Genomic DNA, 72,089 nt, shown 5'->3' with positions numbered 1-72,089 from the left:
GCTTGATAAACTTCTTAGTAAATCACTTCAATGTTCTTATCCCCTTGTCTTCAATTTAAGGTAATGAGAATAAATCAGTTTGGTGTAGGTACACTAAAATGTAACTTTTCCCCATGGGTCTCAATGACCTTCATGCATCTGCTACCTAAAATGTAATACTAATTTCTCATTGTTTCAGAAAAACTGGGGAAATGACTGTTATTTATAGTCTTTTAAGGTATTCCTTATTTTTCAACATTTTCTTTCAAACTCATTTGAATTTGTGAGATCTTCAGCAGTTCTTTAAGACACCATTTTATGGATTAACAATAAGAATATTAGGAGAAAATGTTTGCAAGACCGCATATCTAATAAAGGACTTGTATCTAGATTAGAATATATGAAAAATGAAGACTCAAGAGTAAAGAAACAAACAATCTACTTAGAAAATGAGTAAAAGACATGAAGACACATTTCACCAAAAAGGACCTATGAAAGGCAAATAAACATGAAAAGTTGTTCAACATCATTAGCCATTAGGAAAATGCAAATTAAAATCACAATGAGATATTACCACTCACCTATAAGGTCAGGTAAAATAAAAAATAGTGACAATGTCAAATGTTGTGGAGAATGGCAGAGTGGAGAAAGTAGATCAGTCTTCCATTACTGGTGGGAATGTATATCGGTACAGCCACTCTGAAAATTGTCTGGCAATTTTTTTTTTTTTTTTTTTTTTTGAGACGGAGTCTCGCTCTGTCACCCAGGCTGGAGTGCAGTGGCCGGATTTCAGCTCACTGCAAGCTCCGCCTCCCGGGTTCACGCCATTCTCCTGCCTCAGCCTCCGGAGTAGCTGGGACTACAGGCGCCCGCCACCTCGCCCGGCTAGATTTTTGTATTTTTTAGTAGAGACGGGGTTTCACCGGGTTAGCCAGGATGGTCTCGATCTCCTGACCTTGTGATCCGCCCGTCTCGGCCTCCCAAAGTGCTGGGATTACAGGCTTGAGCCACCGCTCCCGGCCCTGGCAATTTTTTATAAAACTAAATATGCATTTTGTGTATGCCCCAAAGACTGTACTTTTGGCATTTATCCCAGAGAAATAAAAACTTATGCTCATGCAAAAATCTGCATGTGAACGTTCACAGCAGCATGATTTGCAATAGTCAAAAATTGAAAACAACCCAAATGCTCCTCAGTGGGTAAATGGTTAAACAAACTCTGGTGCATTCATCCAGTGGAATGGTACTCAACAATGGAAAGGAGCAAACGACTGAGACCTGCATAAACTTGAATAGACTTGAAGAACATCATGCTTAGTGAAAAAAGGGCCAATATTGAAAAATTACACCCTGTATAATTGCATTTACATAACATTCTTGAAATGATAAAACTATAGAGATGGGGAACAGTGGCTACTAGGGAACAGGGGTGGGGTTGGGTGAAAATAAAGTAGTATAAGTATTTTTTGGTGATGGAGCAGTTCTGTTTCCTGATGGTGGTTGTGATGAAGTTTTACATGGGAACAAACTGCATAGAACTACCTACCTACACACAAGCGCGCGCACACACACATACACGCACACGCATGAAAATGCTAATGAAAACTGAGTAAGGTTCATTGAGTATATACAGTCAATTATTGTCGCAAACTTTCTTTCTACTACCAATGAATTTTTTTCCATATAAATGGAAATTCTCATTGATAGAATAATATGTATCGGAGGTTTTAAAAAAATATAATCTAATCTTAGAGCATTACCTATATCCTTTTATAGTAAGTAGTCACCAGGCTACCATCTCCTGATGCCCCTTACCCACTACGAGTATATCTGATAGAAATTTAGTTAGAAAGGACTTAAAGTTCTTCTAGACCAAACTCTCCAGTTAATGTTTAGTGATTTGTCTGATATCTGAGAGGCCGACCAGAGCCTATGTCTATTGTGTCTAAGTCCAGCATCACTTCCATTACCCACACAGTCTTGCAAACAGCACAATGCAAGTGGATGAGTACACAAAGCCCAATAATTCTATATTCTCCTCTGAAAGTTATGTGATTTAGACAGCTGACAGTGGGGAAAGAGTTAGGCTGGAGTAAGCCTAAAGGTTTTCCATCATCCTTGGAGTCTTCTCTGAATCTCTACTGGTCCTGGCAATTCAGGGAAACCTCTGGGGGAGAAGGAGTTCTAAGGCATTTTGTGGCCCATGAAAGGAACCGAGAAGAGACTGGCTGATGCCCCTCTGTTCTTTCTGTTGGTACTCTTTGGATTATTGCTGTCCTAAACGTGAGTGAGGAGTAGAGAAAGGAAATTAATGATGCACCTAAGGATGTCCTTAGGTCAGTAGGCAGAGAAAGAACATGCAGTACTGGCAGAAATGCCCCACAGATTGGCTCCTCCCTCTATTTAGTGAAGGCAGTGTGAGTTACTAAATGTTTAACAACTGGCTTCTTGAAAAAAAAAATACACTCGCATATACATTTATTATATGTATTATAGTGTATAAATGTATAAAATGTATTATATACATTTTACTGATAGCCAGTTGATTCTTACAGAATGCTTTCATTGATTGTTGACGGAACTCTTGTGTTTGTAGCTGAACTATGGTTGCAACTGATGAACAAGCATAGTTCTAACAGGAATGTTGGTTGCCGTTTTTATGCACTTTAATGACTAAGATCAAAGTGAAACAATGCAGATGTGTGTTGGAACTTTACTCATTTGTCAATGATACAATGATTTTGCTAAATCAGATGAAGGTTTTGAATACTGGAATATTTCCTCAACTCTGTGTATTCACAGTGTATTATAACAGACACAGCTATATATCTTTAAATTTAATCTATAACATTAACATTTTTTCTTTCACTTTCTTAAGTCTAGACAAGCAACCAAACAATAAATCAAGCTCTTATTTTTAGCATTTTTCCAATTTCTGTGGTGTAAATACTCTAATCGTGGCTGATTTCAAAATACTAGTTTTATGTAACTGAATGCACAGTTGGGAAGAGATGCATAGTAGTGTGCTGTTATACAGTATTTACACCACACAGAAATAATAGGTATAAATAACCTCAAGAACATCAATATGGTAAAATGCAATAAACTAATCAGTATTGAGTATTTACTATTTTTGTTTTTAATATAAATTAATTGAAAACATGTGTAATTTAATTTTTAATAATGACTGTGTTTAACAACTGGCTCAAAGAATTCTTGGAAATTTAATGTTTGGCTTTGAGCCAGTATAAGTCAGCTCCAGTACTCCACTGGCATATGGCAACTCTATTTTTCCCATTGTTCACAACAAAAAACTTGGAGTCATCCTTCACTCCTTTTCTTGTGTGCATATTCCACATGCAGTCTACCAGCAAATCCTGTTGACTTAGTGCCTTGCTTCCTGCTTTATAGAGAAAGTAAAATAAGTTAGAAGAAAACTTCTACACATTTCCACCACCACATTAATTCACTACCGGTATCTATGCCACATACTCTGCTGTCCTACCTGTTACAACAGAATCATAGATAAACAATTTATGTGTCTATCTAAAGTCAATTCCTTCACTTGGGGAATACATTGCATCCCCTCTCAATTACTCAAGGGCATTGCTCCAGCAATTCTTCCCAATTCCTACATCATCAATTTTTTATTTCCTGATGCATTATTCCACCCAACACATAAACATGCTGCTGTTTCTACCATTGTAAACATTCATTCTCTTGATCTCACTCCCTTACCAGCTTCTACCCCATTTCTTTCCTCCACTTTGGAGAAATACTTCTTGAAAGAGTTGTCTACATTCACTGTTTTCAATTCCATTCCTCCCATTATTTTGTGACTCTACTTTCTACTTCACCGCTTGCTGTATCTCAGTCTCCTTTGATGGTTGGTCTTCTTCCCAGTTCTTTAATGTTAGAGTGCCCCAGGGCTCAGTGCTTGGCCCTTTCTTCTGTGGACACTCAGTCCCTTGATCTTCTCAGTCTCAGCACTTTAAATACCATCTACATTTCCATGATTCCATATTTATATTTCCAGCACAGACCTCTACTCTGATCTCTAGATGAAACACTAACCCACATCCTCTTGGATGTCTAATAGACAATTCCCATGTCCAAAGCTGAACTCTCATCTTCCTCTCTGGACCTACTTATTCATTTTCATCCTTCCAGCTTCTCATCAACTTCATTCTTTCAGTTTCTCAGGCTGAGACTTTAGGGCCATTCTCAACTCCTCTATCTCACCTCCACATTCAGTCCTGTAGGAAATTCTGTTGGTTCTACCTGCAATATATGTCAAATGTCTGACCACTTTTTACCACCTCTTCTGCTATCAACTTGATCAGAACTACCATCACTTTTCATCTGGATTATTGCATAGTTTTCAAACTGATTGGATCCTTGCCCTCCTATAGTTGATTCTCTATACACCCATAATCCTTTTAAACATAATCAGATGGGACTCCTCTGCTCAAATCTCTTCAATAGTTCCTCATTTCATTTAGTAAATGTCAAAGTGCTTCAATGGCTACAAGACCGTATGGTATCTGCCTATCCTCCTTTGTTCCTCTTCATCTCCTACTTTCTCCCTTGCTTATGCTACTCTTGGAACATAGTGAGGATACTCCTACAATAGAGTCTTTTGTTAGCTGTTCTTAGGGAGTCTCATTTCCCAGGTATTCTCTTCATCAACTCTGTTATCTTAATTAAGTGTCTTCAGACAACTCACCTTCTCAAGGAGGCCTATCCTGACTACTCCATTTAATCATGTAAGTTGAGGTCTACACCTTTCTTGAAGTCTCTTTACCAGATTCTACTTTTCTTCATAGCACTAATCACCTTCGAATATACTAATTAATTGGCTTATTATTATGTTTATTTTCCATTATTTGCTTCACAGTGTAAATCCCATGAGAACATAATTTTTCTGTTTTGTTCCTTGATGGACTGTCAGATCCTATTTCCAGGAGTGAATGACCAGCAAATATTTGCTGCATACAGGACTGCATAATGTGCTACATAGTTTGTGGGTCCAGTGCAAAGTGAAAATTCAGGTCTCCTTGTTCAAAACTTTTCAAGAATTTCAAGGTGACCACAGCAGAGCATTTATTCACACATGGGGCCCCTCTAAGCACAGGGCCCTGGGCTCCTGCACAGGTTGCATGCCCATGAAGCCAGCCCTGGATGGATGGCCAGGTGACTTTACTTTCAAAACACAGCAGAATCTGACCACTCTTCATCATGTCTACTACTACAAATTTGGTACCAGCTGTTATCATTTATTACCTAGATATTGCAGTAGCTTCCTAACTGGCCTCTTTGTGTCCATACTTGCTTATACTGGAGGGCTTCTCATTCACATAGACTCTAATACAAACATTTCCCCTAAAGTTGTACAGTGTGGCAGCCCTGAGACTGGCTTACAGTATCTGACCCTTTTTATGCTTTCAAACCATATTTCCTACTCCCACCCGCTTCTCCCACTCTGCTTTTAATTACATTTGACCTTAGTTTCCCTTACCTAGAGCACTCATCTCCCAAGACTTTCACCTTCAACAAGTCTTTGCTCTACTTTACTTTCTTAGTGAAGGCTTCCTTGACTATGTATATAAAATAGCAATCTATCCTACCCTTAATCATTTATTCTACTTCCTTGCTTTATTTCCTCTGTGTCATTTATCACTCTGATACATGATGTATTTTATTTATCAATTTCATTTCTCCATGAGGGAAGAGCCCTTTTTCTGTCTTTTCTACTGCTCTATCCTGAGCATCCATAAAAGTGTCTAACACATAGTGGGCACACAACACATGCTAGTTGAAAAGGTGAATAAATTAAAAAATGAACACACAGAACAGAAATCTCCTAATGGAGCACAATTGCTGAAGGAGATAGATGATGGCATGAACTAAAAATTATTAGAGCATGAGGAAAATTTAGTTACTGAGTAAAGGGACGCATTTGATCAAAGGAAAACAAACCAACCGTGATTTCTCAGTCTAAAATTTGGTAGATAATTTGAAAGAGAAATTGGTGAGGCCAGAATTTGTGGCCTGGAAGAACTAATCTGAACAGCAGAGTAAAACCAAAGGGAATTGGGAATCATGAGGGAAAATATAATGGATTTGGTTGTCACATTTGTGTTTTCCAACAAGCAATTTATAGGGCCCCGGAAGGAGGAAAACCCAAAAAACAACAGATAGAAGAGAGACAAATAATAGATTAACATTTCTCTCATCTGAAAAAAGATGGAATCTACAGATTAAAGGAGCTCACAAAGTTAAATGTGAAACTGATACTCCATATCCTGGGAACATTCCTGAACTCCAAGAGTAAAGATAATATTTTATAATCTTACAGGCTAAAAGAACAGGTTACCTCTAAGATAAGAAAGAATCACACTATCATCAGACTTCTCATCTACAAACTAGAAGTGAAAAAATATGAGACTCCTGAGGAAAGGGCTGGAATTCATCTTCCAGGCTGAAAGAAATCTATTTATATATGTGGAAGGATTTAAAAAATGTGTTATTCACTTGTCCTGCCTGACAAAAGGACTAGAGGAAGAACACTATCCAGACAACAAATAAATCAGAAAAAAACTTTGGTATTGGGGAAAATGAAGAGGCAAATGAAGAGGTAGTCAATGAAACTTGCCGCATATATAGTTAAATTTAATATGATAGAATACTTGAAAATGTGATAGAAATACAAACCAAAATTATTGAAATGGAAAAGTCATGTTGCAATGGAAACAGTGGTAGTCTAGAATTACATTACTAAATTGTCTAAGCAAAGCCTAGGGATTTGTAGGGTATGGTGAGAGGTGTGAAATAATCATTCTAAAGATTTCATCTGGTTGGATGAGCACAGAAATCAAAGTATTTGAAAGGAATAATCTAATTGGGTTAGGGTGGCAAGCAATTGGGATATAGAACGTCTCATTGGTGAAGATAATTGGCATATTATGAATTTCAGGAAGGAAAGTTTCCATTGGTAGAAGTGAAGAGCACAGTAGAACATCCAAATAAAAAGAAAAAAATAAATAAATGCCAACCTCTTAAACCAACCTAAAATCAGAGAAAGAAAAAGGAAACAATAAAATTGATAATTATCAAACATGGAAAATATAAAACCTAGTAAATTAAATGTGAAAAGGCTGAATTCTTTCAAAACACAAAGATTGTTGTATTAGGTTAAAAAACAAAATTCAGCAATATATTGGTTACAAGAAACACTTAAAGCAGAGTAATAGAAAAAATGTGTAAAAATATGTTAGATACAAGGAAATACAAACAGAATGCAATAGCAGCAATATTAATATAAGGCCATAATTAATCCAATTAAAGTTAAAAACACTAAACAAGATAAAAATATTAGCAGGATAAATAATGATATGATGCAATTATGGGAGGCAAAATTTATGAGTACATTAAAAACCTGTATGCACTAAACATCAGGACATTTAAATAAATAAAGCAAAAGCTTTCAGAAATACACGGAAGACCTGATAAATGTGCAATTATAATAGGACATTTCCATATACATTATCTAAATGGGTATCATTTCATGACAAAATCTGTTTGCAGTTAAAGCTATAGTCAGAGGAAAACATATAACACTGAATACCATCATTATTAAAAACAAAGAAGAACTCGATATACAAATTTAGAAATTAGAAAAAAGATAAATAAAATTAGTCAGAAGATATTGAGAAGAAACATAAAGGTAGAAACTGAAATTAATGAAGGAGAAACAACAACAAACAAAATGAAAAACAATAGATCCAAGTGCTCATCTTCTGGAAAGACTAATAAAATAGACAAAATTCTCCATGAGCCTGATGAAGAGTAAAAGAAAAAATCCATCCTGGCTAACACAGTGAAACCCCGTCTCTACTAAAAAATGCAAAAAATTGGCCGGGCGTGGTGACGGGCGCCTGTAGTTCCAGCTACTTGGGAGGCTGAGGCAGGAGAATGGCGTGAACCCGGGAGGCGGAGCTTGCAGTGAGCCAAGAGCGCGCCACTGCACTCCAGCCTGGGCGACTGAATGAGACTCTGTCTCAAAAAAACACAAAACACAAAACACAAAAAACAAAACACAAAACATAAAATGGATATAACACAGATGTGAAAGGGCCTTAAAATTATAAAATAATACATAGTGATGCTTTTTGATAATAAATTTGAAAATCTAGACAGGATGCATGATTTTGATCAAAGGTATGATATGCCAATGAATAGAAACTTTGAATAGATGCATTACCATAGAAGGGATTGGAAGGGCAATTAAAGATCTGCTATTAAAATAGGTACCCAAGTCCAGATGGTTTCACAGCTGAGTTTTATCCAACCTTTAAAGATGATTCCAATGTTATTTAAACTATTGCAGACCTCAGAAATAGACGGAAAGTTCTCCAATTAATTTTATGTAAACAACTTAACCTTAATGGCAAAACTTGATCAATATAATACAAAAATACAACCCCCAAAGTGATAACACTTACGAATATGGATGCTAAAATTCTAGATTACACAGGCAAACTCAGTTTAGCAGTATATCAAAGTAATATACCTTCTTACTAATTAGGCTGTATGCCATAATAAAAATACAGTTGAATATCAGGAAATCTACTAACACAATCACATTGTAGACTACAAACTCTACTAGATGTTTAGTTACATGAAAGTAAGAATTTTGCATGCCTTTTTCTTCACTGTTGTATCCCCAGTGCACAGCACTTGTCATGATAGTGTCTGCTTAGTAGGTACTTTTTGAATGAATGGGTCATGTTAATTAAATCAGTGAGAAAAACTATATGATTATATCCATTGGCTGCTGTAAATGGCTATAAATGTTTAAGACCAGCCCTCAAAAAATAAAATCCCTGATTTATTGCATTTGCTGATATTCATGGTGTAAATATTTTCACCATGACCATTTAAAAACAGTTCAACCATTTGGCCAATGTGATGATTCTGAATGAGTTGGGAACAGGGTGAGCTGGTTCCGGCACACCACTGACATACAGACAGATGCTGAAATGGCATTTGATGAATTAGCAACTGTATTAATTAAGGTTCTCTAGAGATAGTTCTCTATCCTACAGAACTAATAGGATAGATATCTATGTAAAGGGGAGTTTATTAAGTATTAACTCACACAATCACAAGGTTCCACAATAGACCACCTGCAAGCTGAGGAGCAAGGAGAGCCAGTCTAGGCCCCAAAACTGAAGAACTTGGAGTCCGATGTTTGAGGGCAAGAAGTATCCAGCACGAGAGAAAGATGTAGGCTGGGAGGCTAGGTCAGTCTAGTAGCCTTTTCATGTTTTCCTGCCTGCTTTTATATCCTGGCCACACTGGCAACTAATTAGATGGTGCCCACCCAGATTAAGGGTGGGTCTGCCTTTTCAAGCCCACTGACTCAAATGTTAATCTCCTTTTCCAATACCCTCACGCACACACCCAGGATCAATACTTGCATCCTTCAATCTAATCAAGTTGACACTCAGTATTAACCATCCAAGCACCCATTCCTAAATAACTAATGGAGGGTTATTACTTAAATATGATAAATTATATTTGCTAAAAGCCAGTTAAATAAACACAACTTTAAATATGGACCCACTGAAACCATTTCAGTTAAAATCAAGAACTAAATAGGGGTTGTTGCTATCAGCAATATTCAACAGTGTTTTATAGAGGCACAAAACAACTAGAGATGAAAATGGCAAAAGTAGTCTATATTTTACTGGAAGCCCTAGCCAGAGCAATTGGACAAGAGAAAGAAATAAAGGCATCCCAATTGAAAAAAATAAATAAATCAAATTATTATTGTTCACAGAAGATATAATATCATATTTAGAAAAATCTGGAAGACCCTACTACTGAAAAGCTGTTGCAATTAATAAACCAATTCAATAAAGTTTTAGGATACAAAATCAATATACAGTAGCAATTATATATATGCCAACAGCAAACAATCCTTAAAAAAAAATAAGGCAATCCCATTTACAATAATTACAAAAAATCTAAGATACCTAAGAAAAAATTTAACCTAGGAGGTAAAAGACCTCTACAAGGAAAGCTAAAACACTCTGATAAAAGAAATTGAAAGGATGCGCATCAAAAAATGGAAAGATATCCCAAACTTCTGGATTGGAAGAATTAATATTGTTAAAATGTCAAAACTGTTCAAAGCAATCTTTATAGTCAATGCAATTCCTATCAAAATATAAATGACATTCCTCACAGAACTAAAAAAAAAATCCTAAAATTTGTATGGAGCACAAAAGAACCCAAATAGCCAAAGCAACTCTAAACAAAATGAGCAAAGCTAAAGGCATCATACTACCCAACTTCAAAATATACTACAAAGCCATAGTAACCAAAACAGCATGGTACTGGCATAAAAACAGACATATAGACTAATAGAACAGAATAGTGATCACAAAAATAAATTCATGTATTTACAGGCAACAACTTTTGACAACTATGTCAAGAACATATATTAGGGAAAGGACAGTCTCTTCAATAAATGGTGCTGGGAAAACTAGATAACCATATGCAAAAGAACGAAGACATGTCCTTATCTCTCGCCATATACAAAAATAAAATCAAAATGGATTAAAGACTTAAACCTTAGACATGAAACTAGGCAACTACTGGAATAAAACATTGGGGGATGGACACAGTGGCTCATGCCTGTAATTCCAACACGTAGGGAGGCTGAGGTGGGCAGATCACTTAAGGCTGGTTTGAGACCAGCCTGGCCAACATGGTGAAACCCTGTCTCTACTAAAAATACAAAAATTAGCCAGGTGTGGTGGCACACACCTGTAATCCCAGGAAGTCTGAGGCATGAGAATCGCTTGAACCTGGTAGGTGGAGCTTGCAGTGAGCTGAGATTTCACCACTGCACTCCAGCCTGGGTGACAGAATGAGACCCTGTCTCAAAAAAACAAAAACCAAAAAAAAAAAAAAAAAGAAAAGAAAAGGATAAAACATTGGGGAGGTGCTTCAGAACTTAGTCTGGGGTAAGATATTTTGGGTAAGACCTCAAGAACACAAGCAACAACAACAACAAAAATAGACAAATGCGATCACAGCAAGCTAAAAACCTGCCCTGCAAAGAAAATAATCAACAAAGTGAAGAGACAACATGCAGAATGGAAGAAATTATTTGCAAGCTACCCATTTGATAAGAGATTAATAACCAGAATACATAAGGAACTCAACTCAGCAAAAAAAAAAAAAAAAAAAAAAAAAATTCAATTTAAAAATAGATAAAAGACCTGAATAGACATCATGCAAAAGAAGAAATACAAATGGTCAACAGGTATAATATATGAAAAAAAAAAAAAAAAAGCTCAGCATCACTAATTAACAGGGAAATGTAAATCAAAACCACAATGAGATATCATCTCACCCCAGTTAGAATGGCTTTCATAAAAAAGAGAAAATAACATGCTGATGAAGATACAGAGAAAAGGGAATCCTCATACACTGTTAGTGGCAATGTAAATTAATATAGCCACTAAAGAAAATAGTATGACATTCCTCAAAAAACTAAAAATAGAACTACCACATGATTCAGCAATCCTACTACTGGGTATATATCTGAAAGGAAATTAGAATCGCCTCTCAGCCTTTTGGCTAGGATCTAGTGTAAGAAAGGAAATGAGCATGCCAAAGAATTATCTGCACTCCCGTTTTTATTGCAGCACTATTCACAGTAACTAATATATGGAATCAACCTAAGTATTCACCAACAGATGAATGGATAAAGAAAATATGGTACATATATATACACAAGATAATATTATCCCACCATAAAAAAGAATAAAATCCTGTCATTTTCAGCAACATGGATGGAACTGGAGGTAATTTTGTTAGGTTAAATAAGCCAGGCACAGAAAGACAAATGTTGCAGATTCTCACTCATGCATGGTACATAAAAATGTGGATCTTATGAAGGTAGAGAGTGGATTTGACATACCAGAGGGAAGAGTAGAAGGAAGAGAGGAAAGAAGAGAGGCTGGTTAATGGGTACAAAAATATTTAGACAGAATGATAATATCTAGTGTCTGACAGCACAGTAGGATGACTATAGTTAACAATATTTGTTATATAGTTCAAAGTTGCTGAAGAAGAAAAATTTGTTCCCAACATAAAGAGTGAATGTTTGGGGTGATGGATGTCCCACTTGCCCTGGTTTGATCATTACACATTGTATGCATGTGTAAAAATACCATGTATACCCCCAAATATGTACAACCATTATGTATCAATTTTTGAGAATAAGAATATGTCTTTGTAAATGTAAATATGGTATTACATCATCTGTGAACAGTAATAATTTGATTTTTTTTCATTTGCAATGCCTTCATTTCTTTCTCTTGCCCAATTGCTCTGGCTAGGGCTTCCGGTAAAATACTGAATAAAAATGGTAAAAGTGAGCATTCTTGTGTTGTTTCAGATCCCAGAGGAAAGATTTTTAATTTTTCCCTATTCTGTTAGCTGTGAATTTTTTAATCTATGTCCTTTATTGTTTTGAGGGATGTTCCTTTTATACCCAGTTTATTAAGAGTTTTTTTTTCCATAATCAGGAGTTTAATTTTGTTGACTGCTTTTTTACCATCTATTGAAATAATTATATGGTTTTTGTCTTTGATTCTGTTAGTGTGATATATAATTTTTATTGATTGTGTAAGCATGCTTGCATGCCTGGAATTAATCTCACTTAATCATGATTACTGCTTTTTTAAATGTATTGCTGTATTCCGTTTGCTGATATTTTGTTGAAGATTTTTGAATCTATGTTTGTAATGGATATTGGCCTGTAGCTTTTCTTGCATGTGTGTTCTTGTCTGGTTTTGGTATCAGGGTAACGCTGCCCTCATTCTGAATGAGTTTGGAAGTATTCCTTCCATATTAGTCTGTTCTCATGCTGCTGACAGAGACATACTGGAGACTGGGGTAATTTAAAAAGGAAAGAGGTATAATCGACTCACAGTTCTGTATGGTTGGGGAGGCCTCAGGAAACTTATAATCACAGCAGAAGGGGAAGCAAATACAACAGAAGGGGAAGATAGCGCTTCCTGCTCTCTTCACATGAAAGCAGGAAGGAGAAGTGTTGAGCAAAAGGGGGAAAAACCCTTATGAAATAATCAGATCTTGTGAGAACTTACTCACTATCACAAGAACAGCAGCATAGGATAACTTCTCCCACGATTCAGCTATTTCCCACTGGATGCCCCCTAAGACATGTGTGGATTATGGGAACTACAATTCAAGATGAAATCTGGGTGGGGACACAACCAAACCATATCACCTTCCTCTTCAAATTTTTGGGGTAGTTTGAGTAGAATTGGTATTAGTTCTTCTTTAGATGTTTAGTAAAATTCAGCAATGAAGTTCTTGGGTCCTAAGCTTTTCTTAGATGGGATGCTTTTTTTTTTATTACTGCTTACATCTTGTTACTTCTTATTGGTCTGTTCAGGTTTTCTATTTCTTCATGATTCAATCTTGGTAGCTTGTATGTGTCCAGAAATTTATCTATTTCTTCCAGGTTTTCCAATTTTTTTGGCATATTTTTTTATAATAGTCTCTAATGATCCTTTGTATTTCTTTGGTATCAGCTGTTATGTCTTTTTCATTTCTGATTTTATTTGGTTTTCTCTTGTTTTCTTAGTTTAGTTAAAGGGTTGTCAATTTTGTTTATCTTTTCAAAAATTCAAGTGTGTGTTTCATTGATTTTTTGTATTGTTTTGTTTTCGTCCCAATTTCAATTATTTTTGCTCTGATCTTTATTATTTGTTTTCTTCTACTAATTTTTGTTTTCTTTTTCTTTTTCTAGTTTCTTGAGGTACATCATTAGGTTGTTTAACTGAAATCTTTCTACTTTTTGATGTAGGCATTTATTGCCATAAACTTTCCCCTAGAGTATTGGTTTTGTTGTACCCATATATTTTGGGATGTTGTGTTTTAATTTTCATTTATTTCAAAGAATTTTAAAAATTTATTTTTAAAATTTCTTTATTGACCCACTAATTGTTCAGAAGTATATTGCTTAATTTCTGTATATTTGTGTAGTTTCAAATATTCCTGTTGTTATAGATTTCTAGTTTTATCATTTTATGATCAGAAAGATACTTGATATGAGCTGAGTTTTTTGACTTTGTGGAGAATTGTTTTGTGGCTTAACATATGGGCTATCCTAGAGAATGTTCCATGTACTGATGAGAAGAATGCGTTTTCAGCAGTTTGATTAAATGTCCTATAACTTCATGTTTCTTTGTTGATTTTCTGGCTGAATGATCTGTCCATTATGAAGAGTGGGTACTGAAGTCCCCTACTATTATTGTATTGCAGTCTATCTCCCCCTTAGATCTATGAATGTTTGCTTTATATATTTGGGTACTCTGGTGTTGAGTGCATACATGTTAACAATTGTTATATCTTTTGGTGAATTTACCTCTTTATTATTATATAGTATTGCATTTGCTAATGCTCATGGTGTAAACATTTCTAATATATAGTAACCTTCTTTGTCTCTTTTTACAGACTTTGAGTTGAAGTCCATTTTATTTTATGTAATATATCCACCCTTGCTCTTCTTTGGTTATAATTTCATGGAATATCTTTTTCCATCCCTCACTTTCAGTCTATGTGTATCTTTTTAGGTGAAGTGAGTTTCTTGTAGGCAGCATATTATTGGGTCTTATTATTATTATTTTAGTTCATTCAGTCACTCCATGTCTTTTAATTGGAGAATTTAGTCTATTTATATTCAATGTTATTATTCATAGATAAGGACTTATTATTGCCATTTTGTTACTTGTTTTTTGATTGACTTGTAACTCTTCTCTTCCTTCCTTTGTTATTTTCTTTCTTTGTGGTTAAGTGATTTTCTCTGGGAGTATGTTTTAATTCATTGTCTTTTACTTTTAATTTATTTATTATAGGTTTTTGCTTTGTGGTTAAAAGGCTTAAAAACATTTTATAGATACAACAAGTTATTTTAAACAGATGATAACTTTGACCAGACACACACACACACACAAATAAGACCAACAAACGAAGGAAAAACTAAAAAAGCTCTACAATTTAATTTCTTTCTCTCCACATTTTGACTTTTTATTGTCTCAATTATCTGTTTATATTGTCTATCTCTTAACAAGTTGCTGTGTTGTTATTATTTTTGGTAGATTTGTCTTTTAGTTTTCATACTAGAGATATGAGTGGATTACACCCAATAATTACTGCATTAGATTATTCTAAATTTGACTGTATACTGACTTTTACTAGCAAACTCTACATTTTCAAATGTTTTCTTTTTGCACATTAGCATTCTCTTTTTTTCAGGTTGAAGAATTCTCTTTAGCATTTCTTGTAAGATGAATCTACTGGTGAGGAATTCTCTCAAATTTAATTTGGGAAAGAGTTTATCTCATCTTCATTTTAAAGAAAAGCTTTTTTTCTGGGTACAGTATTTTCTGTTGGCAGTTTTTTTCTTCAGCACTTTGAATATGCCATTCTACCTTTTCCAGGTCTACATAAGAAGTCTGTTGCCAGATAAATCAGAGCTCCTTTTTATGTTATTTTGCTTCTTTTCTCTTGCTGCTTTTAGTATTCTCTCTTTGTCCTTGACCTTTGAGAGTTTGATTATTATACTCCTTGGGGTGGTCTTATTTTGACTGATTCTGTATGGTAATCTGTAACCTTCCTGATATGGTTTGGCTGTGTCCCCACCCAAATCTCATCTTGAATTGTAGCTCCCATAATTCCCACTTGTTGTGGGAGGGACCCAGTGGGAGGTAATTGAATAATGGTGGCAAGTCTTTCCTGTGCTTATTCACTTTCTCATGATAGTGAATAAGTCTCATGAGATCTAATGGTTTTATAAAGGGGAGTTTTGTGGCCACCATGATTGTGAGACCTCCCCAGCTATGTGGAACTGTGAGTCCATTAAACCTCTTTCTTTTGTAAATTGCCCAGTCTCGGGTATGTCTCTATCAGCAGCGTGAAAACAGACTAACATAGTGAATTGGTACAAGTAGAGTGGGACACTGCTGAAAAGATACCCAAAAATGTGGAGGTGACTTTGGAACTGGGTAACAGACAGATGTTGGAACAGTTTGGATGGCTCAGAAGAAGACAGAAAAATGGGGGAAGTTTGGAACTCCTTAGAGATTTGTTGAATGGCTTTGACCAAAATGTTGATAATGATATGGACAATGACATCCAGGGTGAAGTAGTCTCAGATGGAGATGAGGAATTTGTTGGAACTGGAGCAAAGGTAACTCTTGTTATGTTTCAGCAAAGATACTGGTGGCATTTCACTCCTGTCCTAGAGATGTGTGGAGCTTTGAACTTGAGAGACATGATTTAGGGTATCTGGTGGAAGAAATTTCTAAGCAGCAAAGCATGCAAGAAGTGACTTGGGTGCTGTTAAAGGCATTCAGTTTTAAAAGGGAAACACAGCATAAAAGTTTGGAAAATTTGCAGCCTGACAATGCCATAGAAAAGAAAATCTCATTTTCTGAGGAGAAATTCAAGGTCTCTTGAAAACTCTCTTTGAGCTCACTGATTCCTTCTTCTGCTTCATCTAGTCTGCTGTTGAGAGCCTCTAATTCATTTTTCTGTTCAGCAAATATATTTTTTAGTTCCAGGATTTCTGTTTGATTTTTAAAAAATTATTTTAATCTATTTGTTAATTTTTTCTGATAAATTTCTGAATTGATTTTTCAGTGTTATCTTGGAGGGATCTTAGACCTTCTATTTTCAGTTCTTGAGTTGAGGGCTCACGTATCACCATTTCATTAGGATTGATCATTGACTCCTTAGTTTTTCTGCTTAGGGATGCTATGGTTCCCTGTTTGCTATAGTTTCTTGTGGATGTATGTCTATGGCTTTGCATTGAAGGACTGGTTATTTATTCCAGGTTTTACTCTCTGGCTTCTTTGGTCTTCCTAAGGTATGTTTCCTTAGATATCTGTTGCAGTTCCCTTGAGGCCATTTTATAGTTGATCACTGCCTCCTTTTCATCACTAGATGGTGCCATAAACCCAGCTTTGTTCAGCTCTTGCAAAGATTTGGAGCGCTGTCTGTCTCAAATTGGCGAGAAGGTCTTAAAGGCCACCCAACTATGTTGAAAATCTGGGTCAGGGTTCATGCTTAGAAGACCTGTGGAGCTGCCTCCTACAGCATGGTGCTGCTGGATATCCACTCTGATTTAGCATTGTCTTTAGCTGAGATAAATAGTAGAATTTAACAGGACGGGATTGCTAGTCCTGTTTCCCACTTTGTCTTTGGCTGCTTTCAGGGGTTTGTCTTTCTACAGGCACAGTGTTTCTGTGGGTTGAGGTAGAAAAGGTTTCTCTGAAAGGGAACTCAAAATGGTGAGGAAACTGGCTGTCCACCTTGATCTCACTTTGTCATGTGTAGAAACTCTTGAATCCAGGGGGATTTTTCCATGTATGGTGCCTAGCAGATTGGGAGAGGGTGTTGCAGATACAGAAGTCCAATTCTGTTACTATCTGCTTGGAGTTTTTTACTTTTCTGTGGCCCCAGAAATTTCCTTAGCCTCAGCTTTGAGTTTTGGAGTATTGCTGGTGATAATTGTTATGCTAGATATTTGTTTGGTTTTCTAGGGAAGGAAGGTGAGAGTGAAGCCAGATTGTTTCCCAAAAAGACCTAGGATTGACTACATTCGTACCCATTCAAGTTTCTTCTATTCAAAAGCAGCAACATGATTTAGGCTAGCCAAAAGAAAAAGAAACTATGAACTATGAAAAATGAAGTGGAGGTTAATCATGTGTAACTGAGGTGAGGCGGACAAGCATGTATTGAAGATGTTTGTGGCACTTATTACTTGGCAATATAAAAATGAGTTAATTTTTTTTTAGGGTCACAAATCAGGAGCAAATTTTTTGTCTTTTCTGCCATTGCCAAATGTTCTGATTATACTGATTTTTTCATACCTGGACCCTCTTGTTGACATAGTTGTTATAGCCCTTTAAGGTTCTGAGTAGCATAGAGAAGACATAGGCTAGTCTGGCTCATAGACTCTTAAGAGAGTTCATTGGCTTTGTGATGGACGCCATGTAGAGCAAACATAATCTATCATGCTCCAGTTTTGTCTCAAAGAAAAAATATTTACTAAGGATTCATACTCCTATTATACTTTCTCTCATCATCATTATCTATCATATGCCAAAATATTTTGGGGAAGGAGGAATACCTTAGTATTTGTATTGCTGGATCTCCGCCTTTTTTCCCCTCACATCCATAGTCTATAATACCTTGAATGAACAAGTTATATATTTCCAGTGATTCCAGACTCCCTAGTGAACCCATAATATAGGCATTTATTATATATAAAAAGTCCTATCTGTCATAGATTTCAGGCAACAAAGTTTAGAAAACAAAGTCTTTATCCAAGGAGCCATAAAAAAATAGAGGTTTGGCATAGGGTGGTTGGTAAAGGAAAAATATCCTAAAGTACTTGTTTCTATACTTGGCTATGCTTTTGTGGAAATATAGTTAGAATTAAAATAAAGTTTGGGCACTTAAAGGAATAAGCTTTAGTAATTTGGAAGATTTCCTTACATAGGATCACTTATGCACTGTGTATTTACATACTGAAAGACATAACATTGGTTCTCAAAGCTAGTATTCTAATATACTATCAGTAAGGGTCAGTGGGAGGTAAAGAGGTGATTTCACAGCTTATGCGCGCAGATTACAAATCACAGGCAAATAATCTTAGTAGTCCCAAATGTGAATGTCATCAAGTGTATCTTCATGAAGAAAATATTTGGAAATGTTGAGATACAAGATTTTACCAATACACCTTTAGTCAGTTGTACATAAAAATGAACATATGGCTCTGAGATTACGTTTGGCTCCTGGCTGTATCTTAGACTGATCCATTTTTTTAATGACTTTAAAATTAGATATTTGGGTTAGTTTTGCTTGACATTGACTTAAGAGAGCCTTTTATAAATTAAAAATCCTAAGAACACAACTACAGGCAAAGATTATAGTGAAAACAATATAGAGACTGTGTCTGTGCTGATTGGAGTGTAGCCTAATACTGTATTCTGGTGAGTAATCTGGTAGTAGTTAGATTAAAACATGTGAATACTATGTGAATACTTGCTTTGGTGTAGATCCCAAAGGATGTCACATAAGCCATATGAACTAGTTTACCTGGGCAGGTTAAGTAATAGTACCACTAATCTCTCTCAGAAGTATTCTGGATTGGACAGTCTGTCATCTAACCTCTAAGTATACGTGTATGAAGGTACTCATTACAGTTATAGAGAGGGTCCTTAATGGGAAGAAGGAATAGGGAAAACATGGTGGAAATATACACAGACTAAGTTGTATGCAGTAGTTAGAATCAAATAATTAGATGTTATTTAAGTGGGTTAATCTTAAAAACCTATTGCTTATTCAAAAATGAAATAAGCAGACTAAAATATATACTATTTTATAAGACAATACATGCAAAATGAGTAATATACATGTTACAAGATTTCATGAAAACCGAAAGACATCAAATACATTACAGTAGCTGTCTAAGAGGAAAGAGAAAAATGTGAGTGGATTATAGAATTAAAAGAAAGTGATTTCACTGCTGGGTGCAGTGGCTCACTTTGGAAGGCTGAGGTGGGCAGATCGTTTGAGTCCTGGAGTTCAAGACCAGCCTGTGTAACATGGCAAACTCTGTCTCTACAAGAAACACAAAAAAAGTAGCAGGGCACAGAGGAGCACACCTGTAGTCCCTGTTACCTGGGAGGATCACTTGAGCCCAGGAGGTCAAGGTTGCAGTGAGCCAGTGAACCATGATCGTGCCACTGCATTCCAACCTGAGTGACAGAGTGAGACCCGTCTAAAAACAAAACAAAAACAAGACAAAAAGAAAACAGAAACCAGAGTCAAATAAAACAAGATAGTGCCTTGTGTAGACCAGCGATAATTAGCTGTGAACTGAATAGTATGATTAAGAGAACATTCTGTACCTGATATCCAAAAAAAGAACCCTGTAGACTGTAATTATATTATACATGATACAAGTATAAAGAATGTATCTTTTAAAATATTTTTTATGGGCCAGAATTAAAACATTAGAAACATTATGTATAACTACCCCAGGTATGAGAAACTGGACATAAAATGAATATTAGTGAATCTTTGCCAAAATAGAAGCTTCTGTTTTAAGAGTCCCTAATTTGAGAATTTATAAAGCTATGAGACTGAAAGAATTAAAGTAGCCTCTGGGTAGGAAAAAACCTATCCTAGTTTTTCATCCACACTCCTGGCCAGTCTCTGAATGACAACAATTTTCCACAACTTATGTAATTATAAATACAGCCTTTCATCCTCAGTACTCAGGCACTTCCCACCTAAACTCTTTTAAGAAAATAAATACCACAAGTTTGAATATCCCCTCTGGAACTTTAATGATATATTTGGAGGTTTTCACAAAGAAAAACTGCACTGATGTTTCCTATGGACTTTCCTGGATTCCCTGAAGGGAGGCTTTGGCTGACAATTCTAGCTAGCTTTGGGGGTGACTCAGGCATGCTTGACAATTGTTACCCGTAAATGTCGATGCAGCTCAATAGCTGAGTATCCGCTCCTTTTTCCTGTGTGTGTCTCTCCTGATTCTGAATGTGGCTTTCTTGAAAAAGAAGAAGGACTGGCTTTCTCTATAGAGAATAGATGTCCTTGAACCTGCTGGAAACTTGGAACAAATTCTCAATTCCAGTTGGCTTAAGCATGCACAGTTACTAGAAAAATGATCCCCCTTATGCTGTTGATAACTGTGTCACAAGAGGAAGTTTGAGATGTCACTGAGTGCTGCAGGAGACTTTTAAGAAAGGCAGTTCTCTCTGCAACCTGTTTTTTACATCACGGGGAAATCTATTTAGTAACTTTTTCAGAATACTACAGTTCATTATCCTACTGGCCCTACGAAACAATCATGATAGTAAAAATTGTAATGCCAGGCACTGTTTGAAGATTTTTGTATGGCATACCTTATTCAATCCCCTCTGAGATAGATGATATATAATCTTGGGTTGATGGCTGAGGAAACAGGCACAGTGACATAATGTAACTCTCCCTAGGGTACTCAGCTAGTGCTTGGCAGAAGGAGGATGAGAACTTGGGTATCCTGGTGGCAGAGGTGCATCTTTGGGTTACTGACCATCACCACCTTGCAGAAGCCACCAAGACTCATTCTTGGGTGCAGTGTTTAGCTGGCTGGAAGCATTAAGGTAGGAAGGAAAGAGCATGTACTTTAGAGTCAGACAGACTTAGAATTCTGTTGATTTCACCACTCTCTATTTGTGTGATTCTAGGATAAGTGATTTGATCTCCTGAACTTCAATACAGTTATGTACTGCATAAAGTTATTTCTGTCTATGATAGACTGCATAAATGAGGCTGGTACCATAAGATGATAATGCGGGTGAAAAATTTGTATTGCCTAGTGACATCATAGCCATTGTAATATCATGGCACAATGCGTGACTCATGGGTTTGTGGTGATGCTGGTGTAAACAAACCTGTGTTGCCAGACATATGAAAGTATATTGCATACAATTATATACAGTATATACTTGATAATATACTCTAAAATAACAAAGTATAGTATAAACCAATAACATAGTAAGATATGTTAACATATGTCAGAGACCTTTGTGGCAGCCCCCTCCCATCACAGATGTTAACATATGTTACTGGTTTGTATCGTTACTATACCATTAATTGTTACTTAGAGCTTACTACTTCTACTTATAAAAAAGGTTAACTGTAAAACAGCCGTAGGGAGATCCTTTAGGAGGTATTCCAGGAGACAGCATTGTTGTCATAGGAGATGACAGCTCCATGCATGTTATTTCCCCTGAAGACCTTTCAGTGGGGTAAGATGTAGAGGTGGAAGACAGTGATATTGACGATCCTTACGCTGTGTAGGTCTAGGTTAATGTGTCTTAGTTTTTAACTAAAATGCTTAAAAAGTAAGATAAAAGAATTAAATATTTTAAAAATAGAAAAGGGCTTATAGAAGAAGGATATGAAGACAGAAAATATTTTTGTACAGCTATATAATGTGTGTTTTAAGCTAAGTGTTATTACAGAAGAATAAAACATTTTAAAAAATTTAACAAGTTTATAAAGTAAAACTGTTACAGTAAGCTAATTTATTGTTGAAGGAAGAAAATATGTTCTAAAATAAATTTAGTGTAGCTTAAGTGTTCAGTATTTTTAAAGTCTACAGTACAGTAATGTCCTAGGCCTTCACATTCACTCACTCATTGACTCACCCAGCGAATTCCAGCCCTGCAAGCTCCATTCCTAAGCGCCCTACACAGGTGTACTTTTTTTTTTTTTTTAACCTTTTATACCTTACCTTTTCTATGTTTAGATATGCTTAGATACACAAACACTAAACATTGTTTTACAATTGCATGTAGTATTCAGTGCAGAAACATGCCGTACAGGTTCGTAGTCTAGGAGTAATAAGCTATACCACATAGCCTAGGTGTATAGTAAGCTACACCATGTAGGTTTGGGTGAGTACACGCTGATGTTAGCTTGATGATGAAATCAACTAACAATGTATTTCACAGAACATATTCCCACCATTAAATGATGCATGACTGCAGTCTCATTCATAAAATGTGAATAATTATACTGGTTCTGATCTTAGAAAAGAGAGAGTATTAAAATAACTAATACTAAATCCTAGTGTGCTAATAATTATTGGCCCTCATTTGTTGCTTTTATAGGTTGCAATGTCACAAAAATTATTTGATTTAAGAACCCTTCCTTAGTGTGATTACGTATCATGATGTTCATTTTATGAAAGAGTAAACAGGCACAGAGAAGTCACTAACGAGTCCAAGGCCATATAGCTAGTAAACTGAGTCAGGATTTAAACTTTTATCTCTCCAAATCCAACCTCTATGCTCTTGATTCTTATGGATACTGCTTCTAAATGCCATATAGCTGTAAGAATGATTCTTAAGGGTGTAAATCGGCCAGTAAAAAACCTAAAAATCGCAAAAAAAAAATCGGTTTTTTTGAATTTCATAAGGAAGTATTTTTGTAAATTAAGAGAAATAATTCTTTGTTGGGATATGTATCATGTGATATCTGACTTGTGAATTTAACGTTATTCAGCCCTTTTAGAAATGAGCGGTATGTTTGCATGCAGATTATTTTTGAAAAACACGCCTAGGGTTAAAATGGTATTAGAAATTGATACTTAAGAGAACTGTGAACTAAACCATACAGCTTGTGTTTTTCAAGGGCATGGAGATTTGAAACAATGAAATGATTATTTTATTTTTCATTTAAAATATTATTTTGGTATTTAAATGATGAATGAAATAAAATTTATATCTAAACTAATAGTGAATTAACCCCTCCCCTTTGGTTCTCCCCTAAATTTTATTTGATTTTTGATTGTAACTATAGTAAAATCAATGATATTCCTAGTATTCTAAAATGTACAATAAATAATTTATTAATTATTGTTTAAATATTTAATTTAGCAAAATGCTTTACTTTATAAGTAAATTAGATCATATTTTGGGTTATCTCTATGAATTCATGTGACTTGAATTCTGATACGCTTTTTCTGAGTGGGAGAGAAATGAGTGGAGTTATAAATAACCATCCAGAACTAAGCATAACCCTGGGATACTTCCTCAAGTGTCCTGCCTGTGTGTTAAGGGGTAAAAAATGTTACCAGCATTCCTGTAAAAGACTAGTAGTTTTCACACTGCTGTGTGTGTGGGGCATGTGTGTGTAGTGTGTGTGTGTGGTATGTGTGTGTGTGTGTGGGGGGAGTTCTTGGGGATTTGAAGTATACAGAAGATATTTTAAATTTAGTGTTTCATTTGGATTACTATCTATAAATTGGCATAAACATTCTGGTTGAACTAAATTTCATATAGTTTTGGTGCTTCTGTGTCTATTTTTTTCATAACATGTGAAGGCTAAATAGTGTGTTAGCACACTGCACACATGGAGATTTCCACAGTTGTTCAAATACAGAAAAACAGTGAACTAATGATCATAATATGGAATGCTTCAACACAGGTATGCTAAATTCAAAAGCAGCTGGGTCATAGAACTTAATGATATATTATGATTTGGTGTGAATGTATTGTGAGGATCCCACCTTTGTTCACATCAATCTGCAACAATTTATTAGCAATTAAGTATATATATATACTTAATTTTATATAAGAAATATATAATATATAAATATGTATAAAGGACATTTTCTTTTCCAAGTTCCTTCTATAATTGATCAGATACCAATTTTTAATTAAGGTTTTAGTAATGCCACAAGTGTAATAATATATTCAAGGAAACAAGACAGTTGTAGAGAATTATCAAGAGAAACCTTTTTCTTATTTGCTGATTTAGGTAAATGCAAGATCTGATTATCCTGAAATACAGCACAAAGATTTTAGGGTATTACCTTTTCTGAAAAACATATTTATGTAAAAGTCATCTTTTGCATTATTGTCATTAAAGCTAATTGTAGATACAATGAATAGGAAACTAGACCTGAAATACATCTTTTTCATTAAACCTAAAAAGTGCTATTTGGATTCAACAAAACATCATTTGTCATTTGAAATTAAAATGATTGGCTGGGCTCAGTGGCTCACACCTGTAATACCAGCACTTTGGGAGGCCGAGGCGGGTGGATCATGAGGTCAGGAGATAAAGACCATCCTGGTCAACATGGTGAAACCCTGTCTCTACTAAAAATACAAAAATTAGCTGGGTGTGGTGATGTGTGCCTGTAGTCCCAGCTACTCGGAAGGGTGAGGCAGGAGAATCTCTTGAACCTGGGAGGCAGAGGTTGCAGTGAGCCAAGATTGTGCCACTGCACTCCAGCCTGGTGACAGAGCAAGACTACATCTCAACAACAACAACAAAAAAGAAAAATTAATGTGATTTTATAAAGAATAGTAAACATATGTTTATACCTAATTTTATTTATTATTTAATTTTCAGTGCACATATTGGAATAAAATAAATTTAAATCCATATTGTGAGTCCATGAGAATCTTTTTCATTAAATGACTTATTGAACCATTCATTAACCAAAAACCACACCCATTAAAAGACTTTGCTATCATCCAGATATTAAATATGTAAGCATTTGTAGCTGAACAATTTAGTTTTTTAATCATATAAGTCCTTCAAATTTAGTTCTGTAAAATATTACCATGGGATAATATTCTCAAAAATATATTTTTAGCATCTTTAGAAAACATCTGTCTCCTGTATTTACAGATATATTAGTGTTTACACATGCATGGAGAGCTAAGAAATTTGTGCATTTTTGAAAATGTTGTTCAGTGAAAATCTGAAAGCAATTATAGTGTAAAATCAGTAGATAATATCTTCAAGTTTCCATAGGATTGTGGTTATTTTTTTACCCAAATTTTATGTTATCCAGTGAGGGCTACTTTATGATCTGCTGTTTCCTAAAAAGGAACTCCTGGAACCCATGTCCAGTCATGCTGTGATGTTTTTCATTTTAAACCTAGGCTGCCTTTTGACTGTCTTACACAAAGGCATGAGAGAAGAATGATTAACATAGGGATTCTATGGTGATTATACATATTTCTTTGCTTAATCTGCTTCACAACTTTAAACTATTCTGCTGTTCGAGGTATTGTCTCCTATTTCATAGGCATATATCTAATCTAGGGATAAAAATTGAGAAATAAATGAGGTAAAAATAAAGCATTGGTCAAAGTAGTCTTTTTACTGCCTTAGAATTTGGGAATGATTGCTCGCTACATTGGCATTTGAGAGAAAAATTTGGCTATTATGGTTTTTCTTGTTATTTTTATTAAGCGAATGAAAAAGGATAGTAGCAGTTCAGCCACTGGGGTGTTGGAACTGCAAATTGAGGGGCCCCCAAGGACCTTGATACCCATTTTTGAAGTTCAATTCCATCCCTAAGATTAGAGCAGCCCTTCCAAAATGAGGGTCACAAATGCATTTGTGATTTAGACTATTTGTCTGGATGCTGTCAGGGAAACAATTGGCTATTATTGAACAGAACTGCTGATTTTCTCTTTGTACCATTTTTTTCCTTTTGTTTTGGTCATTTCTGAATGGTAAAGTCTGACAGCCAGTAAAAAAAAAATAGTAGTTACATGGAAGGGAAAGGAACATGGAGACAGAAAGGGAACAAACAAAAAGAGGGAGAAGAAAAGAGACAGATTTTCAATTTCATGTGACATTGATTTAGTCTTGAGTAATTTAGTTTAATTGAAAATATATTTATCGAGCACATACTATGTAAAAAACATTGTTAATTGATGTGGGGGTAAAATTTGACAATATAAAAATCCATGTCACGAAGAGCTCACTCTCTAGTATGGGAGATGAGATTGAATAGAGGAAATGTGACATTTTTTCGTAGAGCCTGCTTCATCCACAGCCTTTCCAACGATTACCACTCATGCTGCCTCTGGTCCCTGATCATAGCTGGTTGGTTGGGAATAGACACAGAACTCAGAGGAAGCCAATCACTGACTAAGCAGTGACTCAAGATGTATTAGGCCTACTCTTGAATGGGTGAGAGCCTATTATGTCAGAATCTCTTCAATCCAACAGCACTGTCCTTCATTTTCTCTCAAAAATATATCTTGCCTCTACTCATTTCTCTCTGTTACTCTCCTATCACTAGTGATGTATTGCCATTGCTTCCTACTTGGTTTCTTCATTTGTAGCATGTTATCTGTTAAGCCCATTCTCCAGTTGGAGTAATTTTTTAAAAAGTACTATCAGATCATGTCATTCCTCTACTTAAAAAATTTCAGTGGTTTCTCATTGCTCTTAATGTATAATCTGAACTCCACAACATGGGCCTCCATGACCACTCAGCTTCTTTTTCCCTCATCACTCTTCTCCCTTGCTTGCTCTCTCTCCTCAGATCCCCTGTCCTCAGCGGCTCCAGCATTGCTGCATTCCTCCAATATGCCTAGGCAATTCCATATTACGGCCGCTGCACATGATTACTCTGCCTTTTGTTCCTCACATGTTGGCTCCTTTAAACACTTTAAAAGTGTCAGCCTAAATTTTATCTTCTGGCAGATGCCTTTCTGTGACACTCTTGTTAAGGGAGATTTCACTTGTCACCCTGTTACTGTGCCCTGTGATATTTTTCGCAATACTTTTTACAATTTTAAACACACACACACACACACACACACACACACACACACACACACACACACACTCTCTCTCTCTCTCTCTTTCTCTCTCTCTCTCTCTCTCTCTCTCTTACTTAGGGTAGGTACTGTCTGATTACCTCACTAGATTGTAGCAGCATTGCTCCCTACTGTAGACCTCCATGCCTTATGCAGTGCTTAGACTCATATTAGAAGCATGATAAGTTCAGCAAATAAATGAATTTAAATTAAGCCATAGAGAAATTGTTGCCTGTCAGTGGTGAATCCTAGAGTTAGCAGACAAGGTTGTGGGTGATCATTTTGGGCTCATGAATAGTTTCATCAGTACAGTATCATGTAGAGGTTGACCACATAGGTCTCAGAGTCAAAGAGATCTGGGTTCATGCTCAAGCTCCACTACCTACTAGCAATATTATCTCAAGAATATTATTTAACCTCCATGAACTGTTTCCCAATATGTAACACAGAGGTAATATTTTTTTTCACAAAATTGTTGCAAGGATATATGATAATGTGTGCAAGGTAATTTGTAAGAATAATAATGAATAACATTTATTTATTACTTTTCTGTGCCAGGTCCTAGGCAGAGAGCTTTACAGTGCTATGTCATCAGATCTCTTCATTAATCCTGCTAGATACAAACCATTATCCTTACTTCACAAGCAAGAGACTTCAAAAAGAGGCGAAGTTGGCTGGGCGCGGTGGCTCACGCCTGTAATCCCAGCACTTTGGGAGGCCGAGGTGGGTGGATCACGAGGTCAGGAGTTTGAGACCAGCCTGACTAACATGATGAGACCCCGTCTCTACTAAAAATACAAAAAATTATCCAGGCATGATGACAGGCACTTTAATCCCAGCTACCTAGGAGGCAGAGGCAGGAGAATCGTTTTAACCTGGGAGGCGGAGGTTGCAGTGAGCTGAGATTGAGCCATTGCACTGAAACCTGGGAGACAAGAGTGAGACTTCTCTCAAACAAGAAAAAAAAAAAAAAGAGGGAAAGTTGAAGATCATACAGCCAGTAAGTGGCAGAATCAAGGTAAATTCAGAAATTTTAATCACAGAATCTAATGTTACAACACTAAGCTATACTGGCTTCCATATGGCATATGGAAGAATACATTCAAATGGAAGTAAGGAGCAAAGAGTTATTATTTTTAAGTAGATAAAGGTAATCTGAAGGGAGCAGAGAATTAAAGAAATGTACACTAGGAAGCCACATCAAGATAGCACATGGCCCCTGAAAGAGACAACTTTTCAAAGAACAGTTGCCTTTGTTTTGGTAGTTTTTGGTTTCCAAGACTAGTCCGATGATGTCCAATCAAACTCTATATTCTTTCCTTTTATCAAATTGTTATACTACCTCCAGTTTTTGGTGAACTACTTTCTCAATTGTTGCATCTTCCCTGGCTCATGGTGGATTGCTTTTTCCTAGGGTTTGTAATATTTTATTGGAAAAATCATCTTCTGTGTGTTTTTTTTTTTGGAAAATGTCCATGAGCATTGAATTGTAGACATGTCCTCACTGAATAGCTTCCTATTTGCTTCTGCCTGGGCTCTGTGGATTTCACAGCCTAGATTAATGTTTATTTTGGGGTTTCTTTACAACACAGGCAATGCAAATTTAGAACGAAACCCATTCTGGCATGGGCCTGAGGTTTTGATTTCTGATTGGAACCTTCCCTCTCCCACTAGCCTGATCAAACGGTGGCCTGATCAAACGGCAGCCTTTCTTACAGCTTCCTCTGGGCTAATGGTTAGAATTTTTGTAGTCTCATTTCCACAGATAGACCAGACCTTAGAGGATGTTGAACTCATTCAGTGTTTTTGGTCCATTTTCCTTTCACATGGGCCAAAGCTACATATTTTCTCCATATGTGGTGAGTAGACACTCAGCCCTTACCTGTACAGCCCTTATCTGGGGCTGAAACCCTTTTATATGGCTGGAAAGCATCTTCTGCTTACTACACAGGCTTTACCATTCCTTATTGTTTCCCCAACCCAGCTCTTATTGTTCTTTCTTTTGAGATGAGATATATATTTGGATCTTTTAATCAGCATTTACATTTTCCTTGTGAGATGTGAGCCCATTTATATTAATATGGTTTCAGTCCCTCATGTTACCAGAAGTCCTAAAGCACCGAAGCACCAAGTGATTGATTTCTTGTGTGTTGAGGGAATGTGTTTTGCAAAGGGGTAGGAAGCTGTGCAAAGAGCTGGGCTTTATTCTGTAGATCACAGGGAGCCATAAAAGACTTTTCATTAAGTATATAGCTAATCAAATCTATATTTTAAAGAAGCTAACTCAGGAGCATCATAAAGAATGGATGGAAACTGGAAAGACTAATGACATGGAAGCACATTAGAATGCTATTCAAAGTGTCTAAATCAAAGATAGTTGAGAGACTGACCCAAGCAGTAGAAACAGAAGAGACAGGTTAGATCTGTGAGAAAAGGAAAAGTCACACTTACAAAACCTTAAGACTTATTACATAAGAGGGAAGAGAAGTCCCAGACTTCTGACCTCAGCAATGAGGAGGATATTTGGTTGGATTGATAATATAGATGCTCCTCGACTTACCATGGGGTTACATCTCAATCAGCCCATCATAAGTTGAAAATACTGTTAAGTCAAAATGCATTTAATACACCTAACCTACCAAATATCTTACTTTAGATTAGCCTACCTTAAATGTGCTTGCATTAGTTTACAGTTGGGCAAATCATCTAATACAAAGCCCATTTCCTAATAAAATGTTGAATATCTCATGTGACTTGTTGACTACAGCACTAAAAGTGTAAAACAAAGTGATTATAGGTACTGACTACTAATGTACACAGCAGAAAGTATCATCATAAAGTCAAAATATCCCAAGTTAAACCATTGCAAGTCAAACCATGGTAGGTCAAGGACCGCCTGTACTTTCTTGGAAAGACAGGTTATCACTGACTATTGGCATGGCATTGCCCCATTCCTCTGCTACAAATATCCCAACTTATGATGGTTTTGGGGAAAATCCAAGATTGTAGCGTAGCTGAGTGAGTAGGTAGTGGAATTAGCTGGTGGACTCACTTCTGGCTCAAATATAATGCTTGACAATCCTATTTACTGTGTTACCTTAAGTGTATCCAAGTTAGTAGAAATATTTTGCTGTTGTGAATTCCACACTTACTCAACTGTCAGGAAGTGGGGCTTGATTTCTTTAACTCCACTCGTGTTAACTGCATTCTCTGGTCTCCAGATTCTTATGTGATGAGAGGATAGTGGGTTTCCTAGGTGAGTAGCTTTTCCTTTTCTCTGCTTGGGAATAAAATATGTGGTCTATAGGTGGAAAAAAGTGAAATTAAATGATACTGTACAAATCGACAGAAAAAATACTACTGTATGTTAGCAGTTTGTGAACATTTTATGCTGACAAACCTCAGCAAGTCTGGACAGAAATACTTGCACAAATCTGATTATAAGATTTCTCTCACTGAAGCAGGAACTGGCTCAGCAGAGGGAATCAAAAGAATAAACTGATGTAATTTATCCTTTCCCTGTTTCTCATGAGAAGAGATGCTTGCTAGGAAATACACAGATATTTTACCATAAGATTCTAGTGCAAATGCATAGTTTCTTTGACAGAATTGCTTCTGCATTCTAGAGAGACGGGAAGAGTAATGCTTCAGTCAAGATAGTGGAGTCTTCATCAGAGATTATCTTCATCAACATAGGCTCTTTACTTGCTTGCCCCACTTCTTTCTTCCAACTGCTTTTATTTCCTTTAGGGATGAAACCCATTAACTAGCAAATATTAAAAGGCTTGACGTTTTGACTTGAAAAAGATGGTTAAAAACCAGTTTATATATTTTCCAAGATGAGGTCTCCAACTTAGCTCTGTGCTCTGAGGATAGTCACAATTGCATTGCAGAGCTCTCTTGGAAGATTCGGGGTCGAACTCAACAACATTTTAAGTTGAGAAAACTATAAAGAGCAATATATATACATTTTTAAAAGCAATCCTACTGCAGGGCATCCCTTTATGAATTGTGATCAAAGAAACGTGGGCTGGGAGTTAGGAGACCTAGATTCTGATCTGTCTGTCATTACCTATCAATGTGGCCTTAAGCAAGTTCCATAGCCTCCTGGGGTCTCAGTTTCTTCATTTGTAAAATGAGGGAGACAGATTAGTGGCTCCCAAATGCTGGTCAGTAGATGAGATGTATTCAGACCCCTGAGAAACTTTGAAAACTTTCTAGTCAGAATTCTCAGAGATTTTGATTTGTAAATGTGGGGTGTATGCCAGGAATCTTTAGTTTATACAAAGCACCCCTGGGAATTCAGATGCCACTAAGATTGGGAAGCATGATCGAAGTGATTTTCAGTTTGCTTTGCTATTTTATTGTTGAAATTTTTATTTTGAAAAAAATTTCAATCCTAAAAGTTCCAAAAGAGCAAAAGGAATCTGTACATATTCTTCATCTAGGCTCGTTAATTGTTCACACTGGCAAATTTGTGCTCTCACTCTCCCTTTCTCTCTCCACGCACACACATGTTATATATGTGAGTGTGTATGCTTTACTATTATAAATACCTTTTTTTTAAACATTTGAGATTAAACTGTATACATCATAACACTTCACCTCAAAACATGTCGGTATGCATCTCCTTAGAACAAAGATAATCTCTTTTATAATTGCAGTATTCATCTCCTTAGAACAAAGATAATCTCTTTTATAATTGCAGTACAAAGGTCAAATTCAGGAAACTTAACATAGATACAGTGTTAATGTTTAGTATATTGTTTCCCACAAAGACTGTCCTACATAAACATAGCATAAGCATCAAATAGAGAAAATTAATATTGATACATTGCCACTATTTAATCTTCTGACTCCATTCAAGTTTTGTCAATTGCCTCAATAATATCCTTTATAGAGAATCATCTAGTTCAGAATTATGTGTTTTATCTGGTTGTCATATCTCTTTAGTCTCTCTCAGTCTAGAAGAGTTTCTCAGACTTTCCTTGACTTTCATGACCTCGATATTTTTGAAGATTGCAGGCCATTTATTTTATAGAATGTCCTTCAGTCTCAGTTTGTTTGATATTTTCTCATGATATAGGTTAGACATGTTTGTCAGGTACATTGCCCCAGTCCTATATTCAGACAGGTCTCCAAATGGTTCCAGTTTTTTGTGTTTTTTTTTTTTTTTTTTTTTTTTTTTGGTAAAGAATGGTATTCAGGGACCCAGGTCTGAGCAACAGGCATACTGTTGCTGTTGGCATATACCTCCCAGCCTTACGGAATGTGTATATGTATGTATATGTGTATGTGTATGTGTGTGTATATATGTATTGTATATAATATATATTCACAGATACCATCTCATTGACCCCCTCCCACATATTCAAATGCATATTTACATTATATTTATTTCTTTTTTCTCTACATATGTTGAAAAACATGGGTTCACATGGATACCACCAGTTCTCACTCAACATTACAAAGATCATTCTAGTTTTCTTCTTTTCCATATTTGAAACTCACTTCTCCAATAATGAGAAACCTGGAACCCATCATCCTTATCTAGTTATTTACACATTTGATTATCCTTTGTATGTAACCAGTTTCCCATCTCCACTGCCATTTCCTTCACCTTCACCCTGGTTAGGCTCCGATACCTCAATACCACTTCCTCCTTCCTCCATCAGCTGAAAACCCTTATTATCCTACTCATACCCTCCTGATACCTTATACCAGGCCACCCCTGTGGATGCCCTCCTGCCCTTGTGAGGACTCCGACGCTGCGTATTACATACTTATCAGGCTCTGACTCCACGTTGAGGGCTGCTCCTCCCACTGCTATAGCTCCGATGTTTCATACAGGCTGCCCCTCATGGGAACAATCTTTCATCTTGCTTGTGCTGTGACACCCTTGGGCCCTGGGAACTATTCCTACTGTGGCGTGGGTGCCTACTTGTTCTGCCAAAAAGGAAGGAGTGTACCCACTCCATTCTCTGAAGTTTAATATTAGAGAAGGTAAACTAGGAAGTACAGACTTTCTTTTTCATTCATCTCAAATCCAGGATTGTTGGGGGACATTACAGGCTGTTTAATTAAAAAAGAATCATAGAATATCAAATAACCTGGTGAAAGAAATGCTTGATGGATAACATTTCATTATATTTGAGCACTTAGTTTATTGTTACTCAGAAAAGGCCAACTATGATTTAGGATTTTTAGAGAACATATTGCCAAACAGTAGTCTGGGAAACTTATTTGGGGCAGGAGGTATGGCACAATATCAGATTTCTTTAACAAGGACTTAAAATTTGGAAGTGTGAACTACTTTATACTAACAAGAACTGTCTTTATCTTCCTTCAAGATTTACCTTCAGAAAGTGCCTTTAGTGTTAAAAGAATGGATTTTATTATACAACAGGAAGAAATTGTGACTTAAGAGGAGTGACATTCAGATGAGTAACTATAGAAGGTGAAGATCTTCTGTGGAGGCCTTTGAAAAGAGAGAGAACTCAGAGGGATAAACTGGAGGCTGGATGAATCCTCTGGTGTTTTGTACCACTTACACCCATATCAGGTTGATGCTTATAAACAAAAAAGCTGGTTTGTTTTAAACACTGGAAGCCTTATACAGGTTCTCCTTTAGATTATTTACTGTATAGATAAGTAATACACTTTCATAAAGATAGTAATTCTAAAACCATGGTTACTGTAGTTTCAAGTTATTTATTTGCTTATTTATTTGTTTTTAAGGTATGATATTTTATTAGTCAGGACACTATCAAATAACCTCAATGCATATTTTAGTTTATAAAGAATCCATATGATCCTGCCTTAGCTCCAATTACTAGTACCAGAGCTGTCATTTATGGCCTCACAAATAGTGCCTGTGTAACTCCAGGAGGCACTGTTCACACTGACTGTGATGTGAATAGCACCCCTTGGAGCTGTGCAATGAAGCAGCTCTGAAAGTAATACATAATCTGCCATCACTGGGCTGCTTCCTGCATGCTTGAGTGGCAGAGGAAAAGGGCTTGGACCCAGAAAAGGAAGATAAATTATTGCCATTGGCTGTAGATGGTGTATATTGACTGGTTCCTTCTCAAGCCCAAATCTAGAGCTCTTTGAATAGATGCAGATGCACTGCCGCTGAATATGTATGTATGTGAGCATCCTGGTGTTTAAGCAATTTAAATTGCAAGAACTTTGTACATCAATAAGAGGAACAAAAAATAACCAGCTTTTTGCAGTGTAATTACATTTTACTGAATTAGCAAAGTAGCATGACCTTCGAGTTAGTCTTTGGGATACCAGGAGAATTGCGTCTTTGCCAGCCAGCCCGCCTGCCCTGCTGATGCAGCATCTGTAGAACTCCGGGGAGTCCATTTTGAGCATGTTAAGGAGGAACTCTGCAAGATTAAATCCCTCTTTCCATTAACAAAAATGGGAACGCTTTCTGTAAAGCCTGTCTTAACCAGCAGAGGGGATTTGAAACATTTGGCAAGATCATTTCTGGAAAATAGACTTGAGTTTGAGTCTTGCCCTGTGGAGGCCACAGGTGATGGCTACCCTGGATTTCACAGGGGCACTGCTTTAGTTGGTCTATTTTAAAAGGCATTATTGGTTCATTTTGAGGCTTGCATTTTGTACATAGTTTAAGAGAATTAAGTAACTAATGTGTTTCTCTGTGTAGCGACAACTAGATATTGATAGTAAGAAATGATAGCACTTGTTGAGTGCTTGTCATGTGGCATGCACTGCTATCAGCTCTTTCATGCATGATCTTATTTACTCCTCACATCTACCCTCTGAGAGAGTTATTCACACCTAAGAGTCTTCAATTGTAAGATGCACTGTTATTTTATACAATATAAAGAAAGAAACATCATTTAAGATAGGAGAACTTTCTATAAATCCAGGACAACAAAGGGCTATCTCTACCTTCAGGATAAGGGTAAATGAAAATAAATCCATCACCCAGAAGGGTGAAGCAAGAGCACTTGCATGACTCAATCTTTGCACTGGATTCAGGAAGGGTAGAAAATTCTGGGCAGGAGCATGATAAAATCCTCTTGGGCAAAACCCAACCTCAGGTTAGCCTGATCGCAATTGTAAGGAACATCCTGATTTCAGAAATGTTAAAATGTGAAAACTTTTGTCTTGAAACTTTTGAAATATGTATTTTTATAAGCTCTATTTTACATAAAAGAAAAGTGAAGCCTAGAGAGATGAAGCCACTTATCTAAATTTACTAAATGGGAGAGTAGGGATACAGAGCCTATATATTTGAGCCCTATACATTTCCACTTCTAGAAGATGACAGTAGCCTAGTGTATAAATAACATGTGTTATGAGGAAACAATTGTATACACTAGTTATATGTGCCATAAAATATAGGAAAGAACTTCATACATAAGGATAGAGAATTCGACTGGGTTTCTTAGGTGTCATATAAGAGAAATGAGAATGGCCAGAAACTTGGCATCCTATGTTTGGTCCCTCTCATCATGCTTTTGCCAGAGACAATTTCAAATTTTCCAGAATCGCATTTTTCCCCTAAAAAAGAGAGTTTTTCTTTGATGCTATTGTGGCTGTTAATTAGAAAGTAAAGCACATAAATGGGAATAAATTTTTCCTCCACTTTTCTTTATTCCTATTTGGCAAAGGACATTCTACCTATGTCTTAGGCTGAAAATATTCACCCTGTCATGCACTGTGACTTTGTGAAGAAGATCCTAAGTACTCAAAACTCATAGTTAGATAACACAGCACATGTTTTTCTCATAGGAAGTGTTGGAAAATAATTAGGAGAATGGTTATTTTTAAAGGTGACATTTATCTCCTCAAGGTATTTTTCTTTCTTTCTTTTAAGATTTTTTAAATGATTTATTTATTTCAAGTTTTGGGATACATGTGCAGAACCTGCAGATTTTTTACATAGATATACATGTGCCATGGTGGTTTGCTGCACCTATTGACTCATTGTCTAAGTTCCCTCCCCTTTCTCCCCACCCCTTAACGGCCCTTCATGTGTGTTGTTCCCCTCTCTGTTTCCATGTGTTCTCACTGTTCAACTCCCACGTATGAGTGAGAACATGTGGTGTTTTCTGTTCCTGTGTTAGTTTGTTGAGGATGATGATTTCTAGCTTCATCCACGTCCCTGCAAAGGACATGGTTTCATTCCTTTTTATGGCTGCATAGTATTTCATGGTGTATATGTACCACATTTTCTTTATCCAGTCAATCATTGATGGGCATTTGGGGTGATTCCTTGACTTTGGTATTGTAAATAGTGCTGCAATAAACATATGTGTGCATGTGTCTTTATAGTAGAATTATTTATGTTTCTTTGAGTATATACGCAGTAATGGGATTGCTGGGTCAAATGGTATTTCTGGTTCTTGATCCCAAAGTGTTCCTACTTCTCCACAGCCTCTCCAGCATCTATTTTTTCTTGACTTTTTAATAATCATCATTTTAACTGACGTAAGGTGGTATCTCATTTTGGTTTTGATTTGCATTTCTCTTATGATCAGTGATGTTGAGCTTTTCTCATATGTTTGTTGGCCACGTAAATGTCTTCTTTTGAGAAGTGTCTGTTCATATCCTTTACCAACTTTTTGATGCTTGTTGGCCACGTAAATGTCTTCTTTTGAGAAGTGTTTGTTCATATCCTGTACCAACTTTTTGATGCATTTGTTTGTTTTTTTCTTGTAAATTTGTTTAAGTTCTTTGTAAATTCTGGATATTAGACCTTTGTCAGAAGGGCAGATTGCAAATATTTTCTCCCATTCTGTAGGTTGCCTGTTCACTCCGATGATAATTTTTTTTTTTTTTTTGTCTGTGCAAAAGCTCTTTAGTTTAATTAGATGCCATTTGTCAATTTTGGATTTTGTTGCAATTGCTTTTGGTGTTTCTGTTATGAAGCCTTTTCCCACGCCTATGTACTGAATGGTATTGCCTAGTGTTTCTTCTAGGGTGTTTGTGGTTTTGGATTTTACATTTAAGTCTTTAATCCATCTGGAGTTAATTTTTGTATAAGGTGTAAGGCAAGGTTCCAGTTTCAATTTTCTGCATATGGCTAGCCAGTTTTCCCAGCATGATTTATGTAACAGGAGAGCGTTTCCCCATTGCTTGTTTTTTGTCAGGGTTATTGGAGATCAGATGGTTGTAGATGTGTGGTGTTATTTCTGAGGTCTCTGTTCTGTTCCCTTGTTCTATATGTCTGTTTTGGTACAGTACCATGTTCTATATGTCTGTTTTGGTTACTGTAGCCTTGTAGTATAGTTTAAAGTCAGGTAGTGTGATGCCTCCAGCTTTGTTCTTTTTGCTTAGGATTGTCTTGGCTATGTGGGGTCTTCTTTGATTCCATATGAAATTTAAAGTAGTTTTTTCTAATTCTGTGAAGAATGTCAATAGTAGTTTGATGTGAATAGCATTGAACGTATAATTTACTTTGGACAGTATGGCCATTCTCATGATATTGATTCTTCCTATCCATGAGGATGGAATGTTTTTCTATTTGTATCCTCTCTTATTTCCTTGAGCTGTAGTTTGTAGTTCTCCTTGAAGAGGTCCTTCACATCCCTTGTAAGTTGTATTCCTAAGTATTTTATTCTCTTTGTAGCAATTGTGAATGGGAGTTTATTCATGATTTGGCTCTCTGCTTGTCTATTGCTGGGGTAAAGAAATGTTTGTGATTTTTGCCTGGGTGCAGTAGCTCACGCCTGTAATCCCAGCATTTTGGGAGGCTGAGGTGGGCAGATCATGAGGTTAGGAGTTCGAGACCAGCCTGGTCAGTATGGTGAAACCTGTCTTTATTAAAAAAAACAAAAAAAACACAAAAAAACTTAGCCAGGTGTGGTGGCATGCACCTGTAGTCCCAGCTACTCAGGAGGCTGAGGCAGAAGAATGATTTGAACCCAGGAGGCAGAACTTGCAGTGAGTCGAGATCACGCCACTGCTCTCCAGCCTGGGTGACAGAATGAGACTCTGTCTCAAAAAAAAAAAAAAAAAAAAGAAAGAAATGTTTGTGATTTTTGCACATTGATTTTGTGTCCTGAGACTTTGCTGAAGTTGCTTATCATCTTAAGGAGTTTTTGGGCTGAGATGATGAGGTTTTCTAACTTTAGAATCATATTGTCTGCAAACAGAGACAATTTGACTTTCTCTCTTCCTATTTGAATATGCTTTATTTCTTTCTCTGGCCTGATTGCCCTGGCCAGAACTTCCAATACTATGTTTAATAGGAGTAGTGAGAGAGGTCATCCTTGTCTTGTACTGGTTTTCAAAGGGAATGCTTCCAGCTTTTGCCCATTCAGTATGATATTAGCTATGGGTTTGTCATAAATAGCTCTTATTATTTTGAGATATAGTCCATCAATATCTAGTTTACTGAGAGTTTTTAACATGAAGGGATGTTGAATTTGATTACAGGCCTTTTCTGCATCTATTGAGATAATCATGTGGTTTTTGTCTTTTTTTCTGTTTATGTGATGGGTTACATTTATTGATTTGCATATGTTGAACCAGCGTTGCATCCCAGGGATGAAGCCAGCTTGATCATGGTGGATGTTTTTTGATGTGGTGCTGGTTTCTGTTTGCCAGTATTTTATTGAGGATTTTTGTATCAATGTTCATCAGGGATATTGGCCTGAAGTTTTTTGTTGTTGTTGTTTCTCTGCCAGGTTCTGATATCAGGATGATGCTGACTACATAAAATGAGTTAGAGAAAAGGCCCTCCTTTTCGACTGTTTGGAATAGTTTCAGAAGGAATGGTACCATTCCTGTTTGTACCTCTGGTAGAATTTGGCTGTGAATCTGTCTGGTCCTAGGTATTTTTTTTTTTTTTTGATTGGTAGGCTATTCATTACTGCCTCAATTTCAAAACTTGTTATTGGTCTATTTAGGGATTCAACTTCTTCCTGGTTTAGTGTTGGGAGGGTGTGTGTGTCCAGGAATTTATACTTTTCTTCTCAATTTTCTATTTTATTTGTGTAGAGGTGTTTATAGTATTTTCCAATGGTAGTTTGTATTTCTGTGGTGTCAGTGGTGGTATCCCTTTTTATCATTTTTTATCGTGTCTATTTTATTTTACTCTCTTTTTTTATTACTCTAGCTAGTGGCCTATTTTGTTAATTTTTTCAAAAACCGAGCTCCTGCATTCATTGATTTTTTTTTTTTTTGGAGGCTTTTTCGTGTCTCTATCTCCTCCAATTCTGCTCTGATCTTAGTTATTTCTTGTCTTCTGCTAGCTTTTGGATTAGTTTGCTCTTGCTTCTCTAAGTCCTTTAATTGCAATGTTAGGGTGTCAATTTGAGATCTTTCTGGCATTCTGATGTGGGCATTTGGTGCTATAAATTTCCCTCTTAACACTGCTTTAGCTGTGTCTCAGATATACTGGTACATTGTCTGTTTGTTCTCATTGATTTCAAAGAACTTGATTTCTGCCTTAATGTCATTATTTACCTAGGAGTCATTCAGGAGCGGTTTGTTCAATTTTCATGTAATTGTGTGGTTTTGAGTGAGTTTCTTAATCTTCAGTTCTCATTTGATTGCACTGTGGTCTGTGAGACTGTTATGATTTCAGTTCTTTTGCTTTTGCTGAGCAGTGTTTTACTTCCAATTATGTGGTCAATTTTAGAATAAGTGACATGTGGCACTGAGAAGAGTGTATATTCTGTTGATTTGTGGTGCAGAGTTCTGTAGACATCTATTAGGTTCACTTGATCCAGAGCTGAGTTCAAGTCCTGAATATCCTTGTTAATTTTCTGTTTTGTTGATCTGTCTAATATTGACAGTAGGATGTTAAAGTCTCCCACTATTATTGTGTGGGAGTCTAAATCTCTTTATAGGTCGCTAAGAACTTGTTTTATGAATCTGGGTGCTCCTGTATTGGGTACATATATATTTAGAATAGTTAGCTCTTCTTGTTGCATTGATCCCTTTACCATTATGTAATGCTCTTCTTTGTCTTTTTTGCTGTTTGTTGGTTTAAAGTCTGTTTTATCAAAGATTAGGATTGCAACCCCTGCTTTTTTTTTTCTTTGTTTTTCTATTTGCTTGGTAAATTTTCCTCCATCCCTTTATTTTGAGCCTATGTGTGTCTTCGCATGTGAGATGGGTCTCCTGAATACAGCACATCAATAGGTCTTAACTCTTTATCCAATTTGCCAGCCTGTGTCTTTTAATTGGGACATATAGCCCATTCACATTTAAGGTTAATATTGTTATGTATAAATTTGATCCTGTCATCATGATGCTGTCTGGTTATTTTGCGCACCAGTTGATGCAGTTTCTTCATAATATCATTAATCTTTATATTTTGGTGTGGCTTTTGCAGTGGTTGCTGCTGTTTTTTTCTTTCCATATTTAGTGCTTCCTTCAGGAGCTCTTTCGATGTAGGCATGGTGGTGATGAGTTCCCTCAGTATTTGCTTGTCTGTAAAGGATTTTATTTCTCCTTTGTTTATGAAGCTTAGTTTGGCTGGATATGAAATTGTGGGTTGAAAATTCTTTTCTTTAGGAATGTTGAATATTGGCCCTCTTTTCTGGTGTGCAGGGTTTCTGCTGAGAGGTCTACTGTTAGTCTGATGGGCTTCCCTTGTAGGTGACCTGGCTTTTCTCTCTGGCTGCTTTTAACATTTTTCCTTCATTTCAACCTTTGAGAATCTGAAAATTATGTGTCTTGGGGTTGACGTTCTCATGCGGTATCTTAGTGGTGTTCCCTATGTTTCCTGAATTTGCATGTTGTCTTGTCTTGCTAGGTTGGGGAAATGCTCCTGGACAACATCCTGAAGTGTGTTTTCCAGCTTGTTTCTATTATCCCTGTCTCCTTCATGTACTGCAATCAATTGTGAGTTTGGTCTTTTTATGTAGTCCCATATTTCTTGGAGGCTTTGTTCATTCTGTTTCATTATTTTTTCTCTAATCTTGTCTGCATGCCTTATTTCAGCAAGGTGATCTTTAAACTCTGATATCCTTTCTTTCACTTGGTTGATTTGGCTACTGATACTTGTATATGCTTCATGAAGTTCTTGTGCTGTGTTTTTCAGCTCCATCAGGTCATTTATGATCCTCTCTAAACTGGTTATTCTAGTTAGCAGCTCCTCTAATCTTTTATCAAGGTTCTTAGCTTCTTTGCATTGGGTTACAACATTTTCCTTTAGCTAAGCGGAGTTCTTTTTCCCCCATTACCTGAAGCCTACTTCTGTCAATTTGTCCATCTCATCCTCTGTCCAGCTCTGCACCCTTGCTGGAGAGACATTGCGATCGTTTGGAGGAGAAGAGACACTCTGGCCTTGTGGGTTTTCAGCATATTTTCATTGATTCTTTCTCATCTTCATGAGTTTGTCTAGGTTTGATCTTTGAGGCTGCTCACCCTTGGATGGGGTTTTTGTGGGACTTTTTTGTTGTTGTTGATGCTATTGTTATTGCTTTCTATTTGTTTGTTTTTCTTTCAATGATCAGGTCCCTCTTCTGTAGGGCTGCTGCAGTTTGATTGGGGTTCAATTCAGGCTCTATTCTTCTGGTTTGCTCTCATGCCTGGAGATGTCACTCAAAGAGATTGGAGAATAACAAAGATGGGTGTCTTCTTCTTCTTCTGGGATCTCTGACCTCCAGGGGGACAAACCTGATGCCAGTAGGATCACTTCTGTATAGGGTGTCTGAAAACCCTTGTTGAAGGGTCTCACCTATTTGGGTGGCATGGGGAACAGGACCCATTTAACAAAGCACTTTGACTGTGCCTTGATGGAGGTGGTGTGCTTCGCTGGGGGGATACCCACTCATCTGGGCTGCCTTGATTCCTCAGAACTACCAGGAGGAAAGGATAAATCTGCTGGTCCACAGAGACTGTGGTCACCCTTCCCACTAGGGGCTCAGGCCCAGGGAGCTCAGGGTTCTGTCCCTGAGCCTCTGGCTAGAGTTGTTGGCCTTCCTGCAGGGAGGTCCTGCCCAGTGAGGAAGGATGAGTCAGGGTCAGGCCTAAAGAAGTGCTCTGGCTGCAGTCTGCCCCAGCTGGTATGTTGGGCTGTGGGGCACACTCTTGGAACCAAGCTGTCCAGTCTCTCTGGCTCCAGCAGGGGAAAAGCATGGATTGGATCTATAGAGATGGATGCTGTCCTTCCCCCACCCAGGGAGCTTCGCGTGTTAGGCAGTTGTTAGCGTGTTAGGCTGCTGCACCTCCCAGGAGGAACTTAAAAGGCTTAGATATCAGGCAGCCACAGCTGTGGTGCTGATCTCCCCTCCCCCAGAAAACTCAGCTTGCTTAAGCAGATTCTAGCTGAGAGGCCATTGAGAATCGCATGCCTCCAAGTTTGGGACCCTAGGCCTCAGTTGCATGAATTCACGAGTGGGATCTTCGGATCTATGGGTTGCATGGTTTCATGGAAAAAGCAAGGTTTCCCTGGCTGGGTAGCATGCTTATTCACCACCTCCCTTGGCTAAGGGGTGGAGGCTCTTCTGCTCCATGTGACTCTCAGGTGGGCCACTGAATCACACTGCTCTTCCTCCCTCTCCGTGGATCATGCCAGCTGCCTAGTCAGTTCTGATGAGAGAACCTAGATACCTCAGTTGCGGTACAGGATTCACAGCTATTACGGTTATTTTCTATGGGATCCTCTGATCGCCACTGCTTCTAGTCAGCCATCTTGGTCCTGGCCCACTGAAGGTATTTTTCTAGACCCGAATTTTCTTTCTTTCTTTCCTTCCTTCCTTCCTTCCTTCTTTCCTTCCTTCCTTCCTTCCTTCCTTCCTTCCTTCCTTCCTTCCTTCCTTCCTTCCTTCCTTCCTTCCTTCCTTCCTTCCTTCTCTCCCTCCCTCCCATCCCTCCCTTCCTCCCTCTTTCTTTCCTTTTTTCTTTCCTTCTTTCTTTGTTTCTTTCTTTCCTTCCTTCCTTCCTTCCTTCCTTCCTTCCTTCCTTCCTTCCTTCCTTCCTTCCTTCCTTCCTTCCTTCTTTCCTTCCTTTCTTTCTTTCTTTCTTTTTTGTTTGAGACAGAGTCTCGCTCTGTTGCCCAAGCTGGAGGGCAGTGGCATAATCTCAGCTCACTGCAACCTCTGCCTCCTGGGTTTAAGCGATTCTCCTGCCTCAGCCTCCTGAGTAGCTGGGACTACAGGCACATGCCACCATGCCCAGCTAATTTTTGTATTTTTAGTAAAGATGGGGTTTTGTCATGTTGGCCAGGATGGTCTCGATCTCGTGACCTCGTGATACGCCCGCCTCAGCCTCCTAAAGTGCTGGGATTACAGGTGTGAGCCACTGCGCCCAGCCCCTAATTTTATTTCTTAAAAAAATTTTTTTTTTACTGAATCGCTAACTTGAAAATATAATAAAATTATATCATTTTTGGTTTGCTTTGGGATGCTCTCATATTAGTATTTAAGCAACATTTTCAGAAAAATAATATGATTATGGGACTATATGATGAAATTGGCTTATGTAAAGACTGAGATGCCTCTCAGTCATTCAAATTAATAGGATTATTGCTTCTAGTTTAGAGAAACAGAATTCATTTACTCCTGCCAAGTAGCAGCAATTTCTGTAGTTTTATTTTTAAACTTCTCAAAGGCGAGTGACCTAATGGTTTCATATGTTTGTGTTATTACGCTTTTATTACAGGAAACATTTTTACACTTATGTTATTAGTAGAATGTTTTCTAATTATGAGGGCATGTTAGTGGGTCTTAAATGTTTCCTAAAATGTCTCTAATTTTAGGCATAACCTAGTGATTTTTTTTGTTTTCTTGTTTATTCAGTGTCAAGTACTTACTTAAATGGGCAATGAATATGTAGTGCTAACTAACTAAATACTTCTAGGATTCCATTTGCATCTTATTTGTGAACACCTGTTACATGCCAGTCACTGCTTTCTGGTAGTGGAGATATAATGGTAGAGAAGATGTAGTTGTTTCTTATTAGGATGTTACTGTCTATGTGGCTTGCCCTGGACGGAGTGACAGAGTGCTAAATGGCACCCTACTACTATTCTCACTAGAATGTGAAAATATCCTGCATTCTAGGGTAGGGACATATGTAAATGATTATAATAAATGTGAAATGCACTAAACTAGGGTTTATGTAAATTTATACATTGCTTGCAGGATAGAAAATGACCTGTGCTTTAAGTAGCATTGATAGAAGTTATTTGAGCAAGGCTGTCACAGAAGAGTAGACATTTACCCAGTAGAGTGGAAGACCCAAGTGTAAACAGTTATAGTGTGTCTTTGTAAGGATGCATAGCTGGCAGGGGATGCAGTGCATGGGCTGGGATACGGGGACCACTGGTGGTGAGTGTGCAAGGCAAGGATCAGATTAGCAGGAACTTCATATCCTATATAAAATATGATGGTAATTATAATTTCAGTAAACCTTTCCAGCCCTTTTAGAATTGTTTTCATTTCTATATACCTTATCTCAGTTTTGTGAGCTTTTGAGTTTTTGCTAATGTTCTTGCTTTGTGATAGAAAACCCCCATAGAGAGGAATTTTCTAGTGAAGTTTTAAATGCCCTGGGGCAAGCTGAGGTGGGCAAAGCTCATTGAGCTTATGGTTTTCAAAGCACACACATGATTTAATAGTTAGGAAATGTGCCCAGGAATGGGAAACACTAAAATACTGAGGGATGGATGCTGAAGTTTCTGCCTGTACTTGCAGGACATTTGCTATCTTGGGAAGTGGGAGAAGGTACTAATGAAGGATGCTGATGGACTTCTCTGTTTCAGACTGTCATCCTGAGGAGTGTAATGAAGCATACAATCAAGTTGTTACAGTTTGAAAAGGTTAAAGCAGCTTCGGGGATCACGATTTGTGCTTCTTGGGTACTGGAACATCATGCCAGTAATAAACGATATGAAAGCCAAAGACAAAGAAGCAATTAGTTCTCTGCATTGGTGAAAGGCTGCCCAGCTACAGAGTGGATGGTAAAGGCCGTGAATTCTTTTCCTTTGAGGTTGAACTGAGTCACGAAGACTCAAGCCAGTGGTGAGTAAATCTTGTCAGCCTGTCAGCAGCATTTATTGGGTTTCCACCATCTGATTATCATATAATTAGGTCTAAACAAGTCCTCAAAAGTTTAGAATACATGTTCTATGATGTCAGTAAGCAGCTTGGAGTCAGTAACCTAACCAAAGTGTACTATGCTTTTGTTGAGACTTAGATTTGGAGTAGACTATATATCTTACAAAACAATATTTTTGTCTTGATCAGTAACAACGAAACTACGAGAGTAGGTTATTTCATGTTGAACATACGTCTCTTTCAAGTTGTTGAAATGTTTACATATTTCACCAATGATTTTGGTGCTTCTAGGATTCCAACTGCATTTTATTTGCAAACAACTATTATATGCCAGTCACTGCTTTCTAGCAGTAGAGATATAATGGTAAAGAAGAGTTAGTTGGTTCTCTTCAGAATGTTACTGTCTATGGGACTTGCCATGGACAGAGTGACAGAGTGCTAAATGATACCCTGCTACTCTTCCCACTAAAGAAAACACAGGAGAAATATCTCTGGCAGATCCACCACTGAATCTGTAGAGAACAATCTTTTAAGGCATGGCAGACACAGAATCCTAGGAGGAGTTGGGCTAGATGGGGGCTCCTCCCCACAGCCCTTGACCTTGTAAAACCTTCTACTTCTCTGACTTTAAAGTATACATAAATCACTGTGGGATCTTGTGAAAATGAAGATTCTTATTCTGCAGATCTGGGATGAATCCTGAGACTGTGCATTTCTTCTAGGTGATACTGATGGTTCTGCTCTGTAGACCAAACTCAAAAAACTCCCATTGCATGGAAATATCCTTAGATAAACACTTGACTACACTACAAACGACTTAAAATCAGTTTTTTAAAAAAAATTTATGAAACATAATATGGTAATGTAATAAGGAAAAAAAATATCCTGGCAGGGTAGAAAGATGTAGTCTCAGAAATACAGTAGTATGGAAGTGACCTTTTTGAGAAAATATATCTCGGGGAGGAAACTACAATGAAAGAAGCAAGCAATATTTTCAATCAGCATTAAAATATGAATGCAGATGAGGCATGATGATGACAGTAGATAAATAGCATTCTTTACTCTGGAATTATAAATTATCTTTCATACCAGCAAACGTTTATGTTTTCCTGGGTTTCTTGGTTAACATAGCTTACTGAAAGGGAAGCATAGAACTTGTAAGCTTTTAAAAGGTAGCAGAAATCATGAGAGCTGCAAAGTCTTCGCTAATATTTGTGCTACTCAGCAAATTTATTATTTGATTCACCTATCCCAAGTTGACACCCTTCAGGGAGGGGAAAGTAGAATTTTTGCAGAGGTAAGTTTCCTAAAGACTTTAAAAAATGGCTTTACCTTTGGGACTGTTAGGCCTAATTGTAAATAAATTCTTGCTGCATTCACATCAGCAGTCCTGGATTAGTTAAGAGCTTTACTTGTGTGTGCCAAAACACATTTTTCAAAAATGGCTGAAACTATGTAATCAGCAACTTTGAGTTTGATAGAAAATTACACAGAAATCAGGACCCGTTTCTCCTTGTCCTAGCACCCTGCACTCAACTAAATGATGACTCTTCCTCCTAAGGAAATAGTCATTATATCTTCTAAACACTTACAGATTATTACTATGCTTGCATTTGGCACACTGAACATATTTTGCTCCTTTTCTCTTGTATTCCTTTTTTGTTTTTTGCATTTTAAATCAGATATCAATACTTCTGGTTCCAGTGATTTTTTTCCCCTTCGAAGTTACAGCAGCTACTGTTTTTGAAGACAAAGTGTAAGAAACATTTTTTTCTCTTTTGAATGAAGTCTGGAACTTGCTGAAAATAATGTCCTTGTACAATGATTTCAACTTGGCTGACTACAACGCTGGTGTCCACTGAGGGTAGATGCTTTTAGAACTGGATATGAACTGAACTCCCTAAACACATCTGAGAAAGGTCTAAAACCAAGTCTTACTTTAAAATATAGATCGTATCTGTGTGTAGTTGTGTTTCTGTACATTTTAAAAACATTTCCTTTAGGAGTACACATCAGTAAACACCAGTGAATAGAACAACAAAGGAGTTAAAATATTCTTCAGACCCCTAGGGCAAACACGTCTTTGAAAAAAATCACAATACAGAGAATGCGGGTCTAAAAAATATACTATTATCCTATTTTTTCCAACTTTCATAAGGGCAAGAGCCTCTTGTCAATACAGGAAGTTTATATTATTAGTTCATTGTACAGTGATGTTTCTCAAAGTGTGGTATACTAACTTGGAATATTTGTTAAAACTGCTGATTCTTGGCCCTAACCCCAGACCTTTGAAATTAAAGTCATTGGATTATGTATTTTCTGTAATTATTCCTAAGTAAATCGTATGTAACTGAAGTTTGAAAACTATTAGCAAACTAGGTAAGAAAGAAAAGTCTACTTGAAGCTTTCCCTGGGAATAGCAAGGAAGCTCTTTAAAGAAGTCTAGGTATTAATTAGCTAAAAGTGCCATATATCTACTCATCTCACCCTAAATTTTTTCCTTTTATTTTTAGTTGACATGTAATAATTTTGTATATTTATGGCATACAGTACATACAATGTGTAAGGATCAAATCAGGGCAATTATCATATCCATCACTTAGAATATTGATCATTTGTTTGAGTTGTGAACATTCAATATTCTCTCTTCTAGCTTTTTGAAAATATACACTAAATTATTGTTAACCATATTCACTCTAGAGTGTTAAATAACACTAGAACTTATTCCTCCCATGTAGCTGTAACTTTGTATATGTTAACTAGTCTCTTCCTATCTTCTTCTCCTGCCACCCTTTTCATCCCCTAATGATAACAGAGGATAATAATACTATAATAATAAATATAGCTCATAATATTTCTATGAGCTATATTTTTTAGCTCCCATACTTGAGTGAGAACACATGGTATTTATCTTTTTGTGCCTTTCTTATTTCACTTAACATAATGTCCTCCAGGCTCATCTTTGTTGCCACAAATGACAGGATTTCATTATTTTAATGGTTGAATAGTCTTCCATTGTGAATATATACCACATTTTCTTTATTCATTCATCCCCTGATGGACATTTAGATTGATTCCATATCTTTGCTATTGTAAATAGTGCTGCAATAAACATAGAGGTACAGGTATCCCTTTGACACACTGATTTCCTTTTCTTTGATAAATACCCAGTAGTGAGATTGCTTTATCAAATGGTATTTTTAGTTTTTGGAGAAACCTACATACCATTGTCCATAATGACTGTAGTAGTTTAATTGGTGCTAATAGTGTTCAAGAGTTCTCGTTTCTCTGCATACTTACCAGGAATTCTTATTTTTTGCCTTTTTGATAATAGCTTGTCTACCTGGGGTAATATGATATTATTTATATATATGTTTATATATAAATAGATTGGTAAATGTAAGTAAGTGTTTCCATGAGTTTTGTGAGCTACTCTAGCAAATTAATCAAACCCAAAGAGGGGGTCATGGGAACCCCAACTTAAACCCAGTTCAAGAGAAGTTCTGGAGGACAAATATATATATTTGTCCATGGTTTTTGGCTTATAACTCCCATATCCCTTGTTACCATTTTTTTTTGTTGTAATGAAGCAGAATCTTAGGACTGTATTTACTTGTAGATGATAAGACCCTCATTTAAGACAGGGTCCTGCCCCAAACTTGGGAGTAAGAAACACTGCACAGAGAGGCCAAGAAGAATCTGTAAAGATAGGACTTGCTGCATTTAGATCATACCTTTTATGTTCAGTCACATTTCTACATGGTTGTCAATCATGCCTATCCTATGAAGTCACCGTAAAAGGTACAAGAAGACAGGATTTGGGGGAGCTTTCTGATAACTGAACACATGAAGATTACCACAGGGTGGTACATCCAGGAAGGACATGGGATCTCCATGCTTCTTCCCACATACCTTGCCTTATAATATCTGTATTAGTCTGTTCTTGCACTGCTATAAAGACATACCTGAGACTGGGTAATTTATAAAGGAAAGAGGTTTAATTGGCCCATGGTTCTGTGGGCTCCTACAGGCTTCTGCTTCCGAGGAGGCCTCAGAAAACTTACAATCATGGCGGAAGGTGAAGGGGAAGTAGACACATCTTTACATGGCCAGCAGGAGAGAGACAGAACAAAGGGGGAAGTGCTATACACTTTCAAACAAAAAGATCTCATGAGAACTCTATTATGAGAACAGCAAGGGGGGAGTCCGTCCCCATGATTCAATCACCTCCCAACAGGCCTTTCTTCAAACACTGGGAATTACAATTTGACATGAGATTTGGGTGGGGACACAGAGCCAAACCATATCAATATCCTTTATGATAAACTGTTAAATGTAAGTGAGTGTTTCCCTGAATTTTGTGAGCCACTCTAGCAAATTAATCAAACCCAAAGAGGGGGTCATGGGAACCCCAACCTAAACCCCATTCATCAGAAATTCTGGAGGCCTGGAGTTGCAACTGGTTTCTGAAGGGGGTAGGACAGTTTTTGGGACTGAGCCCACAACCTGTGGGATCTGACATTATCTCCAGGTAGATAGTGTTGGAATTGAATAGCAGGACACCCATCTGATATCTACACCGAACTGATTGTGCACTCGGTGAATTGCTCCCCTTCCAACCCCCCTCACATTTTGTCACAGAAGTCTTCATCTGTGTTATGATTGTTGTGGTGTGAAAGCAGAGGAAAAATGTGTGTTTTTTTTTCCCAAAGAGATGAGATGGTATCTCACTGTGGTTTTGTCTTGCATTTCCCTGACGATTAGTAATGTTGAGCTTTTAAAAATATATTCTGGATATTAGTTCCTTGTTATATAAATAGTTTGCAGATATTTTCTCTCATTCTACAGATTGTGTCTTCACTTTTTGTTTTCTTTTGCTGTGCAGAAGCTTTTTAGTTTGTTATAGTCCCATTTGTTTATTTCTGATTTTGTTGCCTGTGCTTTTGAGGTCTTAGCCATAAAATCTTTGCCTAGACCAATGTCCTGAAGTGTTTATACATGATTTTTTCTACTAGTTTTATAGTTTTGGGTCTTATATTTAAGTCTTTAATCCATTTTAATGGTGAGGAATAGGGATCTAGTTTTCTTCTTCTGCATATGGATATTCTATTGTCCCAACACCATTTATTGAAGAGACTATCCCAATGTATGCTCTTGGAATCTTTGTAAAAAATTAGCTGACTGTAAACACATAAATTTATGTCTGGGGGTAACTATTCTGTTTCATTGTTCTATATGTCTGCTTTTACATGTCTCATCATGCTTTTTTGGTTAATATGAATTTGTAAGGTAGTTTCACACTTTGTCAGATAGTGCAACGTCTTCAGTTTTGTTCTTTTTGTTTAGCATTCCTTTGTCTATTCATGGTTTTTTTCTTGTGGTTCTATACAAACATTAGGATTGCTTTTTCTATTTCTGACACTGATGTTTTATTAGGAATTACACTAAATTTGTAGATTGCTTTGGGTAGTGTAATCATTTTAACAATATTAATTATTTCAATTCATGAGTATGGAATGTCGTTACATTTTTGTGTGTGTCCTCTTTACTTTCTTAAATCAGTGTAGTTTTCATTGCAGATACCTTTTACCTCTTTGGTTACATTTATTCCTAGGTATATTAATTTTTATAGCTATTATAAATGGAATCACTTTCTTGATTTCTGTTTCAGCTAGTTCATTATTGGTGTATAAAATTGCTACTGACTTTTGTATGTTGTTTTTGTATTCTACAACTTCACTGAATTTGCTTATTAGTTTTAAGAATTTTTTCATGAAGTCTTTAGGTTTTTCTATATATAAGATCATGTTATGTGCAAAGAACAATTTAACTCCCTTTTTATCAATTTGGATTCCTTTAATTTTATTCTCTTGACTAATTTCTTTGGTTAAAACTTCCAGTAATCTGTTGAATAAAAGTGGTAAAAGTGGACATCCCTTGTTTTGTTCCAGTTCTTAGAGAACAGTCTTTCAGCTTTTTCCCCATTCAGTGTGATGTTATTTCTGGATTTGTCATATAAAGTCTTCATGTGTTGAGGTATATTTCTTGTATGCTTAATTTGTTGAGAGTTTTTATCATGAAGGTGGTTTGAATTTTATCAAATGCTTTCTCTTCATTTATTGAGATAATTATATGGTTTATTTCCATTACATTGATGTAATATATCACATTTACTGATTTGCATATGTTGAACTATCCTTGCATTCCTGGGATAAATCTCACTTGATTTGGTGTATTATGTTTTTGATGTGCTGTTGGCTTTGGCTTGCTAGTATCTATTGAAGAGTTTTGAAACTATATTCATGAGGGATATTGTTCTGTTTTCTTTTTTTATTGTATTTTTGTCTGATTTTTGTATCAGGGTAATGCTGGCCTTGTAGGATGAGTTAGTAAGAATTCCTTTATCTTCAATTTTTTGGGGTAGTTTGAGGAGAATTGGTATTAGTTCATCATTAGAAATTTGTTAGAATTTTGCAAGTAACGCCATTTGATCATGGGCTTTCTTTTGCTGGAGGATTTATTATAACTAATTCAATCTCATTACCCATTATTGGTCCATTCAGGTTTTGTATTTCTTCCTGGTTTGATCTTGGTAGGTTATGTGTGTCAAGGAATTTATCCATTTTTTAAGGTTTTCTACTTGGTTGGTGTATAGCTGTTCATAATAGTCTCAATGATCCTTTGTGTTTCTCTACTATCAGTTATAAAGTTTCCTTTTTGTTTCTGATTTTATTTATTTGGGTCTTCTCTCTTTTTTTCCTGAATTTCGTTAATGATTTGTTGATTGTGTTTATCTTTTCAAGACACCAACTTTTCATTTCATTGACCTTTTGTGCTGTTTTTAAAGTCTCTGTTCTGCTTAGTTTTGTGCTGGCCTTTATTATTTATTTCCCTCTACTAATTTGGGGTATGAGTTCTTATTGTTCCAGTTTTTTGAGGTACAGTGCATCGTTAGGTTGTTTATTTGAAATCTGTCTACTTTTTTGATGTGGGCATTTATTACTATAAACTTCCCTCTTAGTAATGTTTTTAATTCCATAGGTTTTGGTATGATGTATTTCCATTTTTGTCTGTTTCAAGACTTTTTTTCTTCATTGATCCAAAGATCATTCAGGAGCATATTGTTTAATTTTTATGTATTTGTATGGTTTCCAGTGTTCCTTTTGTTATTGATTTCTAGTTTTTTTCAACTGTGGTCTGAGAAGATACTTGATGTGATTTCAAATTTTGTATTTGTTGAAATTTGTTTTGTGGCCTAACATACCCTGGAGAAGGTTCCATGTACTGATGAGAAAATGTATATTCTGCAGCTGTTGGATGAAATTTTTTGTAAATGGCTGTTAGGTCCATTTGGTCTATAGCCCAGTTTGAGTCCAATGTTTCTTTGTTTTTTTTCTCTAGGTGATCTGTTCAATGCTGAAACTGAGATATTGAAGGCCTCAGCTATTATTGTATTGGAGTCTATCTCATTCTTAAGCTCTAATAATATTTGATATTTGGGTAGTATTGGGTGCATATATATTTCCTCTTGTTTTATCCTCTTGCTGAATAGATCTCTTTATCATAGAATGACTTTCTTTGTTTCTTTTTATGTTTTTGACTTAAAGTCTATTTTATGTGATATATGCTTGCTTTTCTTCACACTTTTGGGTTTTTTTTTCACATGGAATATCATTTTCCATCCTTTCCCTTTCAGCTTGTTTATCTACAGATCAAGTGAGTTTCTTGTAGGTAGCAGATAGATGGATCTTGTTTTTTTTTTCTTTTCTTAAAATTCATTCAGTCAGTCTGTATCTTTTAATTGGGGAATTCAAATCATTTACCTTCAAGGTTGTCATTTTGTGTGTGGAATTAGGCCTGCTATTTTGTTAGATGGTTTCTGATTGTCTTGCATATAATTTTTTCCTTTCTTCCTCACTTATTATCTTTGCAGTTTGGTGTTTTTCTGTGCTGATAATGTTTGATTCTTTTTTATTTCTTATTTGTGCATGTGCCCTATTAGTAAGTTTTATACTTTTGTGTGTTTTAGTGATGGTAGATGGTTGATTGTCCTTTTGCTTCCAGATGTAGAACTCCTTTAAGTATTTCCTGTAGTACTAGTCTAGCTGTGATGAATTCTCTCAGTTTTTGCCTATCTGGGAAATACTTTATTTCTCCTTCATTTCTGTGGGACAGCTCTGCTGGATATAGTATTTTTGGCTCACAATTATTTTTTCAGCACTTTGAATATATTATCTCCTTCTGTCCTGGTATGTAAAATTTCTAATAAAAAATGTGCTGTTAGTCTGATGGAGATTCCCTCATATGTGACTTGGCAGTATTTCTTTTGCTATTTTTAGAATTCTTCCTTTGTCTTTGAATTTTGACAGTTTTCTTATGGTGTGCCTCAGAGAGGACCTTTTTGGGTGGAATCTATTTGAAGACCTTTGAGCTTTCTGTATCTAAATGTCTATATGTCTTACAAGACTTGGGAAGTTTTCAGCTGTTATTTTACTAAATAGGTTTTCCACGTCTTTTCCCATCTCTTCTTCTGGATTCCCCAAATTCAAATATTTGTTTTCCTGATGGTGCCCCATATGTCACACTGACTTTTTCATCCTTTAAGTTCTTTTTTTCTTTGTCTGACTGAGTTATTTCAAAAGACCTCTTCAAGTTCAGAAATTATTTGTTCTGCTTGATCTGTTATATTGTTGAAGCTTGTAATTATATTTTTATGTCATTCATTGTTTCCTTCAGTTCCAGAATTTGTGTTTGGTTCTTTGTTATGATATTTATCCTGTTGGTAAATTTCTCATTCAGATCATGATTTGTTTTTCTAATTTCTTCATATTGTCTATCTGTGTTATCTTGTATCTTGCTGAGATTTCTTAAAATTATTATTTTGAATTATTTTTAGGCACTGCATAGATTTCCTGTAATTTAAGATCTTTTACTGAAGAATTATTGTGTTCCATTGGGGTGTTGTGTTTCCTTACTTTTTCATGTTTCTTGTTTTTTCATGTCAATGTATACACATCTGGTGTAACAGTCACTGATTACATTTTTTTAAAATTATACTTTAAGTTCTGGGTACATGTACAGAACGTTCAGGTTTGTTACATAGGTATACATGTGCCATCGTGGATTGCTGCATCCATCAACCTGTCACCTACATTAGGTATTTCTCCTAATGTTATCCTTCTGCTTGCCCCCCACTCCTTGACAGGCCCTGGTATGTGATGTTTCCCTCCCTGTGTCCATGTGTTTTTATTGTTCAACTCCCACTTATGAGTGAGAACATGTAGTGTTTGGTTTTCTGTTCTTCGGTTAGTTTGCTGAGAATGATGGCTTCCAGCTTCATCCATGTCCCTGCAAAGGACATGAACTCATCCTTTTTTATGGCTGCATAGCATTCCATGGTGTATATGTGCCACATTTTCTTTCTCCAGTCTATCATTGATGGGCATTTGGGTTGGTTCCAATTCTTTGCTATTGTGAACAGTGCCACAATAAACATACGCATGCAGTGTCTTTTTAGTAGAATGTTTTATAATCCTTGGGTATATACCCAGTAATGGGATTGCTGGGTCAAATGGCATTTCTAGTTCTAGATCCTTGAGGAATTATCACACTCTTTTCTTTCTTTTTATTTTTTTCTTCTTTTTTTTTTTTGTTATACTTTAAGTTCTAGGGTACATGTGCACAACTTGCAGGTTTGTTACATATGTATACTTGTGCCATGTTGGTGTGCTGCTCCCATCAACTCGTCAGCACCCATCAACTCATCATTTACATCAGGTATAACTCCCAATGCCATCCCTCCCTCCTCTCCCCTCCCCATGATAGGCCCTGGTGTGTGATGTTCCCCTACCAGAGTCCAAGTGATCTCATTGTTCAATTCCCACCTATGAGTGAGAACATGAGGTGTTTGGTTTTGTGTTCTTGCGATAGTTTGCTGAGAATGATGGTTTCCAGCTGCATCCATGTCCCTGCAAAGGACACAAACTCATCCTTTTTTATGGCTGCATAGCATTCCATGGTTTATATGTGCCACATTTTCTTAATCCAGTCTGTCACTGATGGACATTTGGGTTGATTCCAAGTCTTTGCTGTTGTGAATAGTGCCACAATAAACATACGTGTGCGTGTGTCTTTATAGCAGCATGATTTATAATCCTTTGGGTATATACCCAGTAATGGGATGGCTGGATCATATGGTATTTCTAGTTCTAGATCCTTGTTGAATCGCCATACTGTTTTCCACAATGGTTGAACCAGTTTACAATCCCACCAACAGTGTAAAAGTGTTCCTATTTCTCTACATCCTCTCCAGCACCTGTTCTTTCCTGACTTTAATGATTGCCATTCTAACTGGTGTGAGATGGTATCTCATTGTGGTTTTGATTTGCATTTCTCTGATGGCCAGTGATGACGAGCAGTTTTTCATGTGTCTGTTGGCTATATGCATGTCTTCTTTTGAGAAATATCTATTCATATCTTTTGCCCACTTTTTGATGGGGTTGTTTGTTTTTTCTTCATAAATTTGTTTGAGTTCTTTATAGGTTCCGGATATTACCCTTTGTCAGATGAGTAGATTGCAAAAATTTTCTCCCATTGTATAGGTTGCCTCTTCACTCTGATGGTAGTTTCTTTTGCTGTGCAGAAGCTCTTTAGTTTAATTAGATCCAATTTGTCAATTTTGGCTTTTGTTGCCATTGCTTTTGGTGTTTTAGACATGAAGTCCTTGCGTGTGCCTACGTCCTGAATGATATTACCTAGGTTTTCTTCTAGGGTTTTTATGGTATTAGGTCTAACATTTAAGTCTCTAATCCATCTTGAATTAATTTTCATATAAGGAGTAAGGAAAGGATCCAATTTCAGCTTTCTACTTATGGCCAGCCAATTTTCCCAACACCATTTATTAAATAGGGAATCCTTTCCCCATTTCTTGTTTTTGTCAGGGTTGTCAAAGATCAGATGGCTGTAGATGTGTGGTATTATTTCTGAGGACTCTGTTCTGTTCCATTGGTCTATATCTCTGTTTTGGTACCAGTACCATGCTGTTTTGGTTACTGTAGCCTTGTAGTATAGTTTGAAGTCAGGTAGCGTGATGCCTCCAGCTTTGTTCTTTTGACTTAGGATTGTCTTGGCAATGTGGGGTCTTTTTTGGTTCCATATGAACTTTAAAGCAGTTTTTTCCAGTTCTGTGCAGAAACTCATTGGTAGCTTGATGGGGATGGCACTGAATCTATAAATTACTTTGGGCAGTATGGCCATTTTCACGATATTGATTCTTCCTATCCATGAGCATGGTATGTTCTTCCATTTGTTTGTGTCCTCTTTTATCTCACTGAGCAGTGGTGTGTAGTTCTCCTTGAAGAGGTCCTTTACATCCCTTGTAAGTTGGATTCCTAGGTATTTTATTCTCTTTGAAGCAATTGTGAATGGAAGTTGATTCATGATTTGGCTCTGTGTTTGTCTGTTACTGGTGTAGAAGAATACGTGTGATTTTTGCACATTAATTTTGTATCCTGAGACTTTGCTGAAGTTGCTTATCAGCTTAAGGAGATTTTGGGCTGAGACGATGGGGTTTTCTAAATATACAATCATGTCATCTGCAAACAGGGACAATTTGACCTCTTGTTTTCCTAACTGAATACCCTTGATTTCTTTCTCTTGCCTGATTGCCCTAGGCAGAACTTCCAACACTATTTTAAATAGGAGTGGTGAGAGAGGGCATCCCTGTCTTGTGCCAGTTTTCAAAGGGAAGGCTTCCAGTTTTTGCCCATTCAGTATGATATTGGCTGTGGGTTTGTCATAAGTAGCTCTTAATATTTTGAGATACATTCTATCAATACTGAATTTATTGAGAGCTTTTAGCATGAAGGGCTGTTGAATTTTGTCAAAGGCCTTTTCTCCATCTATTGAGATATTCATATGGTTTTTGTCTATGGTTCTGTTTATATGATGGACTGCTTTATTGATTTGCGTATGTTGAACCAGCCTTGCACCCCAGGGATGAAGCCCACTTGATCATGGTGGATAAGCTTTTTGATGTGCTGCTGGATTTAGTTTGTCAGTATTTTATTCAGGATTTTTGCATCGATGTTCATCAGGGATGAAATCTCTATTGGTCTAAAATTCTCTTTTTTTGTTGTGTCTCTGCCAGGCTTTGGTATCAGGATGATGTTGACCTCATAAAATGAGTTAGGGATGATTCCCTCTTTTTCTATTGATTGGAATAGTTTCAGAAGGAATGGTACCAGCTCCTCCTTGTACCTCTGGTAGAATTTGGCTGTGAATCCATCTGGTCCTGGACTTTTTTAGTTGGTAGGCTTTTAATTATTGCCTCAATTTCAGAGCCTGCTATTGGTCTATTCAGGGATTCAACTTCTTCCTGGTTTAGTCTTGGGAGAGTGTAAGTATCCTGGAAATTATCCATCTCTTCTAGGTTTTCTAGTTTATTTGTGTAGAGGAGTTTATAGTATTCTCTGTTGGTAGTTTGTATTTCTGTGCGGTCAGTGGTGATATCCCCTTTATCATTTTTTATTGCATCTATTTGATTCTTCTCTCTTTTCTTCTTTATTAGTCTTGCTAATGGTCTATCAATTTTGTTGATCTTTTCAAAAAACCAGCTCCTGGATTCATTGATTTTTTGGAGGGCTTTTTGTGTCTCTGTCTCCTTCAGTTCTGCTCTGATCTTAGTCATTTCTTGCCTTCTGCTGTCTTTTGAATGTGTTTGCTGTTGCTTCTCTAGTTCTCTTAATTGGGATGTTAGGGTGTCAATTTTAGATCTTTCCAACTTTCTCTTGTGGGCATTTAGTGCTATAAATTTCTCTCTACACATTGCTTTAAATGTGTCCCAGAGATTCTGGTATGTTGTATCTTTGTTCTCATTGGTTTCAAAGAACATCTTTATTTCTGCCTTCATTTTGTTATGTACCCAGTAGTCATTCAGGAGCAGGTTGTTCAGTTTCCATGTAGTTGAGTGGTTTTGATTGATTTACTTAGTCCTGAGTTCCTGTTTGATTGCACTGTGGTCTGAGAGACAGTTTGTTATAATTTCTGTTCTTGTACATTTGCTGAGGAGTGCTTTACTTCCAATTACGTGGTCGATTTTGGAGTAAGTACGATGTGGTGCTGAGAAGAATGTATATTCTGTTGATTTGGGGTTGGGAGTTCTGTAGATGTCTATTAGGTCCGCTTGGTGCAGAGTTGAGTTCAATTCCTGGATATCCCTGTTAACTTTCTGTCTCGTTGATCTGTCTAATGTTGACAGTGGAGTGTTGAAGTCTCCCATTATTATTTTATGGGAGTCTAAGTCTCTTTGTAAGTCTCTAAGGACTTGCTTTCTGAATCTGGGTGCTCCTGTATTAGGTGCATATATATTTAGGATAGTTAGCTCTTCCTGTTGAATTGATCCCTTTACCATTATGTAATGGCCTTCTTTGTCTCTTTTGATCTTTGATGGTTTAAAGTCTGTTTTTATCTGAGAATAGGATTGCAACCGCTGCTTTTTTTTGTTCTCCATTTGCTTGATAGATCTTCCTCTATCCCTTTATTTTGAGCCTATGTGTGTCTCTGCGTGTGAGATGGGTCTCCTGAATACAGCAATCTGATGGGTCTTGACTCTTTATCCAATTTTCCAGTCTGTGTCTTTTAATTGGACCATTTAGTCCATTTACATTTAAGGTTAATATTGTTATGTGTTAACTTGATCCTGTCATTGTGATATTAGCTGGTTATTTTGCTCATTAGTTGATGCAGTTTCTTCCTATCCTCGATGTTCTTTGCATTTTGGCATGTTTTTGCAATGGCTGGTAATGGTTGTTCCTTTCCATGTTTAGTGCTTCCTTCAGGATCTCTTGTAGGGCAGGCCTGATGGTGACAAAATCTCTAAGCATTTGCTTGTCTGTAAAGGATTTTATTTCTCCTTCACTTATGAAACTTAGTTTGGCTGGAAATGAAATTCTGGGTTGAAAATTCTTTTCTTTAAGAATGTTGAATATTGGCCCCCACTCTCTTCTGGCTTGTAGAGTTTCTGCTGAGAGATCTGCTGTTAGTCTGATGGGCTTCCCTTTGTGGGTAACCCGACCTTTCTCTCTGGCTGCCCTTAACATTTTTTCCTTCATTTCAACTTTGGTGAATGTGACAATTATGTGTCTTGGAGTTACTCTTCTCGAGGGGTATCTTTGTGGAGTTCTTTGTATTTCCTGAATTTGAATGTTGGCCTGCCTTACTAGGTGGGGAAATTCTCCTGGATGATATCCCGAAGAGTGTTTTCTGACTTGGTTCCATTTACCCCCTCACTTTCAGGCACACCTATCAGATGTAGATTTGGTCTTTTCACATAATCCCATATTTCTTGGAGGCTTTGTTCGTTTCTTTTTCCTTTTTTTTCTCTAGACTTTTCTTGCTTCATTTCATTCATTTGATCTTCAATCATTGATACTTTTTCTTCCAGTTGATCGAGTTGGTTACTGAAGCTTGTGCATTTTTCATGTATTTCTCGTGTCATGGTTTTTATCTCTGTCAGTTCATTTATGGCCTTCTCTGCATTGATTATTCTAGTTATCCCTTGTTCCATTCTTTTTTCAAGATTTTTAGTTTCTTTGTGCTGGGTACGTAGTTCCTTCTTTAGCTCCGAGAAGTTTGATCCACTGAAGCCTTCTCCTCTCAACTCGTCAAAGTCATTCTCCGTCCAGCTTTGATCCATTGTGATGAGCTGCATTCCTTTGGAGGGGAAGATGCACTCTGATTTTTTGAATTTCCAGCTTTTCTGCCCTGCTTTTTCCCCATCTTTGTAGTTTTATCTGCCTTTGGTCTTTGATGCTGGTGACGTACTGATGGGGTTTTTGTGTGGGTGTCCTTTCTGTTTGTTAGTTTTCCTTCTAACAGTCAGGACCCTCAGCTGTAGGTCTGTTGGAGATTGCTTGAGGTCCACTCCAGATCCTGTTTGCCTGGGTATCAGCAGTAGATGCTGCAGAAGATAGAATATTGCTGAACAGTGAGTGCTGCTGTCTGATTCTTGCTCTGGAAGCTTCGTCTCAGGGGTGTACCCCACCATGTGAGGTGTGAGGTGTCAGTCTGCACCTAGTGGGGGATGTCTCCCAGTTAGGCTACTCAGGGGTCAGGGACCCACTTGAGCAGGCAGTCTGTCCATTCTCAGATCTCAACCTCCGTACCACACTCTTTTCCACAATGGTTGAACTAGTTTACACTCCCACCAACAGTGTAAAAGTGTTCCTATTTCTCCACATCCTCTCCAGCATCTGTTGTTTCCTGACTTTTTAATGATTACTTGATTTCATTTTTATAGAGTAGCTTTTATAGGGAAACACATTTTCCTGTAGATGTATCTATAGTATCAGTTGGGTAGGGTATTTTGGCTTTGGTTCTGTATGGGTCCTGTAGTGTAGTCTCTGTGTTACTTTTTTTTTTTTTTTCTACTGTAATCAATGTCATCAGTTCCTGGTAGTTCCTCAGTGACTTAGGCTGCAGTTGTTTGTGGAGGCTGTGGTGAGGCTCTGCTGGGGAATCGATCACTGGGTGGGCCAGACCTTAGGCCCCTGGGTGGCATGGGTGGGTACTGGCTGTGGTGTGGTCGGCCCTGTATGAGATCCCTAAACCACTGCTTGTTGTATATAGGCATGTGCAGTGGTGGCAGACGCCCCAAATGCAGTCTTTAGGTTCCCAAGAAATGCACGCAGTCATTGGTGGTAACAGCAGCAGGCCTTGGGCAGATGGGTCCTAGGGGCTTCAGGTGGGCCATATGGGTGTAGTGGTGGCAGTGGGCCATGCAGGCCCCCTTTTGGGCTCTTGGGTGATATGGACAGGTGCCAATGACAATGGGCTGAGTGAACTGGTCCATGGGACTCTGGGTGGTATACGTGGGTGCCCGTGGTGGTGTCAATGCCATGGATGGGCTGGGTTTTATACACCTGGGTGGCATGCATGGGTGTGTGGTGGCCTTGTTGCTGGAGGGGGCAGGGTCAATTTCAGTGGCAGTGGCCCCAGTCAGGTTATGTTCAGGTTCTGGAGATTTCATGCTTCTGTATTCCCTGGGGGTAGCCTCCCTGGGGTACTGGACCATTTGCTCCCTGGGGTGTAGGGAGCTGTGTGGGTTCAGGTGCTAGGGATGCAGTCACACTGCTGGGTTTAGTACATATCACAACACTGAAGCCCTCTGAACTGATGTGGGGGGGATGTCAGCATGGCCCACCAGGAATGTGGGGGAATGCAGGAGTTCTTGGACCCCAGAGCATAAAGTAGTCTGCTGTTTGCTCAGACCTCAAAATGGTATCATTATACAACTGCTTGGGTCTCAGGATATGTGGGTGAGACATAGAATGAATTCTCTCTCTGAGACAATGCAGTTGCATAGACTTCAAGAAGCTCCCTGTACCAGCTCAGGGCAAATGAGGGCTGAGGTGCTCTTCTGTAGCTAATATTGCAAACATTGGTGGTGGAAATGTGAACTGTCGGGGATCTCTTGCTTATCTTTTCCTTGCACTAGAGGGTCACTCCTGGCTCTGAGCCAATCCTTGCCCTTGATTTTCTTTCCTCTTTATACTGTCATTTTGAGTTTTTATGCCTCAGAGGGTTCCTGTCACTTTCCTGCTGAATTCTAGCATTCTCCTTTGGCACTCTATTCAATGTATTGTTATCTTCTTGCTGTTTTGGTCCTTCTTTGTGGGGGAGGCAAATCTTGGGCGCCTTTAGTCAGCCATATTGATGATATCTCTCCCACCCTAAATTTTCAGAAACTTTCCCCATATTCAGGTACCCCATGAAAGTTTGTTTCTAAATTCATCAGTTGTTTAAATTGATGTTTCTAAATTCATCAACCGTTAAAAGCGCTGAAACTTCTTTTCAAGTACGTTTCTATCTTGAATCTTGACTTATATTTTGAGAAACATAGTAGAATTTAGTTGAATAATACTACTATTATAATAAACACATATTTTATAATAAATGTTTGCTGAACTAACTATTCTCAAACAAAACCTCACATGGAAATTAAATATGTAGAAGAGATAAATATAGATTTTCCTTGGTTGAAGAGTGTGTGTGTGTGTGTGTGTGTGTGTGTGGTGTATTGGGGATGATGAGGTCCAGAGCCTATTCACTCAGTTACCATTTCATTCTTCTAGAGAATGTTGGCAAACAATTGCTAGTGGACCAAGCCCTAGCACTTGCTGTTTTTATAAACAAAGTTTTATTGAACACAACCATGGCCATTTATCTGTATATAGCTGCTTTCATGCTAAAATATTGAAGTTGAATAGTTGAGACAGAGAGCTATTTAGAACAAACTGAAATAAAATATTAACTATCTGTTCCTTTACAAAAAATATTTGCCGATCACTTCTCTAGAGAGAATAGTTTTGAAATGTACACTTCATTGGCCTTGGGGTTTCTTGAACCCTTGCAGGTTGTTTGTGTGCACAGTAAGTATTTACTACTCTTTCCAGATATATTATTTTCTATGTGTTCCATGCCTTGGAAATATAAGAAAGCCTTTCATTAGGAGAATGATTCAGCTACTGTAGAGCTGGCCTTGCATCACCTAGTATATTAAGTGGTAATAAGTGATATAATGTCTTATGGGATACTTAGGGATTTTTCTTTCCAGTATTTTTCAGTTTGGTTTGGTTTTATCTGTTGATTTTATATTTTCTCAAACAAAGATTTTGATTTGGTTGATTTTTCCCCAATGAAGATTTTCCTGACTATATTTTATACTAAAATAACATCAATTCTTTCCCTTTTTTTCTTGTCTTTAGCTACTTGGAGGTGGATTCTCTCCTTCCATCCCCAACCAATGACTAGAGTAATCTGGGATTTTGAGATAAAGGTGATAGAAAACTCCTCTTTCATATTTATTTTCCTATGTTAAGAACAGGCAGATGAAAATACGTGAATGAGTTCATCAGTAATGGGTCCTACTGACAAGAAACTAAAACTTAGTCATTTATATCTCAGAAGGTTTGTTTAAACCAATCCACATTATATTTCTCTCTTTTTAAAAATTTCAGCTTTTACTTTTGATACAAGGGGTACATGTGCAGGATTGTTACATGGGTATATTGCACCTAGGTACTAAGTATAGTACCCAACAGGTAGTTTTTCAACCCATCCCCTTTTAATAGTCCATAGGTCTATTGTTCCCATGCTTACCCATGTGTGCTCAATGTGTAGGTCCTACTTATAAGTGAGAACATAAAGTATTTGGTTTTCTGTTCCTGCATGAATTCACTTAGTATTATGGCTCCCTCTTTGTTGCTGCAAAAGACATGATTTCATTCTTTTTTTATGGCTATGTGTTATTCTAAGGCATATCTGTATCATGGTTTTTAAAATTCAGTCCACCATTGATAGGCACCTAGGTTAAGTCTATGTCTTTCCTATTGTGAATAGTGTGCAATGAACATATGAGTATATGTGTCTTTTTGATATAATGTTCTATTTTCCTTTGGGTATACAACCACTAATGGGATTACTAGGTCCCATGGTAGTTCTGTTTTAAGTTCTTCAAGAAATCTACAAACAGCTTTCCATAGTGACTGAACCAGTTTGCATATCCCCCAGTCATGTGTAAGCATTTCCCTTTCTCTGCAGTCTCACCGATATCTGTTGGTTTTGGCTTTTAAATAGTAGCCATTCTGACTGGTATAAGATGATATCTCATTGTGGTTTTGACTTGTATCTTTCTAATGATTAGTGACAATGAATTTTTTTATATGTTTGTTGGCTGCTTGTGTATGTTATCTTTTGACAAGTGTCTGTTCATGTCCTTTGCCCATTTTTAAAATGGGGTTATTTGCTTTTTGCTTGTTGATTTATTGAAATTCCTTATAGATTCTGAATACTAGATCTCTGTTGGATGCATATTTTCAAATATTTTCTTCCATCTTGTAGGTTGTCTGTTTACTCTGTTGATGGTTTCTCTTGCTGTGCAGAAGCTCTTTAGTTTAATTAGACCCCACTCGTCAATTTTTGTTTTTGCTATCATTGTTTTTAGGGACTTAGCCAAAAGTTCTTTGCCAAAGCCAATATCAAGAAGGGTATTTCCTAGGTTTTCTTTTAGAATTTTTATAATTTGAGGTCTTATATTTAAATATTTAAACTTTCTTGGTTAATTTTTGTATATGGTGAAAAGTAAGGATCTGGTTACATTCTTCTGCATATGCCTAATAAATTATCCCAGCACCATTTGTTGAATAGGGAGTCCTTTCCCCATTCCTTTTTTTTTGTTGGTCTTATAGAAGATCAGATAGTTATAGGTGTGCGGTTGTATTTCTGAGTTTTCTACTTTGTTCCGTAAGTCTGTTTATGTACCAGTACTATCTTGTTTTGATTACGGTAGCCTTATTATATACTTTGAATTCAGGTAGTTTGATGCCTCTGGCATTGTTCTTTTTGCTTAGAATTTCTTTGGCTATTTAGGCTTTTTTTGGTTCCAAAATAATTTTAAATAATTTTAGAATTTTGTTTTTTCTAATTCTGTGAGGAATGATGTTGGTGATTTAATAGGACTACTGCTGAGTCTGTAAATTGCTTTGGGCAGTATAATCATTTTTACAATATCAATTCTTCCAATTTTCCAGTTATTTGTATCATCTCTAATTTATTTCAGCAATGTTTTGTAGTTTCTCTGGCAGAGATCTTTCACCTCCTTACTTAGCTATATCCCTAGGTATTTCATTTTCTTTGTGGCCATTGTGAATGGGATTGGGTTCTTGATTTGACTCTCAGCCTTAATGTTATTAGTGTACAGAAATGCAACTGATTTTTGTAAATGGATTTTGTATTGTGAAACCTCAGTAAAGTCATTTATCAGTTTTAGTCACTTTAGGTGGGGTCTTTAGTGTTTTCAAGGTAGGTAATCATATCATCTATGAAGAGACATAGTTTGACTTCTTCTTTTCCTATTTGGATGCCTTTATTTCTTTCTCTTGCCTGATTGCTCTGCCCAGCACCCCCAGTACTATATTGAAGAGGAATAGTGAGAATGGGCATCTTTGTCTTGTTCCGTTTCTCAAGAGGAATGCTTCCAGCTTTTGTCCTTTTGGTATGATACTGGCTGTGGGTTTGTCATACATTGCTGTTATTATTTTGAGGTATATTCCTTCAATGCCTAATAAGTTCAGGGTTTTTATCATAAAATGATGTTGGATTTTATCAAAAGCTTTTTCTGCATCTCTTAAGATGATCATATGGTTTTTGTTTTTAATTCTGTTTATGTGGTGAATCACATTTATTGATTTCTATATGTTGAACCAAGCTTGCATGCCAGGAATACAGCTTACTTGATTGTGGTGAATTAATATTTTGATGTGGTACTAGATTTGGCTTTTTTTGTGGTACTAGATGTGGTACTAGATTTGGCTTTTTTTGTTGAGATTTTTGTGTCTATGTTAATCAGAGATATTAGACTGATGTTTTCTTTCTTTGTCACGTCCCTTTCAGATTTGGTATTAGGCTGATGCTGGCTTCATAGAATGAATTAGAGAGGAATTCATCCTCCTCAACATTTTGGAATAGTTTTAGTAGGACTGGTACTAGTTTTTCTTTGTACATTTGGTAGAATTTGGCTGTGAATCCATCTGGTCCAGTCTTTTTTTTTAGTTGGTAGGCATTTTACTACTGATTCAGTTGCAGAGTTCAATATTGATCTATTCAGAGTTTTAATCTCTTCCTGATTCAATCTTGCGATATTGTGGGTTTCCCAGATTTACCCATTTCCTCTATATTTTCTAATTTGTGTGCATAGAATTGTTCACAGTATTCTCTGAAGATCTTTTGTATATTTTGTATTTCTGTAGGATTAGTGGTAATATCATCTTTGTAATTTCTGAGAGTACTTATTTGAATCTTCTCTTTTTTATCTGTTAATCTAGCTAGCAGTTTATTGATCTTGTTTATTTTTTCAAGAAACCAACTCTTGGTTTCATTGATCTTTCATATGGATTTTTGCATCTTAATTTCATTAAGCTCCTCTCTAATTTTAGTTGTTTGTTTTCTTCTGCTAGATTTGGGGTTTGTTTGTTCTTTTTTTTCCTAGTTACTTAGGAAAAAATGTCGGTAGTTAATTTGAAATCTTTCTAACTTACTTCTTGATAAAAGTGTTTAGGGCTATAAACTTTCCTGTTAACACTGCTTTATCTGGATCCAATGTGCAGATGAGAAGAATGAATCTTCTGTGGTTGTTGGATGGAGTGTTCTGTAGATGTTTCTTAGGTCCAGTTCAAGTGTCAAGTTTAAGTCCAGGGTTTTTTGGTTAGTTTTCTGGCTTGATGATCTGTGTAATGTTGTCAATGAGGTGTTGAAGTATCCCGCTATTATTGTGTGCTTGTCTAAGTCTTTTCATTGGTTAAAAAGAAATTATTTTATTAATCTGGGTGCCCCAGTGTTGGGTGTGTATATATTTAGAATAGTTAAGTTTCTTGTTGGATTATACTCTTTATCATTATGTAATGTTCTTCATTGCTTTTCTTAATTTTTGTTGGTGTAATGACTGTTTTATCTGATATAGGAATAGCAACTCCTGCTCTTTTTTTTTTTTGCATGGTAGCTCTTTCTCCATCCTTTTACTTTGAGCCTGTGGGTGTCACTGTATGTGAGATGGGTGTCTTAAAGACAACAGATTGTTGGGTTTTGTCTTTTTATCCCGTTTGCCACTCTATGACTTTTAAGTGGGTTGTTTAGTCCATTTACATTCATGGTTAGTATTGATATGTGTGATTTTGATCATGTCATTGCATTGTTAGCTGGTTGTTATATAGACTTGATTGTATAGGTGCTTTATAGTGCCTGTGAGCTATGTGCTAAAGCGCGTTTTTGTGGTAACAAGTGTCATTCTTTTGATTCCATATTTAGCAATCCCTTAAGGACCTTTTTGTAAGACTGGTCTAGTTAAAATGTATTCCCTCTGGATTTGCTCATTTGAGAAGGATTTTACTTCTCCTTCACTTATGAAGTTTAGGAGAAATTCTTGGTTGGAATTTCTTTTCTTTAAGGATACTGAAAATAGGCCCCCAGTCTCTTTTGACTTATACGATTTCTGCTTACATGTCTGCTGCTAGCCTGATGAGGTTATCTCTTTATGTGGCTTGACTCCTCTGTCTAGGTGCCTTTAAGCTTTTTTCTTTTGTGTCGACCTTGGTGAATCTTATGAATATGTGACTTAGGACTGGCCACCTTGTATAGTATCTAGCTGGAGTTCTCTGCATTTCTTGGATTTGTCTGTCAATGTGCCTAGTGAGATTAGGGAAATTTTCATGGACTATATCCTTAAATATAGTTTATCCTTTCTTCTCTCTCAGGAATGCCAATGAGTTGTAGATTTGTTCTCTTTACATAATCCCATATTTCTTGGAGGTTTTATTCATTTTTTAAAAATTATTTTTTCTTTATTTTTATCTGACTCAGTTGATTTGAAGAACCAGTCTTCAAGCTCTGGGATTCTTACCTCAGCTTGGTTTATTCTGCTAGTAATACTTCCAATTGTATTATGAAATTCTTGCAGTGAGGTTTTCAGTCTAGAAGTTTACTTTGGTTCATTCTTAAAACAGCTATTTTTTTTTTTCATTCAGCTCTTGGATCATTTTACTGGATTCCTTGGATTGGGTTTTAACTTTCTCCTGAATCTTGATGGACTTCCTTGCCATTGATCTGAACTTTATGTCAATCATTTTAGTCATTTCAGACTGGTTAAGAACTATTGCTGGGGAGCTGGTGTACTCATTTGGAAGTAAGGGGACATTCTGGCTTTTTGAATTGCCAGAACTCTTTTTTTCTCATCTGGTGGTGGTGGGGCGGGGGGTGGGGGGGCTTGGTGTTCTTTTTTTAATTGCGGTGAAAGTTGAGTATAGTCAGTTGGCTTCATTTATGAATGCTTTCAGAGGGCCAGAGCTCTGTGTGGTATCTCCATGTGTGGGTGAATTCTTGAACTTGGTTTCACAGGTGTATATATTAGCAGGATAACTTTTTGTTGTTGTAGTCTGGGTTGTGATCCAATAGATGGCGGTTAAGTGTAATGGCTGGTAGCTAGGTTAATACCCAGCCATGGGGCTCTTTTGTATTTCTTTGTATTTGCAAGGATGCTCTGTTTTGGTTGTGGGGGAGAGAGAGATGGTCCCCTCACCAGATCCACTCCTGGGCCTTGGTGGATCTCCCTCTGAAGATTTGCACTGTATATGTACTTCTTTTGTTAGGTCTCCTGGGCGGTGGGGCCCTGCCAGGTAGAAGCTGCTGCAGGGAGATATGCCATAACCTTTCTAAACTGGCCCTATGGAGGAGGTACACCCTACTCTGCCCTGGGCAGAAAACCTGCACATCTCACCTCCCTCAGTGGTTTGAGGGTGCAGGCTCCTCCACAGCTCTAGTGCTGGCCACAGATCTTGGCTTCATACTCCCAAGCTGTGTGCCGCCGTCCTGGGGCAGCAGGATGCCTTGTGGCTCGCAGTCAGGTTCTAGCTGCACTGGGGGATCCAATGTGCTCCTGGGTTACTGGGAAAGTACTCAGGTGCAGCATTGCACTCAGGCTGGGCTTTGGGGGCTGTGCTGTCCACCCACTCCTGCAGGGCAGCTAGGTATGGGCCCTGGGAGGAGCTGCCAGGTAGAAGACATCACCGAGCAGACATGTCCCAGTCCCCCAGCAAAGCAGGCTCCACTCTCTCCTGGCTTGGAGAACAACTAGGGCATGTGCCTCCTGGAGGGGGATGAGAAGCCCTGGGTGGGTGTCTATGGCCACTCACTGCTGGAGCTGCCCAATGCCCAAAAGCTCCCAGGCTCCACACTGTCTGAAGACCTATCTCTGCCTGTACCCCCAGGAGATTCCCCCTGCCAGCTCACACATCATGGGGGATACAGGGTCCCCTTATAGCTTGGATCCCAGAGGTCCATGGTAAGAGTGAGCCGTCCCTCAGTTCCCTCACTCACCCTTTCCCAGGAGCCATTCAGGACCAGAAACTTGCCCTGGAGTTCAGGTACCCCATGCAGGGTTCCCAGCTTCCTCCCACTTCAGCCTCAGCTTCAGCATTGCCTCTTCATCCACTTTTGACATTTTCTCTCCAAAGATCTACTAAAATGTGGTGGTTTATTTGATAATTTGGTTTCTTTTGGTTGGAGCAACACTTCCTGGCTGTGTCTAGTCAGCTGTCTTGTCTGTCCACCTCACCCCAATAGCACTTTTTCTTTTTTTTAGAGACAGGGTCTCACTCTGTCACCCAGGTGGGAGGGCAGTGGCACAATTATAGCTCACTGCAACCTCATATTTTTGGGCATAAGTAATACTTTGCCTCAGCCTCTTAAGTAGCTGGAATTACAGAAATTGCTATCATATAATATGTTTCTTTTAGTCTCCATGATATACATTTGTTTAATCAATGATATTACATGACTTAGTTATGATTTTCCACTATGTCTTGTATATGAGGACAGAAAACCTGCCTTTTAAAACTTGTTCCTCAGAGGTAACAATTTTGATCACTCTTGTAGTAAATGGAAGGCAAAGTCTATATGTTTTCTATTTGAATGTATCATTTCTCCATAACAAAGTCACCCAAAGCATGGTCATATGATGGAAAATACACTAAATTGTAGGTTTTTAAAAATATATTTTATTAATTTATTTTTCAGTAGACATGGGGTTTTACCATGTTGCCCAGGCTGGTCTCAAACTCTTGGGCTCAAGCGATATGCCTACCTTGGCTTCCCAAAATGTTGGAATTATCGCCATGAGCCACGGCATCCAGCCAAGTTTCAGATTCTTAAAGAAGATCTATTTAGTTCCATTCCATTTTATTTAACAAGTACTTTTTAATTAACAACTATAAAACACTAGGCTTGTTTATATAAGTAAAATAAAGTCATATATGATTGTTATCCATGGTCCAAAATAACATTATGGCATAAGATTGGGTGGTTTCTGGCTGGTAGTATATTAGGCTTAGTCAAAATCTTTTTAGTATAAGCTATAAGAGACACTGTGGAAGTCTTTATGTGCAATACTTTTAACAAACCCAATTCAAGTCTGAATTCTAAGTGCTGTGCCCTAGTACTGAGGTCCTGAATGACATAGCCTGTTACTGTTCATAATTGCTTTTGATGGAGCTTAAGACACCATGACCTTTTCCTCCCTGGGTCTTATCACCACAGTTTTACCATTAAATCTTGTTCTGGATTCATAAGAAGACCCACGTTAGTAGCAGAACTAGCTCACGATAGTGCCTTAACTCTCAGGAGAGAAAATGGAATTAATTACTCCTGATAGTACTTACAGTTTTAAAACAGAGACTCATTTACTTATTGGACATATGAAGGACCAAGATTAGAGGTACCAACCACTTATTCCCTTAATATTCACCTCTAGACTTAAGGTAAAATAAGTTTGCTGTCCAGGTATCCTTCTTTAATGAAACTGGCTGCCAATAGGTGCCATATCCATCAAGCCTTTTGGACTGCAGCTTATCTGCTGCTGGGCTTCTATTCAGAAACCAAAGAGTTGACTTAGTTTTCAAAGCATCATCCAAAGGAGAGAAGTGTGTTAGTCAGAGGCTGGTTTCTGGTTCTCCCAGTGATTTCTCAGTCCCTTTGTACCAGAGGAGAGAGGCTGATCCTCACTGATCCTCTTCCTCAAACTGGCCACATCACAAAAAACTACCTCCTAATCAGCTTGTTTCTGCTGCTTGAGAATGTTCTAGAAACAGAGATACTTCTATTGAATGCTTTGCCTTTTTTAGCAGAGAAAAATATAGTAAATCTCAAAAATAGAAAAGATCTGTTGCTACTCATTTTCTTCTCTCAAATAAATATAAACCTAAATATTTTCAAAAATTTTCAGGTACTTATTTCCTTTTTCCTAAGGTATGTCAAAACAGTATATTTAAAGAAACCCCTTTGTTCTTTAGCAGTTTATAGTCTGTTACAGGAGATAATACTGCAATAATAAACGCTAGATGAATGGTACTGTCAGGAAATGACAAGTATTCCACCAGTTGGCAGCTTCTCTTACAGGGAGAATAGGATGTTTCCTCTTCCACAGAGATGCATAATCACTAGCAAGAGGAGATATTTGGGGTCTCTCAGTGGACACAAGATACTAGGAAGGGTTAACACATACCAAATAGTTATTAATTTCCACATTTCATTAAAATGGAATTTCACTGGGAAATAATAAAGAGGAATGAAAACTATAATTATAGCAGATTTTTATCAAAATAGAAAAATGAAAATTTTTTCAGTCAATCAGAAACCTCCCAGCTCACTTTCTACTTTTCACAATACACCCTCTCCTTCACTGATGAATTTATTTCCCTTAGCCACTGTTACTTGTGTAGCAATTTACAAATAAAGCCTTTCATAGTGAAACAGATTATTTTTCTATTAAAAAAATTCGCTGGGCGCGGTGGCTCACACCTGTAATCCCAGCACTTTGGGAGGCCCAGATGGGCGGATCACGAGGTCAGGAGATCCAGACCATCCTGGCTAACACGGTGAAACCCCGTTTCTACTAAAAATACAAAAACTTAGACAGGCGGGGTGGTGGGTGCCTGTAGTCCCAGCTACTTGGGAGGCTAAGGCGGGAGAATGGTGTGAACCTAGGAGGCGGAGCTTGCAGTGAGCTGAGATCGTGCCATTGCACTCCAACCTGGGTGACAAACTGAGACTCCATCTCCACAAAAAAAAAAAAAAAAATCCTACAGCGTTGAAGTAGGAGCATCTTCCCCTTCTCCTTCAAACCTTTCTCCATTCTTGATGATAATTTTCTAATTGCACGCATTCTTTATATGTCCCTTTGTGCCTTCTTAGCAGTTCCCCAGGTGGTTAGAAATGTTATTTGAAAGACACAGAT

This window comes from Macaca fascicularis, chromosome 5 (assembly GCF_037993035.2).
Source record: "Macaca fascicularis isolate 582-1 chromosome 5, T2T-MFA8v1.1".
In the NCBI taxonomy this organism is placed as follows: domain Eukaryota; kingdom Metazoa; phylum Chordata; class Mammalia; order Primates; family Cercopithecidae; genus Macaca; species Macaca fascicularis.
Note: the sequence above shows the minus strand (reverse complement) of the source record.